This window comes from Varanus komodoensis, unplaced genomic scaffold (assembly GCF_004798865.1).
Source record: "Varanus komodoensis strain SLA01 unplaced genomic scaffold, ASM479886v1 scaffold11, whole genome shotgun sequence".
Taxonomy (NCBI): Eukaryota; Metazoa; Chordata; class Lepidosauria; order Squamata; family Varanidae; genus Varanus; species Varanus komodoensis.
Window position 1 is genome coordinate 15,942,867 of NW_025335317.1, and position 72,089 is coordinate 16,014,955.

General features: G+C 41.1%; 3 protein-coding genes and 1 non-coding gene across 5 annotated transcripts in view; 3 read left to right on the forward strand and 1 right to left on the reverse strand.

The window, feature by feature from the left end:
• The window catches only part of LOC123018388 (plasma membrane calcium-transporting ATPase 1-like), a 19,487-nt gene extending 10,781 nt beyond the window's left edge, over positions 1-8,706 (forward strand). The window contains exons 6-7 of the mRNA XM_044420416.1: positions 996-1,053; positions 4,906-8,706. Of these exons, the coding sequence (XP_044276351.1) occupies positions 4,913-8,236 (3,324 nt within the window). The 5' untranslated portion in view covers positions 996-1,053; positions 4,906-4,912 and the 3' untranslated portion in view covers positions 8,237-8,706. The remainder of the gene's footprint in view (positions 1-995; positions 1,054-4,905) is intronic.
• Positions 8,707-27,483: 18,777 nt separating this feature from the next.
• TRNAS-UGA lies at positions 27,484-27,565 on the forward strand. The gene has a single exon. It is a non-coding gene; the product is annotated as a tRNA-Ser (tRNA).
• Positions 27,566-36,224: 8,659 nt separating this feature from the next.
• DNAJC12 (DnaJ heat shock protein family (Hsp40) member C12) lies at positions 36,225-51,904 on the reverse strand. Of its 2 annotated transcripts, XM_044420425.1 has the most exons (6): positions 51,839-51,904; positions 48,848-48,957; positions 46,627-46,705; positions 41,574-41,713; positions 40,741-40,927; positions 36,225-39,234 (listed from the first exon to the last, which is right to left on the reverse strand). In XM_044420425.1, the coding sequence occupies exons 2-6, from the start codon at positions 48,923-48,925 to the stop codon at positions 39,140-39,142; spliced, it is 579 nt and encodes a 192-aa protein (XP_044276360.1). In that variant the 5' UTR covers positions 48,926-48,957; positions 51,839-51,904; the 3' UTR covers positions 36,225-39,139. The 2 variants fall into 2 exon arrangements, with proteins under 2 accessions (XP_044276360.1, XP_044276359.1); XM_044420424.1 differs by lacking the exon at positions 51,839-51,904 and having other exon boundaries at positions 48,848-49,105.
• Positions 51,905-57,309: 5,405 nt separating this feature from the next.
• SIRT1 (sirtuin 1) overlaps positions 57,310-72,089 on the forward strand; it is a 23,128-nt gene continuing 8,348 nt past the window's right edge. The window contains exons 1-6 of the mRNA XM_044420426.1: positions 57,310-57,885; positions 60,736-60,852; positions 66,932-67,173; positions 68,763-68,915; positions 69,825-69,972; positions 70,660-70,739. Coding sequence (XP_044276361.1) covers positions 57,375-57,885; positions 60,736-60,852; positions 66,932-67,173; positions 68,763-68,915; positions 69,825-69,972; positions 70,660-70,739 — 1,251 coding nt within the window. The 5' untranslated portion in view covers positions 57,310-57,374. The remainder of the gene's footprint in view (positions 57,886-60,735; positions 60,853-66,931; positions 67,174-68,762; positions 68,916-69,824; positions 69,973-70,659; positions 70,740-72,089) is intronic.

A 72,089-nucleotide genomic window follows, 5' to 3' on the forward strand; every position in this document is an offset into this window, starting at 1 on the left:
TATAAGCTGCCCCTGTACTGTTAATCACACAAATTACCCTGTAGGAAATGTGCTATGCATACTCCTTTGCGTCTTCAAAGTCAGAGCAGGTAGAATATATAAATGTAGAGCAACCTGGTGGGAATACAAAAGCATGCTATTAGGGTTAACCCCTTGGGCATGTCTTGCTCTGTAGTCCAACTCCATTTAGAACGTGGACAAGAAATTTAGTTTCCCTGAAGAATCTAATAGCACAATCTCCCAGTTAATACAGTGCATACACAATATGCAAAACTCTATGTCTTTGTTAGCAGATACCTTTGCTTCAGAAAATTCCATTGTCCAACTCCAAACAAGGAGCACCTGTTAACATATCATTAGTAGACTCATATCTATAAATGCAAAAGTGTAGTGTCACATCAATTTAGTGTACCTCCCTCACCTGCAGATGTGTTAGACTATAACTCCCAGTATCCCACAGTCAGCTGATTTGATCCTTTATTACAAGGCTTTCCTTCAAATGTAACCTATCCAAAAACCTTAACAAACTCTTAAGGCCAGGGGACAAAAGGCAAAAACTGTGTCATCACTAGGCTTGCCATAAAGAAACTGGGCAGGTGAAGCTTTCCTAGGCAGGAAACAGAAACCAATAAATGCAGCAGCTGCTTAGTATCTTCTGGATAGACTGGTGTTGAAAATAGAAATACAAAGGAGGGGGGAGGGACCTACCCTAATCATCAGCATCAAAGAACATTTAAATACACCTGCATAATAATCTAGGAGGATGAACTACCACTTAGTAAAGAAGTTACAGGAGCATTTCTTTTAAAATTACAGGAGAAAAAGAAAGCCCCAAAGGCACTTTTTTCTAACTCCAAGAAGAAACAGGCAGTTCTTTCAGATTCTTCACATCATAATTACTGGTTCAGTCCGCACCACTACACAGATGTTGCTAATTTATAATAATTTCCTATTTTCACCTTGTTTCTATTCTGAATTTCCTGTTTTTCCTTGAGTTTGATGCTGGATCTTTGAGTTTAAAGTGCCCTCTGCTGTCTAAAGTCCCCTGTTCAGGTAAGCAAATGATCAAATTACCTGTTTTAACAACTCAGTTTCTTGAGTTTATATAGCCCATAGAGAGGCCTGTGTTACCTTAAGCATCTGTGAACTCAGAAACATACTTTAAAAAAAACCCTCTGAAATCTCTGGCAACTGAAATGAAATTCTAAGTGTATGCATCCTGCCTTTTGTGGGATGAAGCAAGTAGGATCACTGCCTCTGCTCCCTTCCAACAAAACACAATTCCTGAAAGCAAGTGCAGCCTCTCTCCCATGCTGACTTTCCCAAGAGTAAATTGAAGGCCAGGTCAAGGGATTTACTTCTGAGGAAATGGCATTTTAAGACAATCTGATTTAATTTGGATCAAGCTCCATTGAAGATAATGTGATTACTTCTACATAGACATGGGTATGTTCCCAGCTAGTTGTTCATTTCAGGGACTGGAAGGTGGGCAGCAACATTACATTTATGGTCCAGATCAGTGCGCAAGCCAGAGAGGAAGGGGAAAGGCGTGGGGTGGGGTGGGGTGGGGTGGGGTTGGGAGGGCGACAGGAACGCAGGAAGGCAACTGAAGGTTGACTGGGCGTACCTCTTTCTCAGAGGGACTGCTGTTTCCCAGCCCATGAAAATCTCTCTTCATCCCCCTAGAACAGTGATGCAAGTGTAGAGGACACACTGCAATATATACCACAGCAAAAATGTAACCAATTCGGAATACTGTATAACGGCAGAATAGTACCAAGAGGATGATTTGGGTTGAGCATCATGTGACACACTATCCTAACAGGGATCCCTCCCCACAACAATAGAGAATTTTACTAAGATACTCAATTTACAGTTGTATAAAAGCATGTTTCTTAGAAGAACTCCAGTTTTCATCCCAAAGAATAAGAAACCCATACTCGTATAAAATATTTTTTCTTATCTAAAGGGTCTGTAATATGATGTGCAGTTCAGTTGCATCAGATGCCTGTTTAAGAAAAGCAATTGAGTTACTACTGCTATCACTAAATGGATTTGTCTTTTCTTTACCTAGTGTAAAAACCAAATAGAAGGCCCCTTTCCTTGATGCCTAGCAAGTGCCATTTGGAAGATAAACAGCAGCTAGTTTGGGTATTTCTATGAATAAGGATAAACTGGATTCTTCCATTTCTTCATTCAGAGATGTATATGTTCATTTGCAATTTTGAACCATTCTCCTGGAAGAAACTAATGTTTCTGGAGAAATGCTGCTGGGAAAAATTTGCATGTGCCAGCCCTACATTTTGCATAGCTCCTCCATATTTTTGAGGAAGTAAAACAACTAAATCACTTCTCCACAGGAAAGTGGTAGAGGTGGTGGAGAAATGGTACTGTAGTAGAGGAGAAAAGGTACTATGACTGTACCTGTTCCTCAAGGAAGTCTGTGTATACATGTACCAAAAGTAAGCAGAGGCACAAGCGTAAGAACAAGGACATACATAAACCAGTCTTCAAATATCACCTGTTGTAGTAACCCAAGTATATTTTAACATGCCAGTATTATTGGTGAGCCGAGCACTGATAGACTGACATTAAAAACTGGAATTAGGTGTGAGAAGATCATAGTTGTTCTAGTGTTGGATTGGGACTCTGAAGATCCCGGTTCTAGTCCCTACTCAGGTCATGACTCTTACTTTAGGCCAGTCACAGACCTTCAGCCTAACCTACTTCATAAGGCTGTTCTGCGGAGGAGGTGACCTATGTACCTTACAGGAGAAAGAAAGTGGGTTGTGAAGGTTATAATGTAAAATACAGTAATAAAAATTTTAAAAGGTACAGGTCAGGTTTGTGTATAAATAGAATCTGGTGCCATACTCCAGACTGGGGAAGAATTTTGGAATGAGGACTGTAGCAGGGTCCAGATTGTTTGTGTATTTTCCTCCAATTATTTCAGGGCCATGCTAGGGATAATGAGTAAGATCATTCTCGAGTTCTCCATTTTTTCCTGTTATTCCTGTATGCAGCAATGCCGCCACTGCTCTGCCCCAGATTGGATCAGTGATGGGTGGATGAGTTTACTTTGACCCCCCACTCTATTGCCTCAGCCAGAAGGCCCCCCCACAACACACACACACGCACACACACACACGTTTGTTCTGCTTGTTTGTTGATTTGTTCTACTATGGAAATTGCGCAGATGTGTACATCTTTCCAGCTGGTTGGACAGCAACTTTGGAAGGGGAGGGTGTTACACCTGAGAAAACATCACAGTGGGGAAAAGTTATAATTTCCCGACCCCAGAATTGCAGTTCCAATCCAGTCCACCCCACTTCCCCCAGCACTCTGATCAGGTCTCCCAGAAATTCCTGATTTCTTAAAAGCAGTCATGTGCTATAGTTCTTCTCTCCTAATCCCTGAGACACAGCACAAACAGGAGTTGTAATACTATTAAGATGAGATCACAAACAAGCAAGGGCTGTTAGTAAATGTTATTGACAGATAAATGGCATGGGCACTGGCCTTTTATGTTAAGCATAAATATGCTATTATTCATTTTTGTGAGTATTTGTACTCTGTTTTGATGGTCTACTGTTTTCTTAAATATTTCATAAAATAACTATTGTTTTGACAATTTTTAATACAGTTTTAATAACGGTTTGACTAATAATTCACTTTTTAAAATAATTTTAATTGTTCTGTGTATCAATTATGGAAAATTCTGTGGACCAAATAAACAAGCTGATTGATTCATTCATTCATTCATTCATTGAAATAGGAGTACAAGATCATTCATATGGAATTCATGAATAAAATAGGTTGGCATCTCCTGGATCCTAATGCTGCTCTGAAAACTGCAAAAGGCAAGAGGCGGATTGCCTTGAAAGGGCACCTATAAATGCAGAAATAAATTCATGGCATTGTGCATTTTTCATGTTTTGTCTCCAAAATAAAAAATTCCCCATGTTTAAAAATTAGAAACGAGTCTTAAACTAATTCAGGTAATTTCAATGATCATGGTTCCATTGCAAGAGATTTGGCTTTTCGCACCTTCATTTCTAAAAATATTTGGATTTAATTTTAAACTAGGTTGCTTTAAAAATCAATACTGAAATTTCAAACTAAGTTATCCATCATGTTGCATATGCATTGCTTTAACATGATTAGAGCAGTCCTGTAATACAGGTATCTTTGTCTCAGCTCTAAAGCTGAGTCTTAGAGAGAGCAACTTGCCTAAAAGCCATACTAAAAGAGGTGACAGGAGATCCACAATTGGAACACCCATTGTTTGTTTGTATGTTTACCAAAAGCAGTTTTGCTGGGGCCCAAATCAGACTGAGACTGGACTCAGATGGCTTAACCCATTCCTCCATAGTATTTTTCTCTGAAGTATAAAAGCAGGATGGAGAAAAGTATTAAAAGATCTTTCCTTTAGTGTCATAACACAATCCACTACCACTACTCCTTTTAATTTCCCTTTTTTGAGTCACAGAAGATCCTGAATAGAATTATCGTGCACAGTATTACTCTGGCCCTCATAGCAGAACTTATTGCTGTGGGGTCCATTTCAATCAGAGGAGAAAGGGCTTGGTCGTTCATCAAGAAAAGGATGGTTTACAGCCAGTAAAACTCTTAAGGTGAAATTCTTTGCATGTTTAAACAGAAAAGAATTCTACATCCCGGAATGGCCCAGCTACTGATGCTGGCTTGTTCATGGTGGGAGTTGTAGGACATTTTTCCATTTCAGCATGCATAGGATTGTGCCTTTCACTTCTTTTCCTCTGTTCCTTGATTATCTAAAAGATATTTCATTTATACATGTTGCTAGCGCCTTTATAGGCAAATGCAAGGTCTCTCTCTAAGCTTTAGTTTTTAGTGCTGCTAAAGGATTCTCCATTTTCATTTCAGGAAGGCCATGGTGATGGTGACTCCAGTTCATCTTGCAGAAGAAGACTTCAAAATCACTCTCTTAGAGCTCCGAAATTTGATGGAACTACGAAAGAGCAACGCAGTCAAAAAAATAAAGGAAATGTATGGTGACATTTTTGAAATCTGTAAGAGGCTGCAGACGTCACCTACAAATGGGATATCTGCTTCCCAGTCAGAATTGGAGATAAGAAAATCTGTATTTGGAAAGAACTTTATTCCCCCTAAAAAGCCCCTTACTTTCTTGGAATTAATATGGGAAGCACTGCAGGATATGACATTATGTATCTTAGAAGTTGCAGCCGTCGTATCATTGGGACTCTCATTTTATCATCCACCAGGAGGAATTGTGACAGCTTGTGAAATAGAAGATATTGGAGGAGAAGAAGAAGATGGGAAAACTGAGTGGATAGAAGGTGCTGCGATACTTTTGTCAGTAGTTTGTGTGGTGTTGGTAACTGCTTTCAATGACTGGAGTAAGGAAAAGCAATTTAGGGGGTTACAGCATCGCATTGAAAAGGAACAAATGTTTACAGTCATCCGGAAAGGGGAGTTAGCACAGGTGGCAGTGGCTGACTTAGTGGTGGGAGATATTGCACAGATCAAATATGGTGACCTTTTACCAGCTGATGGTTTGCTTCTCCAAGGGTACGATCTGAAAATTGATGAGAGTTCCCTTACAGGGGAATCAGATCATGTCAAGAAGTCTTTGACTGAGGACCCTATGCTGCTTTCAGGTACCCATGTGATGGAAGGCTCTGGAAAGATGGTTATTACAGCTGTAGGTATACATTCACAAACAGGAATTATCCTCACTCTACTTGGAATGGGGGAGGAGGATGAGAAAGCAAAACAGACAGACCCAAAACCAAAAAAGAGGGGCGGCAAGATGCCTGAAACTTCCAGAAATGAAACAAATGCCGTTCAACAACAGTCAAAGAAACATGTGTCCCACAAAAAAGAAAAATCAGTTCTGCAAGCAAAACTCACGAGATTAGCTGTTCAGATTGGCAAAGCAGGGTTGGCAATGTCTATAATCACTGTTACTGTCCTTATTGTCTATTTTTTAGTTCAAAATTTTTTGATAAATAAGCGGGTTTGGACTATTGAATGCACACCAGTTTACATGCAATATATGGTGAAGTTCTTTATTATTGGTGTTACGATCTTGGTAGTAGCGGTGCCAGAGGGCCTTCCACTTGCCGTCACCATCTCACTTGCCTACTCTGTGAAGAAAATGATGAAAGATAATAATCTAGTGAGACATTTGGATGCCTGTGAAACTATGGGTAATGCAACTGCAATTTGTTCAGATAAAACAGGAACCTTAACCATGAACAGAATGACAGTAGTTCAGATCTTCATTGGTGGCACACATTATCAAGAGGTTCCTGCTTCTGATTTAATTCACGCAACCATGTTGAAATATCTGCTTAAAAGTATTTCTATAAACTGTGCTTATACTTCTAAAATCCTACCTCCTGAACAAGAGGGAGGCCTGCCCCGTCATATTGGCAATAAAACCGAATGTGCTTTACTTGGCTTGCTTTTGGAATTAGATCAGGATTATGAGGCTGAAAGGACTAGAATGCCTGAAGAAAAACTGCATAAAGTGTACACTTTCAATTCCAACAGGAAATCTATGACCACAGTTTTGAAAAATGCTGATGGTAGCTATCAACTCTTCAGCAAAGGTGCTTCTGAAATAATCCTTCAAAAATGCAGCCGACTGTTGAATTCAGCTGGGGTACCTGCCCCCTTTTCCAAAAAAGACCGGGAAAATGTGATGAAAAATGTGATTGCACCAATGGCCTCCGAGGGACTTCGAACCATATGTCTAGCTTTTAAAGATATCCCAGCTAGCCATTCAGAACCAAAATGGGATAACGAGGATGCCATTATCAAGGACCTGACATGTATTGGAATTGTAGGTATTGAAGACCCTGTAAGACCCGAGGTTCCCAGTGCAATAAGAAGATGTCAGAATGCTGGTATTGTCGTGCGGATGGTCACTGGGGATAACATTAACACTGCCCGCGCAATTGCTGCAAAATGTGGCATCCTGCGGCCTGGGGAGAACTTTGTGTGCTTGGAGGGGTCGGATTTTAATAGACTGATACGTGGTCCAGACGGAGAGATTAAGCAAGAGCTTCTTGACAGGATCTGGCCGACGCTTTGCGTGCTAGCAAGGTCCTCACCTTCTGACAAGTACAACTTAGTGGAAGGGATCATTAATAGTAATATCACAGAAGAAAGGCAAGTGGTGGCTGTCACGGGCGATGGCACCAATGATGGGCCTGCATTGAAAAAGGCCGATGTCGGCTTTGCCATGGGCATTGCTGGAACAGATGTAGCCAAAGAAGCTTCGGATATCATTCTTACAGATGACAACTTCTCGAGCATTGTTAAAGCAGTAATGTGGGGCAGGAATGTATATGACAGCATTTCCAAATTCCTCCAGTTTCAGCTTACTGTCAATGTTGTAGCAGTAATAGTTGCTTTTACTGGTGCCTGCATTACCCAGAATTCCCCTCTCAAAGCTGTTCAGATGCTGTGGGTCAACCTCATAATGGATACATTTGCTTCTCTTGCTCTAGCCACCGAAAAGCCAACAGAAGCCCTATTAAAACGAAAGCCGTATGGCAGAAACAAACCACTGATCTCCCGTACGATGCTGAAAAATATTTTGTTCCATGCTTTTTATCAGCTTGCAGTTGTCTTTGTGCTTCTGTTTGCAGGTGAAAAATTATTTGATGTTGACAACGGACGAATTGCACCACTGAGGTCTCCACCCACCCAGCATTACACTATTGTGTTTAACACATTTGTAATGATGCAGATTTTTAATGAAGTCAATGCACGAAAGATTCATGGGGAAAGGAATGTTTTTTCTGGAATTTTCACAAATACCATTTTCTGTTGTGTCACTTTGGGAACACTGATTGTACAGGTCATCATTGTCCAAGTGGGAGGCAAGCCTTTTAGCTGTGTAAAGCTTACACTAGAGCAATGGTTGTGGTCCATCTTCTTTGGCCTTGGGACATTACTATGGGGACAATTAGTAATTAGTATTCCAAACCGATATCTGATCTGCCTGAGGGATGTGGGCGGGGAGCCACCAAAAGAGGAAATTGTTGAAGAACTAGCTGGAGAGTCAGCGGAGATTGACCTCGGAGAGCAGGAACTGCGTCGTAGTCAGATTTTATGGTTTAGGGGTTTGAGCAGAATACAAGCACAATGCAGAGTTGTCAGAGCCTTCCAGGCTCCTTTGTATAAGGAAGTACAAGGAGGAACTAGTACTAAAACGATCTAGCAGATCATGAGTTTAGAATTTGGACATCTTCATGGTTTGTTATTGAATTTAGATCTTTAAAAAGAGCAATGTGCATATAAGCATTATTACTAAATGAATGGCTTTTTCCTTATAGCTGTCTGTCACTTGGACACATTTTTGAAACTGTTTAACAAAATAGAGACACTTTTTTAGAAGATATGTGGGAAAATGTAAGAAATCAAAATAAGAGTCCAATTGAAACTTTCTTCGTATATGGGTCTGGGCATTATGTTAGCAGACCTTAATTGAATCTTGGGCCTTTAGATTTATTTTTGCAAGGGGTATCTTTAGAAGAAGAGAGTGAGTGATGAAACCAAAAGCCACCTCTTGAATACCAGATTTTTTATATATTTATTGATTAAAAGGTGATATAAATAATAGCAGATAAACTGTACATAGTCTTTTACTTTTGACCCTGTTTATGCTTATAACCAGTATCAACTGGCTGAACTGCCTTAGGCCATTGATCATCTGTTTGACAATGTGCTATTTTTTGTAAGTATTTTGAATCTTTCTTTAGCTGCTGGGCTATGAATCTGAAGGGAGTGAATATAGATCTGGCTACAAGTAGGCTAAGCTTATTTACATTTTGTTCTTGATGGTTGCTTATAAGCAAAGATTACTGAATAATAAAAATGCTAAAACATTCTTTATCCTTGTTGTGTAATTGAAGGGAAGCAACACAAAAAATCCAAAGGATTGTGCCAAAAGAACAGTTTGTTACACTATAATATTTTCTACGCAAGGGTGTTAATCAGCTGTTAATCTACTGTCTCTGCTTTCGGTTTCATCACAGAATTGAGATCTAAGCACTACACAAAAAGTGTTTGCTTTCCTGCTTTTCCACTACATAACCTCTAGGTGGCACTGTGGTATAGTTACATAGTGCAAATACACAAAAGGAAATCACAATCAAATGCCACATTTAATTGTGATGTAGAAAAGAAAAATCACTGAACACGCTGATGAGAGACAGAAGTGAAATTGGCAGATCACAGTATCTGGAAGCATCCAAAGAACCTGGAAACAATGGAAAGTGGGGGATTATGGGCATGTGATCAATGCCTCTCATAGAAAAGCTAATAGAGAGACATTGGAAACCAACCATTCCTTCATCCAACATGCTCTCATTTTTTAAAATTGCCTTAAAGATGACTATCAGGAATAGATATGCTGTAAAAGTTCCAGTGGACAACTCTTCTTTTAGCCTACCCCTTGAAGATCTTTGGGATTCTACATTTCATCTTTGACCAAGACCCCATTAACTTAATATTTCTTAGATTGGAAGAAGTTGCACAAATATAACTTTTTCCATTGTACTGTACAGTGACAATAACAGGTAATGCCAAGCTTCTAAAATTCTAGTATCTAGCCAATTTTAAAGGGTCTGTCTAAGATGGAATCCAGCAATTCTCCAGTCATCTTCAGTGATATCCCCAGACTAAGTAGTCATTACCTAGTTTTCACACATTACATAGCAACAGATCTCAACTGAAGCTGCAGCCAATCCTTGCCTCTGTAATGAGCTTCCCTATAAGAGTATGTTGATATTTTTTGCATTCATTGCTTTGTATGGTCAGCAATAAGCTTCTCAAAGTATACAATAATGTATGACATCACTCTAAATTGTTATAGATATCACTTTTACCAGCAGGCTGGATTACCTGTCTCCCAAAACCTGAAGCAGGGAGATCCTCTGGAATGTTGGAGTAATAGATCCTCCGATTACATGATTCCAGATCCTGACTCTCTCCCAAGATCACAGCAATGTTCTCAGAAGACAAACCACAGCTGAGCTTTCTGCGGTGGTTGTGAGGGCTGGAGAAACTGCTCTAGCAGGGTCTATGACCCGGGGAGAGAAAATCCACTGTATCCTACTATCCATGAATAGCATTCCAGAAACTTTATGTGCTTTATTACAAAAATGGAAGATGAAATTATTAATAACAGGTAAGATAAACAATCAAAGAGGACAAACATTCCACACTCACCAAAGGGCCTTGTAGAAATATTGGCACTCATGCCTTTGAGGTACTGAACATTGTGAATGTTCAACTTTTTTATTATTGTTGCGCAAAACTTAAGTAAACAAAAAAGAACGGGTGCTTGATGACTGCATATGTAATCACCCCCTTTGATATGCCATGCTTAGCTCTGGTGAACCCACTGCCTCCAGAAATCACATATTGTAAGGAGTTGAATGCGTCCACCTGCGTCCAATTCTGCTGCCACATCTCAGATTAAATGGACCTCTTTCTGGGAGGCCCCAGAGTTTGTTAGAGAGCTAATATCTAAACAAATAGCCTCATGAAGACTAAGTAGCTAATGAAAAGACTTTCGGATTTAGTTGCACAGAAGCACCAATTGGGATTGGTTTATTTAAGAAAACATCCCAAACTGTGTACATCTTCCTGAGCACTGTTCGATCCATTTTCACAGAATGTAAAAAAATGTGATTCAACCACAACTCTCCCTTGGGAAGGTTGTCCACAAAAACTCAGTGACAGGAGGAGGGCATTGCTCAGAGAAGCAACCCAGAAGCCAGTCATAACTCTGAAGGAGCTGGACAGATCCACAGATGAGATGGGAGAACCATCCATGGGAGAACCATCACCTGGATGCTCCACAAAGCTGGGCTTTATGGAAAAGTGGAAAGAAGAAAGCCATTGTTGAAAGAAACCCATCACAAAGCCTGTCTGACATTTATAAAAAGAAATGTAGGAGGCAGAACAAATATGTGGAAAAAGATTCTTGGATCTGATGATGACCAGAACTGAACTTTTTGGTCTTGCTGCAAAATACACTGGGTGGCACAAAGTCCACAGTGCCCATTGTCCTGAGAATGTGTCTGAGTGTACATACACGTGGGACAGAAGGAGAGAAATGGACGGATTGGAGCCACCAATGTCAAGGGTGGTAGTACCCTCTCCTGGCCAAAAAGTGAAGTATTCAGCTGGAGTAACATCTTTATTGTCACCATGACTCAAAATTGCACAGTACCTTAAAAAAATAGTTGTACTATTTCAGTATAATAGAATTGTGATAATAAACCAGAGTGCCTCAGGGCAAAATAATTCCTGTGTCTATCCGTGCACACACACGATTACTAGACGCAGAGCCATTTCAGCCTTGCACTGCAAATTCTTTCTCTTGATCAAAAATAGCTCTGGTAGCAGTCCTCAACTAATTAATTGCTTCCTGAAATTAGATGTCCTTAGCCCCACACTTTAATTAGCTCTTGAACTGAGGAATTTAGCTATGCCCCTGGTCTTTTTTTAATGAGTTTATGTCTTGTTTTGGTACTGCTTCGTATGCTCATTCAAAACATCCAAGTAAATGCACCATCCTTACAGACACAATTGGATTGTAGTACAATTCTAATCAGTTAGAAGTACAGGACCAACAGAAATAGTTGGTCCTGGTGGCCTTAGTAACTAAACTATGTGCTGACTTAAAGATACAATAGAATCAAAAGTACAAAAGAGTGCTCTTTCTCATCTGGGAAGTGTTGGAAGGTATGAGATAGGATACAGCAGAAACTGGAAGAGACAGAAATCACATCATCCTACTTAGAGAAAGGAACTTAGCATGAAGTTTACCTGGCATATAAATCTATTACAAGGAATGGTTTAATCAGTTTAATCAGAAAGTTTAATCAGACTTAAATTTGTTAAAAATTTTCCTTCATTACTGAACCAAATGGAGAAAAGCATACCTTTGTAGAAGCCTGAGTAATAATAAAGGCACTTAAGCATAGAAATGTTATTTTTTTAAAATCCATTATTAATATTTAAATCTTGAGAAAAAAGCTTTTTATGAGTTCCTTTGTCTTATAAAATCTCAGTAAAAGGAGTGTATTAATAATGCATTTTAACCTGTCTGGCAGTCGTTCAAATAATGATAAAGTTCAGTTCTGATCTTAAATGTTTTAGTTGATTAAATTAAATGGCGGCAGCAGCTTTTCCTTATAATTTAATCATAACAGAAACACAGTTATAGACATGTTTCTGATAGTTTTGGCTCTATGAATATAGAAACAAATGAATAAAGCAGAACAAGTAAAAATTGTTCAGAAACAATTTGGCCAAAACTTCATTTTTACATGCTGGGGAGAAATGCTCCTCAGCAAAGCCACAAAAATCCAGAGTAGCATGATTCCTCTCTTTTATTCATTTAGTGTGAGCGGATCACCAGTACTATTCTCCAAAGCTATGCTATGCTCCACTATGAAAATATGGGCAGAAGAAACAGGTATACAAATCTGTGGATTCACAAAAATGGAGAATGGAAGAAGAAAAAGGGGAAATGAGATAATGTTTCTTCATCATCCACTCATCTACACATTCTTGCCTTCATCCAACTAGAGTAGCCATATGTCCAGTACTGGAAGGCTACCAGACAACTATTCTCTAGTTTGAAGGTGTTCTCTTTCTCAAGGGTTGTCCCTTGATGAAGTACCATCAGAAGAAAGCTGGGCATAAGACTAAGCAAGACTCGTGTCACCCAGTCACAGCCTTCCATCCTGTGATAAGATGTCCAGTTTGTATATTTAGATTCTAATATTAATAATGAGTAAATTTGCATCTTTACATGTAAAGAAACATTTACAAATTTAAACAAGTATGTCCCCTTTTGTTGTCCTTTTGGTGAAGCATTTCCTCACATGCAGAAACTATCTAGGAGCCATACATGTAGACTGGATCAGCATTAATATGGATTTTCCATTGTTTATGCCACCAGTTGCATTGAAGCATTTTTATTTTTATTTATTTATTTATTAAAACATTTTTATGCCGCCCCATTCGCCGAAGCCTCGGGGCGGCTTACAACACTAGATAAAACAATAAGTTAAAATATCCATATAAAATAAAATTTTATAAGAGCATACTTTCTGACAGGGAATGTTTTACAACAAAAGCAATGCATTGTGTGTAGATTCTGCATCTGTGCAGAAGCTACATACTTTTTTTAACTTCATTTAGAGCAGTTGTTATTTTAACGGTAAGTAATTGATAACTAGCTGTAATTGTTTTCAAATGTACTAGTTCAAGCTTTCCAGTAAAAAAGTAACATAATTATAAAGATGATAAATGAACCACAGGTTAAACTTAATTTGAATGAAAATTGGGCTAGGCAGAGGTATATAGGTTAGCTTTGTCTGGCACTTTTGAAGAGAAGAAAAAATCTTCTTCAAAAATTTTATTAATTTTCAGGGAGGAGTACTGTCAAGCAGGGTAGACTTACTTTTAAAGTGGAGGCACAGATATTTGTTACAATTTTACTACTGTTAATAAGCTGCCATTCCAAGCAGTGTTTTGGCTGTACTCAGGAGTGCAAATGCTTCCTGGAAGGCCAAGTTAGCCTTTTATTTTTAAAATGCCTTAAAATAAGCATGTAAATAAATAATCCTTAGCCAACTTAACTAAAAATAAGTCTGCCCCTCATCTAAAAACATACCTCTCCAAAAGTCACTTACATTCTCCACCTCTACTGCTTATTTGGATTTCGGCAGCTTTTAACTAAGTGGAAATAGTACCGACTTCATTTCTACATGCTCTTCTATGTACCCCTAGATGTATTTCAAATTCTAATCTACTGTTAGAATCAGGTTGTCGTCAAATTATGGCTTGGGCTGCTGCAATAAAAATTAAATTTTTTATTAGATTGTGAGTCCTTACCTGAGCTTTTAAAGTGGACCCAATTAGATTCCCATAAATCATCCAGGGAAAAGTTAATGGAGGATAAGCTGCTAAGTCTAAGGTTTAATATTCCTCAGTCCTTCCCTGCTGATATATCTAATGTTAGAGAGAAGACTTTGGAATTGTTGAGAAGATTAGACCAGGAGGCTATTAATCTAGATGCTAGGTAATACTGCTGCCCTCTTCTTCTCGTTCTGCCAAATTATTTTACCTTCTAACAGTCCCCTGTTTTTGCCAAACTCTTTTTCCTGCCTAAAGTAAATGCTCTACTGCTGGCAGAACAGTTAGCCAACTGCGAGGGCATTAGCCACTCCTTCAGACTCTGTCTGAGGGAGAGGAGTGTTTGTCTTGGTTTTCAAGGAACTATAATACTTTGGCCACCCAATGAGAAGGAAGGACTCCCTGGAGAAGAGTCTAATGCTGGGAACAATAGATGGCAAAAGAAGAAGGGGATGGCAGAGAATGAGGCGGCTAGATGGAGTCACTGAAGCAGTTGGTGTGAACTTAAGTGGACTCCGGGGGATGGTGGAGGACAGGAAGGCCTGGAGGAGTGTTGTCCATGGGGTTGTGATGGCTCGGACGTGATTTTGCAACTAGCAACAACAATAATTTACTTTAAAACAACCTTTACTACTTAGCACCAGAAAACTTGCATATAATGAATCCCCCCAAAAATTAAAGTGCCATTTCTCTGCACACATACCTTTGCCAACTCTTCTTATTTCGCCTACAATTGCATTTGTGTGACACACACTCGTGTTTTCAGCACAGTGGAAACTCTGCTTTGTTAGCATGTGCCATAACAGTACGAAATGTATTTTGCATAAATACAGGGACAGCACTCTCTGATAAGCAGAAATGGATCTAGTGTAACGCACAGATACAAGGGTTGTGTTATCTTGCTTTAATGTTAAAGATATGTATACTGTATATGAATATGGACTGGAACTCAGGCTGAAGCATTACCCTGCATGCAAATAAGATGCGGAAAGCTTTGCCTCTTGTGATTGTCATGCAGCTGTTACCGACACGGAAATGCTGCCACAATAAAATTGTGAACCCTAATTAAAACAGTGGGTGAGGTGGGAAACAGAAGGACTGCATCCCAGTCAAGGCAAGCACAACAACTGGACTGTCAAATTATCACATTGGAACTCCTATGTCCCCACCTGCCTACAGGTCTTTGCACTTTTATAGGAAAACATTATCCAGGCATAGTTGGCAGGTTTAATGATTCAGACTCCCAGACTTCTAATGCAAAATGATTTAGTGGGAAGACTGTGAGCATATTCACACCAATGCAGTGTTTACTCCAATATTTGTACACTTTAATCATGAATTTTTCCTTTAATATAATGCAGCCCAAAACATGAAAAACACAAGACTGAGACCCTGCTGAAGGATTCATTTCTCAGGTGACTTTTTATTACTCCGATATGAGGTAGCTTAGCATTTGGCATACCTGACACCCTCTTTAAAAGAGTCTATCTTCAGAGATGGTGAAAAATAACTTGTTGTTTTAAAAAAATTAATTCACACTGTAGTGTTGACAACCTCATTACCAGAAGTCAGTGTTTATCCTTTTAAAAGTTCTGAGCACTAAAAAGAAAGTACATCAGCTGAGCCGCAGCTTCAACTTCAACTTCAACCCCAACCCCTCTGTCCTTCGGCTTTCCCCCACCTCTGCCTCAAGGATTCAGCTTTTGCTCTGAAAATAATTATAAAGATAAATGAAAATTCCAGTGGAATGGCAAGGCAAAAGATAATTTGGGCAGGATTTACAGTTGTAGTGCTGTCCCCTTACCTTACAAAATGGGATAGTGAAGAAAAAGGGATACATTCTAAAGAGAAGGAGGAAGACATATTGGATACCTACCTGCTGTCTCCTAGTTAGAATGAGCACATGAGCTAATCCAATGTTTGCCCATTCATCCTAGAAATTTCAAAGCCTTTCTTAATAATCTAAGCTATTCATCGAAAAGGTATTTCTACCTTTTGTCTTTCAAAGTTCTGTTCTTTCTTTGTTCAGACATCACCACAAGCTTCAGCCACAGCTGGAATATACAAAATACTTGCCCACACAAATATGGTGCAGCCCAGTTATGGCTTAAGTAAGTCTCAGTGTGTGTTCAATTATGCAGAGAGTCCCAGATGCATAATGGTGCACTTTCCGCCTTGACCATTCTGTTCCCTCACGGAGATGTTCTTTACAGTAATTTATCTGCAATTCGCACAAAGAACACCTGAGGGCACTCTAGCACTGTATTAGTTCATCTCTGTGTTACTACAGGGTAATTTTATTTTCTTTTAAATAATAGAACCTCTTTCTGTGTTCAGTGGAGCAAAAGTATTTTGTTGTTCTAACTGATTTGGCACTCAGTCCTTTGCATTGTGCTCTCAACAGATAAGAGCTGCCAGGCTGCTGACGGGGACTGGACGTTATGTTCACATGACTCCAGTTCTCCGTCAGCTTCACTGGCTCCCCATTGAAGTCCGGGCCCAATTCAAGGTGTTGGTGATGACCTATAAAGCCCAAAACGGCTTGGGTCCTGGTTACCTGAAGGAGCGCTTACATCCATATATGCCCAGCCGCCCCCTGAGATCAGCAGGAGAGGCCCTCCTCCGGGAGCCCTCAGTGAAGGAAATTAGGAGGGTGGTTACTCGGAGGAGGGCTTTCTCAGCAGTGGCGCCTAAGTTATGGAATGCGCTCCCCAGAGAGGTCTGCCTGGCGCCGTCGTTATTTGTTTTTCGGCGCCAGGCGAAGACCTTTTTATTTAAGCAGCATTTTAAATGTTAATACTATTGAATTTTATTTGGCCAGGGTGGCTTATTTTATTCTAATGTATATATTTTAATTGTTATGGTCTTAATTTATTGTTGTGAGCCGCCCCGAGGCTTCGGCGAATGGGGCGGCATAAAAATGTTTTAAAAAATAAAAAAAAGAGTATTTTGAGCACAGACCCCTCTACAGTGGTACCTTGGCTCACGAACTTAATCTGTTCCACGACTCTGGTTGTGACCCAAATTGGTTGTGACTCAAGTTAAATTTCCCCATAAGATGCAATGTAAATAAGGTTAACCCGTTCTGCCCCTCCAAATGTGGTTGTGAGCCAAGTCAAGTTTCCCCATAAGGTTCAATGTAAATAAGGTTAATCTGTTCTGTAACTTTTTTTTTATCAGAAAAATTTGAAACAAGGTGACAAAGAACAACAAAGTAACAAAGAACAACAAAGTGACAAAGAACAACAAAGTACTGTACAGTACAGTGGAGAACACTAACCCAGGTGAGGGGGAGGTTATTGTTTTGATGGAGAGTCCCCCTCCATAAGGACATGAGGAGATCTCTTTCAGGGGTTCCCTCTCTTCTGTGTCTCTTAGCTGCAGGGTCAAATTTGGTGAAATATCTGTCTATAGCCACTTGTTTTTTCCTGCGCTGCATAACCCTCCGGAAATGAGAGACCACGTTATCGTTCATCAGATTCAACACTCTGTTTGTTACAGTTATGTTGGGGTGGTGCTTCTCAGAGAAACCCTGGCACTCATTCAATTTTTTCAATTTGATGGATTGTATCACATCACTGCTAACCTCTTCCTCTGCCTCAGTGGAATCCTCCTCAGCAAGTGCCTTCTGCTGCTCACTGGAGTTCAGCAAGTTCTTCTGTCGCCAGCTCCTCTATGTCTTCCCTGCACGAATGCAACTGCGATCGTGGCCATCTCCCCACTCGGGGGGGGGGGTGAGATGGTCTCAATTGTGCTGGTTGTGGGGGGTGAGATGACTGCGATTGCGCCCGTCTTTCCTGCAGGAGCGCGCCCATGATCATGTATGTCTTCCCTGCCCGAACACAACTCAGGGGGGGGTGGGGATTTTTATAATTTTATAAATTATAAAATTTATAATTTATAATATAATTATATAATATAAGTATATATAATATAATATAATATATATTATATTGTATATATTATATTATATAATTATTATATATTATTATATAATTATTATATTATATAATTATTGTAATTTATAATTTAAAAATTTATAATATTTATCCAATTTTTTATAATGGATTGTATCATATCACTGCTAACCTCCTCCCTGTCTTCCTCTTTCTCAGTCAAATCCTCCTCAGCAAGTGCCTTCTGCTGCTCACTGGAGTTCAGCAAGTTCTTCTATCGCCAGCTCCTCTATGTCTTCCCTGCACAAATGCAACTGCGATCGTGGCCATCTCCCCACTTGGGGGGGGGGGGAGATGGCCAAGATTGCACCCGTCTTTCCTGCATGGACACAACTGTAATCGTGGACATCTCCCCACTCGGGGGGGGGGGGGGAGATGGCCGTGATCTTGGTTGCCACCCAATGCAGAGTTCACAACTCAAGTCAAAATTTTCATGAAATTTTTGTTTGTGACCCAATTTGATTGTGAACCAAGGCCTTCATGAGCCGAGGTACCACTGTACTTCTCCAATGCCTGATGACAGAGTGTAAGAAGGATGGAGGGAATTTTGCCTCTGCTTTTCTGTTCAAATCCCTGGAAGCAGCTCGACAGGCCTATAAGCCCATTGAACTGATTTACCTCTCAGTGGGTGTGAAGGGGATTGGAGAGTCCATGGGGTTCTACATAGGCCAGCTTCTCCTCTCATCTCCCTATGCAACGGCACACCCCTTTTCTCCAATTATCTTCCAAGATTTCAGTATCAAACATCTTCAAAAAGAGCACAGTGTTTAAGTGTTGATGGGATTATTTTCTCCTGAAGTTGTGTTCATAATTTTCTATTCATAACAGGAAATGATAATTTGTAGGTGTTTATAGGATTAACGGGGAGTTTCAGTTTTCTTAAGGTACAGTTCAGTGGGGATGCCTGTAGCTCCCCAGATTTGGAGAATGACGGACATCCTATAAGGAGTGGGAAGAGTAGAGTTAAAGGTCACCTCTGTACTCCTTCCCTCTGCAAAAAAATTGGAGTTGGCTTTGACCCTCTAAATGGGACACTTTGGAGAGGGAGTGAAAGAGACTGAGGCACTGCCAGGATACCTGATACCTTGGCAACAGTGGTCTCCTCCAAATTCCCCAGAACCCCCATCCGTGAAGAAGCAGCCGGAGTAGTTCTGTTTCTTGACAGAATAATAGGAAGTGACTTTTACATAGACAAATGATTGCAAACATATGATCCCAAGCACTGACAGGGCTGCTCTTTTCTGAATTTCCTGCACACTGGGATAAATTTCCATTTTGCCTTAGTAGGTTCATGAGTTTCATTCTAGTTGATTTCATACAGAATAACAAAATAGTGTTTTGTGCCAATGGCACTGTCAGATTAATATAAAGCCATGAAAGGAAAAAACAGGTTTTTTAAAAGGATGCTTGCTAGATATAGGAATTAGATACATTGTATTAACTCACACAGTAGTTATTCTGATCAATCACAAAATACTTTATTGCATTTTTAAAAAAATCCAAGCCATATTCCTATATTGAAACTTTGTATAGATTCAGCCCAGTTCTAGCTGTCAGTAAAATTACTCTAAAAAGGTTCCCACCTCCCCTGGATATCGACATCAACAACATTTCAAAAAATATATTTTTAGGCTACTTTTAAGGGTGAACTCTTTCCAGGCAAAGCTCACAAAGTCAGTAAGAACATATTCAATAAATATCTATAGAAACAAATCAAAACCAATACAAACAAAACTTAGCAATAAAACCAGCTACCCAGACTCCATGGGAAGGCCAGCAAAAACAGGTGGGTCTTCAAAGCTCTTATTGTTATTATTGTTATAGCTCTCCTAATGTTTCATAGAAGGAGCAGCTACTGTCCAGCACAACCAATGCATCTATTGCCTAGCTAGGAGCAAAAGTTGGCTTGAAATAATTGGGACTGAAGTACCCAAAATATTTCTGGTACATGCGTAGAAAAAATCATGAGATACAATCCAAGGAAACATAGGGACACTTCAACAAATTACGTGTGTGTGAACATTATTAAGATCCACCTGTTTCAGTAGGACTTGACTAACATTTGCACTTGTGAGTGCAAATTTCAGAAGAAACTAATATGAAATGGATGCACTGAAATTGAGATGTTCTCTGAGCAATATGATGGATGTGTCCCAATTCTTATCATGAACATTTCCCCCAATCCGCAGGAGCAGATACCAAAGTCTGTGCTAGAAACATTCATGGCTGATGCAATGGTGTAATGAGTTTTCTCCATAGCAAAGTTCATCGGTAGCAAAGTTCATTGGAAATTCTGATGTCATAAAACCACATGAGATGAATTTACCGCCTTACTTTTGCATGGTAACATTTTCTTCTTGATCACAGCTTGTATTTACCAAATCCTAGAGACCCATCAAAAGCTAAATTTATCCATTACATGATAAATATCAGTTCTCACCATGTGGGTATGCATTCAGAAGGAAAGATCCCCAGATGAAGTAATCATAAAATTACATTGTGACTTTATTGCATCAAATATTAGCATTAATAATGGATATTAGATTTAGATCATTCATTTATCATTTCTTACATCTATATCGTACATGTCCACCAAATGGTGCTAAACGTGGCTAGCAACAATAAAGCATTAACCCTAACCCTAAACCATTAATCAAATACACTAAAGGCATGACCCTATGGCCTCCTCACATCCTATGTGGTAGGGCATTGGATTCTTCAGAGACACACCGCACCTAGGTGCTCTGACTATAGTATTTTAGCACCTGCCCGCACAGTCAGCAAACAAAAGCATACTGTACCAGCTGCTTCTGCAAGAGCAGAAATGTACGTCAGAGGCTGAAATGGTATGTGTCAGGGTGAGGAGTGGAGGAGGCTGCGGCCATCAACCTATGCTGGTTCCAATTGTCGCCCTGGTCTCCTTCCCTCTCTCTCCCTGATGTTTTATCCAGGTGGCCAAAAATGGACACCTAGATAAAATACATGCAGCAAGTCACAGTAATGGCAGAAATCACACAAGCCTCCAAGCTCAGATACTTCCATCTAGGGTGAGGATGATAGAACTGCAAAATAACAATAAAATGTCCTCACCATGTTGGGGAAAGCAGAAGCAAGGAAAGCATGTGGTTGAGCTTCCCAGGTTTTTGCAAGGGAACATATGCCTTCATGACGGTTACAATGTATAAAAATTAATCAGCTATTTAAAGGGCTAATTCAAACAATCTGAGTGCTACTAACTCCATGCTTCACTCAAAGTTATCTCTGTCTAAATATGGGATCAATATCTCCACCACTTTACCTATGCTTTATCATTCACACCTACCACTTTCTCAGAGATTAGCGCGCATTTGATGGTATAAGCAAACCCTTCCCAACCTATGGAATGCGCTCCCCAGAGAGGTCCACCTGGTGCCATCGTTATTTGTTTTTCGACACCAGGCCAAGCCCTTTTTATTTAAATGATATTTTAACTGTTAATTGTTATCTTTATTTATTGGTTTTTATAATCTGCCGAGATGTATCCACATTTTAAGAACATCATGTTCTATTAGCATTGCTGTTACTCTGGATTGTGTTTATAATCAATGCAGCTCTCGTGCATTTCATCTGAGCCATCAGAGACAGAAATCTGGATTTAATGGACTATTGGTCTGACACCAAAATGCTAATTGCTGTTTAGTCAACTGAAAGCTGGCATGGAATAAAAGAATGGTTAATAAGCAAGTGCATGTGTAACTAAAAAGGAAAAACAATTTCTTCTCTTGTTCAAGGAGAATCCTTTTAAGTTCAGACATCAATGGTGAGGAATCTATACAAATACATTGTTTTTCCAATGAAGAGTCGTCCCATGCAGAAAATTTGGCTTTCCTTTAAGGCAATTGTGTAATTGTAAGAATGAGACATGGAAGTATTTCCCAAACAGAGTTCTTTGACTTTGAATGTCTCTAAAGCATGGGATTTCTTAATGTGAATAATTCCTTTGCCTTTCAACTATTAAACAACATGATCCCCATTCTTCAAAGAAACAACATGTAATATGAGTTCCTCTTTCAGTCAGTGGAAAGTTCTGCATTAACCTCAGAAACAGTTGGTGCTTCCGTTTTTTATTTCTAAGTAAATACAACTTTCTCAGTTGTGTTTGTCCCCATAAACCTCAATACATGTATAGTAGGCTGAGCTGACTTGTTGAATTCCAGTTTGCACCCTGTGTGAGGGTCACGACATAATAAATGCATCGGAGAACTGTCTAGCTCCAGTTTACTCAACCTAGCACCCTCCGGATGTGGTAAACTAGCAATGGCTACATTGTCTGGGAGATGCTGAATTGTATCTATATGGAAAGAATGTGATCATGCGGAGACAGCTTGATATTACCTCTGAATGGAGGTGTGTGTAAAGCAGATAAATGGAAAAGCTTTGCACAGGAGGCTGAAGAGAATTTAATGAAGAACAGGAAATGCATTTACCATATAGAGGAGCGTATCACAAAAGAAAGCAGAGTAGGTTTGGCTTCCTTTGCAATAACAAAGTATGTTCATATCCATGTGGAGTAGTCCATAGGTCAATAGTAGCACACATACTTATAGCATGCATAAGACCCCAAGTTCAATTATGTCATTTTGAGCTAATAAATAAATACAATCCGATAGAAAGAAATCTACCCCAAGAACTTAAAGAGAGAAATGATTGTTGGGTTAGGCAACACTTGGCTAGCTAGATGGACCACTGATCTGACCTGATATTAATTAATTGCCAGAACTGATTTCCAGCACCTTTTTCTGGTTTTAAGTAAAATTATGTTTAATATTATACTGCCTGATCTACAACCTGGTTAAGGTCTGGATTTAGTAAGTCCTCACAGTCCAAGGCCCTGATCTTCTAACTAGGGCAGGGGTTGGCAACCCACGGCTCCAGAGCCGCACGTGGCTCTCGAACCCCTCTGCTGCAGCTCCGTCACACAGCCCCTGATCTGCTAGAAGTTCCACTCAGGAACCCAGCACTAGCTAATGAAGTAAATCGCTACATTCCTCTGCTAAACAAGCTTCCTGCAGGCTCTCATGTTACATGAAAGCTGCTGAAAGGATTCTCTTTGTCCCAGTGTAATCTCCTTCATCTAAATGTTAAAAGCTGTGCTTGGGACCTGTCACAATTCATAGCACTTGACTGTTTATCTGCTAATCAGTCACTAAACCCACCTATATCTCTGACAGCCGCCTTTACTGAGCTCCCCCCCCCCCCCCCAGGCCAACCAGGGATAAATCAAAGGAAAGAAAAGTTTCTGAAGAAAACCGATCATTTAATGGTGCGTGGGTAGATTCATTTGCTTTTACTGCTGATGAACTTATGGGGTTTGCTGTTTAATGCATGCAGCCCTTTAGCACTGACTTTGACTCTTCAGGAAGCTGTTCTCCTATTCAAAATATATGAAAGGAGTCCTGCTAGTTTATGATGTAAGATTAAAAATAACAGTTTATAGTGACTGAACAAGAGCTGCAGCTAAATTGTAATGAAGATATACATAGCATTAAGGTAAAAAACGATATATGCAGTGTTATCTTCATTTTAGATGTCAAAAGGGTTTTGCAGCTCCCAGTGTTTTCTTTTGTGTGGGAAACGGGTCCAAATGGCTCTTTGAGTGTTAAAGGTTGCCAACCCCTGAACTAGGGCCTGCAGCAGCAGCAAACCTCCAGGCAACTAAAACCAAGACTTTCCTTCACGATCTGGCTGCTTTGTTTTATGTGATTTGAGGCATTCTTTTGTGCTGGCAGGCACTATGAAAAAAGTGCAAACTTTTTTAATCTCCTGGGCTGAAAACAGATATTATGTGAAGAGAACAAAATGAGGTGATTATGCATGGCGGTAGAAATGCTTAGTTGTGAAGATTAGAAGCTGTTGTGTAGATTTGTGTAAGCATTAGTATGATGGGCATTCAATGTATTCTTGGTATCGGGTTGATTTGCTATTGATGTGGGTAATTTAATTATTTCATTAGCTAATGACACTATCTGAGGGTATACATGCAAAATTTCAAATGTGATCATTAGTTCCCTAGTAAACCTCAGTGAAAGACGACCATAATGACTGATGTGACAATGTTGAAGAAAATCGAGCACTGTGCTGTGATTAAGTTCCCTACAAAACAAGGAAAAAGTCAAAAAATCATTCACGAAGAGATGGTGGCCGTTTACCAGGACTCTGCACCTTCATTATCTACTGTTCAAAATTGGTCAAGTGAATTTAAAAGGGGCAGAGAAAGCATTGAAGACAACCCTCGCTCGGGCAGGCCAGTTACTGCCACTACGAAAGAAAATGTGAAAAAAAATGAGAAACTTGTATTGGAAGATGCCCAAATAAAAATCAAAATGTTAGCAGAGATGACAAACCTATCCGTTGGTACCATATTTACTATTTTTCATGACCATCTTAACCGTTCAAAGGTCTGTGCAAGATGGGTGCCACGAATGCTCATGGCGTCTCAGAAACAAGTAATGAAGAGCTCAAGGCGGCAATTAACACACATTTTTTAGACAAGAAGGGTATTTTTTACAGGGAATTGAAAAGTTAATTTCTAGATGTAATAAGTGTATTGAAGTTATGGGGGATTACATTGAAAAATAAAAATTATTTCAATATATTATTCCTTTTTCTTCATGCTGATACCGAGAATACATTGAACATGTATTCAATGTAGAAATACACCCAGCAGCCTCAGGAAGCTTACAGGGTCTCAATACCACAACAGGGCCAACAGACACCTGCACTGGGACTCTCACAATGGGCATCTGGATCAGGAGCACCATTTTTAAGCTTACCAGCATGAACCAATGTCCAGGGTTGGGAAAGGCATTTTCCCAACTTTTGGCACTGGAAAGATCAGTGTCGAAAACTTAAATTGGTTCAGAACAGGGCAGCAGCTGGTAATGAGGACTGGCCCATGAGATCACATCACCCAGTCCTCTATTAGCTATGAAGTCTGGACCCAATTCAAAGTGCCGATGCCAACATATAAAGTCCTAATAGCCTGGGGCCAATATATCTAAAGGAATGCCTTTCTCCTTATGTTCCTACCTGGTCCTTAAGATCTCCTACAGAGGTCCTTCTCTGACAACTACATCCTAAAGAAGTAAGGGATGGTGACACTCAGGAGAAGGGTCTTCTCTGTGGTTGCACCCCATTTGTGGAATATGTTCCCATGTTTGGTGCCATCTTTGTTTTCTTTGCAGAAAAAAAGACCTTTTTTTTCACCAGATGCTATAATGGATAGATTGATTTTAATATTGTTTTCATGTGAACTGCTTATATGCCATGCATTAATTTTCTTAATCTCCAGGAGTCACCAAGTTGTTTCATTTGGTTTCATTGGTTTTATTATTTTGTAATGTTTTATTGTTGCTATATATTTTTATCTGCAAACCACCCAGAAAGCCCTACAGCATATGGAGTGGTATACAAATGTAATAAATAAATAAGTTGTTGTGGTACAGCTGCTGGGAAGAAGGTTATTTGGTGTGGAGAGGGGCTGAATGGAGAGGAAGGACCCTTTAACGGAGGGACCCTTTAATAAGCTTAGAAGAACTGGCAAAAGAGGGCATTCGAGAGGGTAGCCAGGCAGGGACCTTGGAAAGCTGTCTTAGTCTGTGGCAGCAAACAAGAGTCTTGTGACACCTTAAGGCCAACGACTTTATTTTGGTATGAATTTCATGAAATCCAGTTCATTTCATCAGATATCTAATGAAGCATTGTCTTGAGCTGCAGGTATCTATGCAAAGGGTGTGTTTGAGGGCAGTGAGCAATGAAAGTCACGAAATAAACTGCAGAAAGCATAGTTCATTGTTCATTTTCCCCCCTCCTGTCTCTGTGTGTACAGACACCAGCAGCTCAGGGTAGTGCTTCATGCATCTATGGAAGGGAACTCCAGTCCACCAAAGTTTATATCCTAATAAATAGGTCGTGCTTTAAGGTGCCACAAGACTCCTCCTGAGTTTTGTTCTGGGACAGACTTGGTGCTATGGGTGCTCAGCAGAAATGTCTATTCTGGCCATATGAGGGTGTTGGGAAAATTTGGATAAATCCTGGCAGAAAAACATTGCTTCTGTGTCCTTTTGCATTGTGGAATCAATCTTGTACTCCTTCTCAAAAACACCAGCTTTCCAAGCTAAGTCACTGTTTAAAATGGCATCCCCCCCCCCCCGCTCCTTTCTCTCACCTTTAGCTGTAAGCTACAGTAGACAGGCCATTTAGTCCAAATATACATTATATACCTTCACAATGATTAAATAATCCTTGTTGGAATTCACAGTTTACCAGGAAGTATCTTTTGCTAGCCCAGAGGGCTCCATGTGCCCTGGCCATTCAGAATGATGCAGATGCATTACTTAGGGTCTGAGTCTAGATGAGCTTATGAGTTCATGAATAGTTTCTCAGTAGCTTGAATTTACATGTTTAAGCAGACCTGGAAATCGGTTCAAGTTACTCAACTAAAGTGTCAATACACTGCAATTAGAAATATTGTAAACTCATTGTCACTGTATGATTGGCTGATCTTCCTTTATCTGTTCTGTATGTGATGACCTCAGAATCTTATTGTAATGCCTGCATTCTGTCATCAATTGCTCTGTACCTGTGTACGTGACCAGGAGGGTATAAAATACCCTGTAGTTGTATTGAAACCTTGCAGCGAGTTTACCTCTCTGCACGGTAATGCATTATCGTGAGTCTACCGCAGGAACCTGGGCCAAACAATAAAGCCACAGATGGTCTGAACGCTTGATCTTTCCCACGAACCCGAGTTTTATTTCCTCCTCACGAAGTGAAATTCCGGGATTTTCTGACAAGGACAACACTGTTGGGTGTTCCTGTGGATGCAACTTTATTTTTATTTATTTAATTTGCTGATAAGGTCTGTGTGTTTTTACGTTTTGATTGCCTTTTAATTGTCATAAACCATCCAGAGAGCCATGTGGCTATTAGGACGGTCTATAGAAGCTTTAAATCAAGCAACTGATTAAAGCAACCGCGTTGAGAAGTTGCTGGGTGGGGACACTGGCGCCTCCGCGGAGGTGGGTCAGCCCAGGGCAGGCGTCCCTGCCGACCCGCGTACCTCAGCGGCTTTCCCTTGCTTTGGCATCTACCGTGGAAATAGTCTGCCCCGCCAATTTTTGAACTGAGCGTAAAGCTGCGTGTTCGCTCGGAGAGCAATAATGTGCGTGAAGCCAGGAGGGGAATATGGGCAAGGGAAAAGACGAAGTGAGCGCGGAAGGGCGGTAAATGTCTGCACGAGGGGCCCCTGTGGGCCCCCGAAAGCCTCGCTGAGGCGATCCGAAGCGGGCCGACAGCGTCGCGCGCGCTTTCGTGGCCACAGCTCGCCTCGCGCTCCCCATTGCGGGGGACGCCGCTGCCGGAGCCGCGGAGCAGCTCGCCTGAAAGCCCGCCTTCTCCCGATTTCGGTAGGAGAAACGGAGGTTCAGTGCCTTCTGATTGGCTGTTCTGACTGCCACGGACACGCTAAAGTAGCGGCAAACGCCATTTCCTGTTCTCCTAAATAGTTCTGTTTGAAGCTTGAGTTTGCGTAGCAGCGATGGCCGAGTGGTTAAGGCGTTGGACTTGAAATCCAATGGGGTCTCCCCGCGCAGGTTCGAACCCTGCTCGCTGCGGCACACGGAGAACTGACTTTTTTTCTTCACAGAACCGTAGTCTATAAATACTAATTAAAAGTTTGAAAACGACGAAATATCCATCAGGTCAAGTTTCACCTTCATTCCTGTCTACATGTGCGGTGTGACTCGATGCCATCGTCCAATCTTGTATTTATTAAAACATAAATACAGCAACATAATACATTATTTCAACAAACAGAAAGCTATACTGCAAATCATTTTGCCCAGAATATCGTACATCTTTTTTTTAAATCTTGACACACAGCACGTCAACCGAATCTTATCGCCACTTCTTTGCATGAAAGACGTGCACATTTCAATTTTTATTCTATTCATTAGTCTGACTATAAATGTAATACACATCCAGTTTTCTCCGTAGACACAGATAAAGAAACCTGTGCACTTAGAAACAGAAAGATACCTCGGATAAACAGAGAAAACGGACAGCAAACTGATGGTTGCACACTTCAAGCAAGTACTGACGTTTTCGCTAATCGTTTTCTCAGCACACGGGGCGCTGAGCGGGATCGAACCTGCGATCCGCCGCGCTGACTCCTTGGCTATTGCGTGGGGCGGCGTTACAGAACGTAGCAAGCACGCGTGGAAAGCGCGGGGCGTCCCCACGCAGTCGGGAATCCTGCGAGTTGCGTCCAGTTTGCGAACCGCGGAGCTTCCACGCGGATCCAGTCACGGCACGGAAGTGCAAGTAACCCCGCTCGCCCAGCAGCTGACAGGAGGGTCGTCAGAATGACTTTGGCAAAAATGCAGAATATGCGAGTATTTTCTATTTTAGCTTACTGGCTGTAATTTTTAGAATTGGTATTATCGTATTATTAGATTTATATCCTGCTGTTTACAAGAACGCAAGGCAGCTTACATGATTCTGCTCCTCCAGCTCTCAGTCCTCACAACAGTCCTTACACCTTATTGTTGTAAGCCGCCCCGAGGCTTCGGCGAATGGGGCGGCATAAAAATGTTTTAATAATAAATAAACAGCCCTGTGAGTAGGCTGGGCTGAGTCTGTGACTGGTCCAAAGTCGTATATTTTGTTTCATTTCATTAGTAAGTTTCCTCTAGCTGTTGGGAAGGCAAGACATAAGAGTACATCTGTGAAACAAATCCATAAGTTAGTGTATTTTATCCCTCATTTTAAAATTAATTCTCATCATTTTAAAAAAAACCTAAAAACATTTGTATGTTTTTTAATCAATCCCAGCTTTTATGTGCATTTTTTGCTGCATGTAACTGTTTGGTGTAGTTAAAGTGTGTTTTTTATGTGTAGTCTGCATTTAAAATATGCTAAATCCTACAGCCACTTAACCTAGGGAAAAAACCTCACTGAAGTAATCAGGATATCTGGGTAGACATGCATAGGACTGTAATGTATTTGTAAAAATATGTGCATGCTTTTATACCTTCTTTGAACATCTTTCTATGTTTTTATGTATTTATTTTCTGATTTTTTAAAAAAGTCCTGGCTGTTCCTTTTGTTCAAGGTCAGGCTGCCTTTCAACCATTTTCTTCTCCCAGTAATTCTTTTAAATATTTGGATCTCTCTTATGTTCCTAAAGTTTATTTTCTTTCTGACTGTAATTACTACTGTGATTTTTAATCTATGACTTTCTAAATACCAATGTTTGATCTCTCTGCTATTTCGAAATGTACAATATTTCCATGTTTATTCGTTTTACAGTATTATTTTACATAACAAAATTATATTAGCAAGGGAGTGATCTGAGTCAGGATGGTCAGGAGGATCTACCAATGCATTGTTGGATGATTTGCAGCGGATCAAAGGTTTCTTCTGCCTTCCCCCCATATTAAGTTATACTGAATCAGGTACAGATGGGGGTCATCTATATGGGGTCATCCCAAGAAGTTTCCAGCTTCCCGGTGCTACCAGTCAGAAGGTATTGCACAACTATTTCCCATTTTCTTCCTTAACTGGTTTCTTCTGGTAATGGGAAAAAAATGAAAGATGGTTAGAAAAACATGGAAATATTTCCAATTGCAAATTATGTCATCCAGGCTGACCCTAGTCCAGCAACCCTTAAAATCCTGTCAATTCAAGTAGTACAATTACCCGTGTCTGAAAGGACTCCCAGTTAATTCATTTATTGTTACAGCAAAATCCCACCTTGTTTCTTTGCAAGGAACCAAAAGAACTAAACTTCTGTTTAGCTGAGCTTACCTCACAGGGTGTAACTGGCCCAAAGTCACCTAGTGAATATCATGGGCAAATACAGAATGCTCTCCAACCCTTAGACTACTCTCATGGCAATGTGAAGTGCTGAAAAAACTGGAATAAATTAGGGGGACCAGAAAATTATGGCAGCAACTAGTGCTTTGCACTTTTAACCCCCAGGGATTTGGGAGGAGTTTTTTCCCCTTTTCCCCTGCCCTGAGCCTTTAACTATGTCTTTAAGGCATACAGAAGGTTTCACGGATTCACAGAACAGGCAAGTCAGAAGGGGCCAAGAAGGCCATCAAGTGCAACCCCCTAAATTATATACATTATACCTGGAAATTTTTTAGCCGGAATATCTATGGAAAGTAAACTTTTTTGCAATGTAACATCATAGAAACGTCTATTCTATCCTGTTTCGCTCACCTTGACCCGCTAATTTCCATAGTCTTCTTGATAACAGTCTATATTGTTGCCTCCTCATAAGCTAATTTGCCTCATATGAAAAGGATACACATTTCTTATTTTATCCCTCGGTTGTTCTTGAACAATCCTAAGCACGTTTGTTCAACAGAAAAGGAACAAGAAGAGGCATGCTGGATCTGACCATAGTATGTCTAGCCCAACTTGCTGCCCATGGGAAGCCCACAAGTAGGACTTGAGTACAATGGGACCTTCTGCTCAAGTTCCCCAGATCTGCACTGCGATGGGTCTTACACCCAAGTAAATGGAGTTAGAATTACAGTCTTGGGATATTATGCTATGTAGTGCAGTTTGACAAGAAAGATGCTTCTTTTGTTTAAACTGTTCTTGAATTTAGACTAGTTCTGCCCTATTGACGTCAATGTAACTAACATATAATTTGAACTAAGAAGTTTAGCTACTTTTTGGCTTGTTAAAATGTGAAGTGGGGACACTGAAAGATTTCCCTGCCACATAAAAAGTTTTGGTTAATTGAGTTTACTGGAAAGGGCAGATGAACATTCAGGCACTTTGGCAGCAGGGTTGTGTAAAGACTCCATTGTAAACATCTGCATTTTCAAAGGCATGTGTTCTTCATTTCAATTGCCCAACACAAAATTTAATCATAAGAGAAAATGACTAAACGGTTGCCACATTTGATAATAATAATACTTGAACATTTCCAAAACCTACATTTTCTGCACTCAATTCTCTGCCTTCAAATGTGTGCTATTGTTCTAATTTGTGCAAGAGGGCTGCATGTTGGATTCAGTATTGCATTGTTGTTACATGAAATCACGTTTTCTCCAACCCTCCAGCTCTCCAAAATGTCCTGCCCTTGACATCCCTTCTAGCTCTTGTAAATTCAAGGTGGTAGCATGGGCTAAAAACAAGGAAGAGTGAGCCCAAGAAGTATGGATGAACTATGTGTATTTACTCTAACTGTTGATTCAAGATAGAGATGCACACACAGGTAGATTTGGGTTAAACTGAATATTATAAGCACAAAAAGTTAGAAGTCCACTGTTTGCTTTTACTAGGGTAAGCTTGGTCCAGGAGGTGGCATTTTTCAAAACAGCATCAGCAAGGAGGAGAGGTAAAACCTTCTTTCTCTGAATGCATTTCAGCTGCAATCCATCACACTTTTTCTGTGGGGTTCTAACTGTATTTTCAGCTTACACATCTGGAAATTTTCAGAGCAAGAAAGCAACTGGGGGAAGGGAAGTATTGCAGCAACATAAGCAGTAGATTGATGGAAGCAGAAGAAGACAGAAGACATTCCCAACCACTGAGATTTAAATATTCTGGGAAAAAGGCTGGTGACATCTTAAAGACTAGTAAGTCTTTAAAGTGTCGGGGATCCATGAAAGCTTGCATCAGTATGAATTAAAGTGTTAGGCAGAATCCTATGCAAGCTGGGCAGAAAAAAGACCTACCACTCCTAGTCTGCCCCATCCTAGCCACCCACCCTCACAAGGTTCAGCCACCATGTCAGCCTGCAACTGGCCAGGATACTTATGCTAGTTTGGTGGTGCCTGACCTGCATGCATGGGGAGGAACAGAGTCATCGAGGCATAGAATAGTTGAGTTGGAAGGGGCCATGAAGGCCATCGGGTCCAACCCCCTGTTATTGCAGGACACCAGATTACACCATCCCACTCACATGGCTGTCCAGTTTCTTTTGAATGTCTCCAGTGTGGAAGAGCTCACAACCTCTCTAGGCAGTTAGTTCCATTGCTGTATTGCTCTGACAGTGAGGAAGCTCTTCCTGATGTCCAGCCTGAATCTGGGTTGTTGCAACTTGAATTGATTATCCCATGTCCTGCACTCTGGCATCAGCAAAAAGAGATCTTGACCTTCCTCTTTGTGACAGCCTTTGAGGTACTTCTAGAAGGATACCATGTCCTCCCTCAGCCTTCTTTTTTCAAGACTGAACATGTACGGTTCTCTCAGTCTCTCCTCAAAGAGCAGTGTTTCCAAATTCTGAATCATTTTTGTTGCCCTCCTATGGACCCTTTCTAATTTTTCTCCATTTTTCTTAAATCCTGGTGCCCAGAACTAGACATATTATTCTAGATGAGGTCTGACTAGTGAGGAGTATAGAGGAACTATTATTCTCATGATTTAGAAGTAATACTTCTATTAATGCATCCCTAAATTACATTTGTCCTTTTTGCAGCTGCATCATACTGTTAGCTCAGATTTAGCCTGTTGTCCACAAGAACTCCAAGGTCTTTTTTCTTTTCAGTTCTGTTGAGCCACATATTCCCCATCTTGTATCAATGCTTTTGGTTTCTTTTTCCTAGGTGGAGGACTTAGCATTTGTCCCTACTAAAATCATTCAGTTGATTTCAGCCCAGCATTCAAGTTTATCACTATTACCCTGGATCTTCATTCTGTCATTCTTCATTTATCAAGAGTGCTCTGCATCTTCATAGTAAGCCACTGTTGCCTATTTTCCCTCCTTGATCGTGCAAGCCCATCCTTTCTCTGTTTTAGAAGAAGGAATTAGAAATGCAGAGCCTTTGTAGTACTGGAAGGAAAGACAGACAGACAGAAAAAATAGGAAATGGGAGGGCAGTGTGCAGGTGAGTACAATAGCCTTAGAGCATCCATTGTTTTGCAAGAGGTTGCTCTTCTCTTTTCTCTTTATTCTTCCTGGTTAAGACTGAAACCATAGTTTGGAACATACATGCTGGCTCCCAGTCCTTCACAATGAAGCTGCTTCCCTCTTCCATTCCTTGTGTCATATTTTCCAGCTTTCTTCTAAACTGGCTTTCAGTCAACCTGATGTAGGTCTGTGGCACAGCATCTGCTTTGCAGGCCAAAGGTCCCTGGTTCAACCCTTGATCTACCCAACTAAGACTGGAAAAAGTCTTCTCTGAATCTCTGGAGAGCCACTGCCTGTCAGTGTCAACAATGCTGAGCTGGATGGACTAATGGCCTAACTCAGGATGAGGCAGCTTGCAATGCAATTTGGAAAATGCAGCTACAACCGTGCAGAAAGTGGTTGGGAGTTGGCCAAAGCAGGTCTGGAGAAGTACGGCCTTCTAAATGTTGTTGGACTCTGATACCCTCCAGACACAGGCATGCTGGCCAGTGGTGAAGGAAGATGGGAGTTGCAGAGCAACAACATCTGGCGGACTGCAGGTAGGTTCTCCATTCCTGGCGTAGTTGGATGAGGCTGTTACTCAAATGTGGAAAATTGTGTCTTGAAACTGGTGCTTAAAGAGCACTGCTGACACTGACGGGACACAACAGATGCCGAGAAGCAATAACACCCAGCATAAACAGCTGATGCTTATCGCCTCGTCCAAACCTGAAAATATATGAAGTCTTTTATTGTGCAGGACAGCTTTATCACTTACTCTGCAATTACATCAGCTTTATAACATTTTGTTTGATCCCTGCCACCCCGAACGGCCTGGCCCGTTCATTTGTTATGAATTTAGAAAGGGATGGTGAAGGCCTTCAGGAAATTAAAACCCCTCCATAACTGTATTACTCATCAACTGCACTTGCTATTCCTGATTAATATGACGGTATTGTCCTATTTCTCAGACGAAAAGGAAGCAATCTCTCTTGCTGCTTAGTCATTGAGAGATAAGGAGCTAGAATGACAGCCTATTTGCTTTCATGCTAGTCGGCATGAGGTTGTATTTCAAGTTTGGAGGCGTGGGTTGCGATGTAAATGGGACTTCAAAAACAGGGGGCTTTTTTAGCCCAGGATCAGTGCCAGCTCCAGGTTTTGGAGCACACCCTCGGTGGGGCCCCCTTCTTCCCTGTGTCTCCCTTCTGCCTGTCACTCCCACCAGTTCCTTCTCCTCCTCCTCCAGACGCTTGCTTGACTGGCAGAACAGGTAAGCAGTGGCAGCTACTGCCCTTCCTCCTCATTTTCAGCTCCAATGTCCTAGAGCAAGATACAGGTGAACAAGCAGGTGGCCACAGTGAAGAAGGGGAGCCGTTCCCGGTGGTTCTTAGCAGACAGGCCCTGCTGGTTGTTGAGCCTTCAGCAGGTGCCCTGCCCAATTTCATATAGTGTGCAATTGGACCTTGTAATTAGGGTTCGTGAGTAAAACACCAGTAACCAGTAGTCACCGGTAGCATCAGGAGAGAGCTATTATTGAAAAGATGAAGTGTTTCCCAACATAATTCTGGAGGCTGGTGAATGGAATGGAGCAATGCACCCCAGAAACACAGAAATGGGAAGCTTCCTTGTATCAGGACATAGCATTAATCTGTTAATCTGCAAGGTCCCATGAGTCTGTGGGACTCTGATGAGCAATATGGCAGGGCCAATGATATGCATTGAAGCTGAGGCTCCGTGCCTTTGGCCCAGAGTAAATTGCCCCTCACCCTTCTCAGTACCTTTGCAGCTATCATGTAAGTGGGTTAGTATTCTTATGCTCATAATATACTTTCCAGTGCATTTCCAGAGTCAGTTCAGGATGCTGCTTATTCAGACCAAGACATTTGATTGACCACATAAATTCCCACATAAATCTTTTTACCCACTGTGTCTACTGCACCAAACATTGTACTACATCCTGTTGCCTTCAAAAAAATATTTACCTAGACATATGATAGGACCTGTCCAGTGGCCACATGCTGCTTGTGGAGTTTCTTAAGAAAGGACTGACAGAATGTTTTTACTGAAGCTCTCGGCTAAACAGTGAAGACTTTTTCATTCCCCAAGCATTTACTTAGTTTTTCTTCCCCTTCTGCGCTACATGTTCTTGATTTTCTTCCTATGAGTCTAAAAATAAATTGTCATGAATGTAAGTTGTCTTTCTGAGGTCAGAAAGGGGGGAACTTTAAATAATTTTAAGGATCATAGATGGAGGGCTGGGACTGATGGATAGGAGCTTTCCCACAGTTGAGAATGAAATTGGATCTCAGTTTCATATTCAGTTCTCTGTATACCCTGGGAGTTCATGGCTGAGTTGAAAGCAGAATGGGATCATAGGCTCAAACTTTCTAGCATTTTGGTACAGAAGAAGCTACTGTATTGGCAAGGAAACCTACTGACCCTTCTAGATTTGACAGGAATAAGTAGGCTTCAAAAGTCAGTGGGGATATTTGTGGTTTTGATAGTGTTATGAGTAATTTTCAAAATTACTGTGTTGGAGAAGATGGTGTCTCCTTTGTTCTTACAAGCACAGGGTTAAAGAGAAAAAATGTGTGTGTATAGCTGTAGACAAGAGATAACAAGAAGGAACCAGGCCAAGGATGAATGTTTGAGCTCCATCTTGAAAGGGTCATCCTTAGATAAGGTATGAATGGAGGGAGGACAATTTCTAGCCTTGCGAAGGGAGGGGACTATAAGAAAGTTATCAGAGGATGAAGTAAACTATAATAACATTGTTCTTATTAATTACTGTGCTGTTCCAAGGCATTCTGCCTTACACGTGCAATATAGCGACAGCATCGCCTGCCATATTCTTAATAAAAATTGCTGGTTTGCTTGATTTGGCCCATTTTATGCACGATGTAACAGCTGCCAAGGGCAGCTTGCATGTTCACAAAATGGCAGCCATGGTGGACATGGACAGTCACCAAAAAAAACTCATCTTCCAGAAAGTAAACTGGTGAGACAAAAAGAAACCAGGTTTCCAAGTATGCTAAGTAAATGGCAGAGATGCAACATGCAAAACCATTTTGAACCTCTACAGAACGATGGTGCTGGACATTGGCACCTTACCTTGTAGCATGAAAACCCCCAGTTAAAGTGTGTGAGTGTATCTGTAGGTGGGTGTTATCTATGGGCACACTAGTGACCTGGCACCACGAGCTTTTCAACAAACCTACGTTGTGGAAAGTAGCCTTGTTTTGTTTTGTTGTTTTGTTTTAATCCAATACAAAATGTATACCACCCAAGAAGAGAGCAGAAAAGAAAGTGATGCATTCTGCTAGACTTGCCTCTTAAAATCCTGGTCTGTGCTATAATTCATTCTAATTGTTAAACAAAGAGAATGAAAACTAATACCAAAAGAGAGCAGACAAGAATTATGCACAATTTCAAAATATTTAGACTTTATTCATACAAAGGGAACCGATCAAATAGAAGAAGCAAAACCAGCATGCGCATCTCCTTTGTGTGTTAGATAGAGCCATATAAGTTACCATTACAGTTTTACTCATATATAATAGAATAATATTAAAGATGAAAGTTTTAAAAACCATTTCCAACTAAATTAAATTTTAAATGACTGACAATAGACTGCTACTATGTTTTGTCACCCACAGGTTTGCTTTCTGTACACCAAAAAGACTGGTACTGAGCCCCAATCTTTATTTTGAATTAGAGAACTTATTTAAGCTAAAGGCTTAACATGTGAAAGTGATCTCTGATGGAAATTAACAAAACACAATTCAGATCCCATCTCTTTCCCAACTTTCATCTCCACAGCAGTTCTATTTGATTATCTAGATCTGTGTAGAGGAATTAAGCAAAATAACTAAGCAAATCATCCACAGCTTCATTTCATGGGCATCATTCTGCATGCGGAACTGGAATTCCACCCTTGCGTTAGGGGTGAGGCTCAGTGAACCAACTTCCAAGCCATGACTTTCCCTCTCCATCTCAACTTAATCTTTATATAGTCACATGGCATTCACATCCTTTCAAACCTTGCTCGTTTCTCAGCCTTCTACAGCAGCCACTACAAACAGTATCAATACAGTACTGCTAGGATGTGATAAAGACTAAGTGGTGCCTGGATCACACTAATCAAGGCTCTTCAGGGGGCATTTGACTTGTCACAAGCCAGGTCCCCCCCCCCACCCCCGCCTGGCCTGTCACACTTCTAAAACACAGGAAATTCTCTGGCAAAAGTTCTTTCTTCTGCAGTGCATTCCCAAGCCTCTTCTCTGTCCATCGCCCCTCTAGTTGATCGGCCCATCTCTCCTGATGTCACGTCATGAGGTCAAGAGTTGTACCAGGCTCAGCTGGCTGCTGTTCTCCCACACTCCTTCCCTGCAGTTTTTACTATTCTCAACATCCACCTAAACATCTTTGGAGGGTGCCCTTAAGAGAAGCCCCTCCACGTCTTCCATTTCAATATCTGAGAATTCTGGTTCCCAGGACCCTTTGTCTCTTGACGAGACCACGTCTGCCTAACCTTGGAACGCGCGTCAATTTCCTTCCCGACATTACCTTTCTTCCTTTCAATCAGAATCCTCCGTTGCCATTCTAGACTCCTCATCTCTTCTGCCATCAAGCACTGCAGGAAATTAGATTATCCTCTAGTAATGAACAGGAAAATGCAGCTCTTATCCTCTGATAACAAATACAAAGTGATGATCTGGCTACACACTGCTTAAATAATTCCACTAACACATTCTGCTTTTGGTAATGCATGATAGGCAACCATTTCCAGAGGGACTGCTATGTTAAGGGTACTCCAGCAATAACAACATCTCACGGCACCTTCAAATTTAAGGTCTAAAAACTATGGCCAGTATCCCATGCTGCCCATCCAAGTTCAGGGCCCATCGCTGTTTCTGTTCCTTCTGTGAACTTCGCCAGCCTGCCCCATCCTAGAAATGAGCCATTCATGTTGCCCCAGAACTATTAAAGCTCCGTTCTGTGAATGGTGCATATTGTTTGAGGAACAGAATCAACAGGGCTGGCTGCATGCAGACAGTAACAGTTGAATTCTGTCCTATTTTGTTCTGGCATCAGTTTTTATGAACTGAGGTCCACTTCATCTGTTTCATATAGTGTTATCAAGAGTTTCAGCTATGTAAAGACCATACATATACACAAATTCACACTGAAGAAGGTAGGGGGCCAGATCAAAAGCAAATTAGATAAAGAAGCACTGGTCATGACAATCACATTATTAGCAGAGGTCAACCCTAAAGCACCTGCTGCTGGTAACACAAGCATCCTATTCAGTCAATGACCAAATAGACAGCCTCACAACATGGAAATCTATGGAGGAACCAGAACAAAACATCTCATTGAGAAATACACATAGCTGCATATAAAGCCCATAGTTGACCTGGAAGCTTAGTAATTTGGTGCATTCTGTAATTCTTAACAGTAGGTTATACTTCTGTGGTAGCATTATTATTTAATTATTCCAATACTACCATCAATGTGCATGATGCTTCAGGAATTTCACAAACAGAAAAAAAAGAGTGACAGCCACAGGTTGCTTCTAATCTGAATTGTGGCCAAAGTGAAGGCCAAAAGATGCATTACACAGGAGCTTTGGGTTTACAGTTCCATAAATTATTGTATTTTTGTAAAAAGCAATCAAGGGGGCAAATTAATTACATTGTTATTTTGTATCTTGTTTTGTTATTTTATATCTCCCAATTTATTTCTAAATCAACATCTATATTAGCATATGCAAATTCTCTGCAATTTGTCACTTTCTTTTGTCCACTTCATTGCTGATAAATTTCCTCTTTTGGGGGATTCATAGGTGGCTACCTTAACAACAAAACTAAGCAGGTGAGAGATCCAGGAGCTTGGGGGCTGGCAAGGGAAAATTGGATGAGTTATTTCAGAGCACAAAAGGACTTTTGAACAGCTGAGGTTGGTAGGAGATCATGAGAAGGAACATAGCAGGAAATGACGGTAGAAAAACAGGATGGGTCAAAGTGAACTTGACCAGGAGCACAAGAGCGTGCGCAACAAACTGTTCAACAAAGAACAAAGGTCACATACACTTAAACAAAAAAGTTTGGGAAAAGGAACTAACTACACTTACATATCATTTATGCTAATAATGAATAAAGTACCTGTCTATCGTTTAAAAAACATAGTATTTTATAACAGAAACTGGCATGCATGCTACAAGATCTACATAATTATAAATACGAATATCTATAGACACAAGATGCAATTCTTTACAAACGTACAAAAATACTGAAACGGTGAACACAAGGTTCAGCACATATTTGGTCTTGCTTTATATTTCATAGTTTCTAAATTTCCGCAGGAGTTCAGATGGGGTGTCACCAGACCAGCGGAAACGCAAGTGCCAACAGTTTAGATCTGAAAACCCTGTTGGGGAAAAACATAGAGGAAATTGCACTTGGATTCAAATTAGAAAACTTTAATTTTATTAAGTAAAACTCCTATAGGACAGCCAACAACTCACTGCCCATTTATTTCTTTAAAAAAATGTAGATGGAGGAAGAAGAAATGTGTCTATTCATGTTGTGCACATGACTCAGCCTAGCACTGGTTTGGACCAACACACACACCCTTTCAAAATCCCTTGAAGATTCCCAGATGGATGTGGATTCTCCTTAATTTGAAAAGCGTTGTGTCTGAGATGATACAAGAGTTGTACCATCTGCCATGTTTGATCTGCGATTACTCATTCATACACAGAGAAACAGCTAAGAGTCTTGTGGCACCTTAAGGTCTAGCAAGTGTATTTCTTTAGGCAGATGCTTCCATGGCCACTGCCCACGTCATGAGATGGAAGCAGACAGTGTCCACAAAAGCTTATACAAAAATAAATTTATGTCTTTAAGATGCTACAAAACTGTTGTTTTCGTTGCTTCATCTGCCATAGCTACCCTTCAGGAGATTCATACAAGCAAGTTCCACCTAGATACTGCAGTGCTCAAGGGATAATCACAAACATACAGACCACTTTCTGCTGAAGCTTATAAAAGACGAGAAGCAATACTAGAAAAGACTTTTTGATACGGCAAGTTAACCAAGGGCTTTTGCTATGGCAAACTTATGAACTTCCAGTACTTCATGCCCCTACGGACTAGAATTCTAGCAGGGAATCTGGTGCCCACTCCTGATGTTTTGGAGAACAGCTTCCATTATATCCTGACCACGGCCCATGCTGGATTTCTGCAAGTTGTATTCTGGAAGGCACCAGCTGCCTACTCCTGTAACAGGACTCGATCATTTGTACACACTCAACTTTTACTCGAATTTCTGGTTAGGAGGGAATCAGATGGGCTGCGCATACATGTTTTATTTATTTATTTAGGAAACTTCTATGCCGCCCCATTCGCCGAAGCCTCGGGGCGGCTTACATCCATAAATAAACATCCTTAAAATAATATAAATTAACACTATAAATTAAGTCGCCCTGGCCAAAGAATAAAATGAATAAATACTATTAACAATTAAAATGATGTTTGAATAAAAAGGTCTTCGCCTGGCGCCGAAAAACAAATAACGACGGCGCCAGGCGGACCTCTCTGGGGAGCGCATTCCATAGATTGGGCGCCACCGCAGAGAAAGCCCTCCTCCGAGTACTTACCCTCCTAATTTCCTTCACGGAGGGCTCCCGAAGGAGGGCCTCTCCCACAGATCTCAAGGGGCAGGCGGGCATATATGGACGTAAGCGCTGTTTTAGGGCTTACGTGGGTCACAGATGCTGGAAAAGCATAACTGATGTGCATACAAACACAGTGAAGCAGCGTCCTAAAATTAGTCTTAAGAGTGGCTACGCATTTTGCTGATTTCAATCCCGTCTCAGTCATCTGAAAGTGACTGCATCTAGCACTGAAATCTTTCGACAAGCAGACTACTTACCAGGGGAATCAGGGCTCTTAGGTGAGAGCAGCTTCCCATCCATGGGACCAGAGGCTCCTAGACCCTTTCTCTCATCCAGCACTTCAGCATTCTTGTTTTCAGCCTTCTGAGAATGACTGTCATTCAGATTTAAGTCCGGTGCTTCCAGCATTGGCTCTTTTTTACCTCTGACAGCCCAGTGCATTGACTAGACAAGAAAGGAAGGGAAGAAGATTGCTTTTATGAACTGTATTGTAGTGCATTTGCTCATCAAAAGTTGCCCTCAAGAACAAAGCAGAGGCAAACAGATGTTTGAAGAGACGTTGAAAACTAGTCTTGTGGAATTCTAGTGTTACTTGGAAGGGATCCTATACATATGACTGCAGATGGGGAAGAAAGGAGCTGAATTTGGGAGTAGTTCATGATTTGTTGCAGGTTGTGCTACTGTTGCGTAGAGGAGAGGAGTTCATTTTAAAAGCTGGTCAGGAGATTTGGTGGTGGTAAAATGGGGAATGGGGAAAGTAGAAGCCGCTTTTACTTTCCCAGGCATTTTAAATCTGTTTCTGTTTGAAATCTGGTCCTGTATTTTCAATCTTTGCACTGCTGCTAAGTTCTTCGGGTTTTTTATACTGCATTTAATGCTTATATTATTATTTCATTGTGTTGTATGTCATGGTTTTAATGGTTATGAACTGCCGAAAGAGTTTTGGCTATTAGGCAGTAGAAGAATGTCATAATAAATAAATCTCCCACCACCACCCTCACCCAAACTATATTACGCAGCAGACAACGTTCCTTCCCACAGACTGGCATCATTATTCTATTTCCCAGGAAGTGCTGATGCATGGACTCACTGTTTTGACAGAGTCATTCAGAGCTTCCCACTGCTGAAACGGGATCGCAATTTTGCTTCTCCGCCAGTAATCGTAACGATCTCGGCTTTCTTCATTGGTAAGAATCTCTTTAGCGTGCTGCAGCTTTTGAAAATTCTCCACTGTAAACCAGAGGGAAGAAAGCTTTAACAGAAATATTCCAAGATGTGTCAAATCATAATGAAATTAATCTCTTGTAAGATCTGAATCCCCAACGTCACTTTTGCCTTTATTACAACAGAAGCAGGGTTGGCTTGCTGCTTTGAAGGCTCAGTAGTCATTCAACATTCACTCCTAAATGAACTGCAAATAGTTCTTTAAAAAAAGAAGCCCAGACAGAGAAGTTCTCCCAGAGTCCAGTCCTGGGAGTTGTGCTCTGGGGAAACAGAGCTCTCCAGTGCGCTTCTGCAGGCTGACCTGACAGGCCAGAAGGAAAATGGGGGTGATTTTCGCCTCTCTGTCCTCTGTCTTTATTTTCTTCGTATCCTGGCTTCTCCCCTCCCCTCAGCACACCCCTTCTGGACCTCTCCAAGCAGGGCCATCTTAACACATGGGCCTGATGGGCACTTGCCCATGGGCCCCATACTAATCTGTGTATGTTAACCCTTGGAAAATGGGAAAACTTCCAAAATTAACAGTAGTTGTAGTTGTTGTAGGGGCCCCAGTACACTGCTTTGCCCGGGGCCCATAATGCTGTTAAGACGGCCCTGACTCCAAGGCAGCAGCAACCTGCAACCTGAAAGCAGCCAATCCAGCTGTGGGTGGAGATGGGTAGGAGGGAACAGATAATGGTCTGAAGGTCATAGGAAGGTCTACAGCCTTGGAGGGGAGACTCAGAAGAAACTTATGGTCCCTGAGATACTTTCCTGGGATTGCTCTTCAAATACATCTGTTGGTCAAAGCAACAAAATATAATATACTGTCTTTTACACATTACCTAAGAAAGCTGATGGCATTGAAAGAAAGATTAGTTGCTTGTGTTACATACAGAATAGATGAAGTGCTATCCTGAATCAAATGAAAGGCCTATCTAGAACAGCATTCTATTCTCTCAGTGGCCAGCTAGATAATTGTAGGAAGTCCATCGCAGGGGGCAAGCACATTAACACCATCCCTCAAATGTCACCCAATAACTGGTATGCAAAGAAGGACACACGTCCTACTTTTACCTTTGGCTAACGAGGCTTTGCATTGTTCCCAAATCCTGAAAAACTTATCTGACCAAAGATAATAGTGGAGTAAATTATTGCACATACAGTATATCAATTGCTTTCTTTCATATATCACTTTGAGCTCAATCTCCTGCTCAATCCTGAATGCATGAATTCAGTGAGTCACTTCCAAGCAAGCAAGCATTTGGTCAAAGCCACAGTGGGATGAGTCACCATAACCCATGGGTGATTTTACCCATGGGTTGTCAAGGACGAGAGAGAGAAGGAACAAGTTCATCTGCTGCCTCTGGGGTGCTTATCATTCCCACTTTCATTAACAACCACAATCACCCTGTTTGTGAGTTATTGTGATGTTTGAATACATGCTTGTTTAGGGTTAAAAACCAGAGTTGACCCAACAATAATTAACTTTGGGTTGCTTAACCCCTGGACAATCCAGGGTGTCCAGATTGGACACCACAATAGCAACCTATTAATGAAGCAATTGTAGCTTGTTAATTAAAAGCAGAAACAACGAGATAACCTGGGGCAGTGTGTTCACTCACAATAACTTATGGGTTCAGTTTACAAATTTTGAGTTGCTGTACATAAGACAACTTTTTGGTATGTACTTCCTGAACGATCCTTTTGCAAGTGAAAGCAACTCTTCATCCCTAGACAATTAAATAAACTGTTTTGCAGGTAACACCACAGAGTATGGGTTGAGTAAGACTTCTTGAACTTGGGTTGTTATGTGCAAACCCAGAACTATGGGTTAACTATGGCTTGTTAACCACAAACAGAACAGTAAGAGAACCCACGGTTTGTTGATGAGTTAGGTACTCTGAGTTGTTTTATCTATGAGTTGTTATTACATATGAGTCCAGAACCAGTGATTGTTTCACCAAGCTAGAGAAGCAGTCAAAAACCACATTAGTAAAAAAAAGTGGGAGGGGGTGATATATTTGGCAGTATTACAAAGCTATAGAAGCATTTGGGGTACAGCAAGGAAGCAGTTGAAGGAGGAGAAAATCAAACAACCCATGTATTGGAAAAAACAACTTGCACTGTGTGTGATCATCTGGCAGACAAAACATGGGTAAACTTATTTCTTGTGAAGTTAGAATCCAGCATTCTGGATTGTAGAATTCCAGAGTTTTGACTCAAAAACAGCCCATGGATTCAAATTCTGGGTTGTTTAACCCCCAACAGTGCACAGTGCTGGGTTTGGATGTCACAACTAACGACCTAAGAATGGGACATTCCTGGGTTGTTTCGAAGGGGGAAATGGGAGGAGGCAGTATACTTGCTGAAGCTCAACTACACAAGGACCAGGATATTGGGTAAATCTCAAAGACTTGCCTTCATTATCATATATAATATACATCTAACAATGGTTGCTTGCTCATCATATGATGGATCTCATTTTTTCCACTGTCCTTGCACTAATAGAAACGCTGGCCACATCCTTAGTAACCACATGCATAAAGGGCATATTGTATCTATGAGTCACCTTTCTATTATATGATCATGATGGTGATTAATATTATTTGTTTATACCAGCTTACTAAAAACAGATATTTCTTTTGAAATCCATTGAACTCAAATGCTAACAGGGATTGGAAACATAAATTAAACGTCACACAGATTGACTTCATTTCTTCCCCCTTGGTTGTCTGACAGCTAATTCTTACATAGAAAGCAATTTGGATGATAGGGACATACAGCTTATACAATGATGTAAATCAGATGAAGTAGACACATGCATACATTGGAACCCTGATCCCAAAATGGATGTGTTGTGTAGATAGCTCACATATCTCAACACTCAGTTTTGTCCTGAAGGGGCCAGAGCTCATGGTCCAGCACTTGCTTTGCTTGCAGAAGTCCCAAGTTCAGCCCAGGAAGAAAAAGGAAAAATTCCAGCCCAAAAAGCTGGAGAACCCACTGCTAGTTGGTGACTGGATATGGATGACATGCGTTGCAGCAGTTTAAACTTTGCACTACCCGTGTTTCTCAGGTTCCCATGACATGACAATCCGTGACTGGGGGTTGCATATTCAAAACAGGCATCTTCCATGCATGCTCCCCAGCATCACCACGGGCAAAGTAACCCACAGTGGGCTCTTACGCTGCACAAACAACCTCGGTGTTAATAGTACTAGGCTTGATGGGTCAGTGGTCTAATGCAGTATGAGTTTCCTATGTTACCATACTTCAGCTGCAAATGGCAAGCAAATATCTATTTATCGAGACCCAAAAACATTTTTAAAAGGAAAAAATGACTTTGAACCATTTTGAGTGGTTCAAAGTGGCAGGGTTGGTTCTCCACAGTATTTTCTTCACTCTAGTTGTCCTCATTACAGCTTTTCCTCCAAGGTTCAAAATTGGTGCTTACCTAGGGGATCAGAAAGCCATTTGGGAGCAAATTGGGGTAGATAAACAGCAAGCATGGAAGGGGATAAAGCATTTTTACCTGCAATCTTTCTGCTCAAAATTGCCCCCTTCCAAAGTGTTAAAAATATGATGACAAAGAAAAGCTATACACTATATTGTATGTAGTGTATAGCTACGTTTTCAGAACAACAGTGGCACATGCTGATGTCCCATGGAAACCAATTGGCCTCCCCCAATATGCAATTGAATCCTACACACGCCTATTTGAAAGCCACTCCCTCTGTGCGCAATGAGTCTTACTTTGGGTAATATCTCTTGGATTGAATCAAAATATTGGCTTCTAAGCACCTTAGAGAAGAACAAAATTATTCTGCTTCCACTTCCTCAACAACCCATAAAATACTAACTGAATTTTCAATTTGCCTATTTATCACCTACTCCAGTCTTAAGGGAATCGTTACTTTTGAAGCAAGTCCAACTGAATTTGGACCAGACTCTACACATGCAACAGTTGGCTATGGCTTCCCAGCACATGAACAAATGTCGGATCCGTTAGATAGCATTCCCTCATTTTTCTCTGACTGATAGTCTAGCTCGGTGCGGACAGCAAATCTGGAAATAACATACATGCAGAGGAGTAATAATATAACATTCATTAGCCCTGAACACCAGCAAGCATGTTCCCACTCCTCACTCTGTTCACTAGTCATGAATGGAGTAGCTATCTGCATAAGGCTACAGACAAAATAAGAGCTAGATAGATATGCACATTCAGACCATACACACACATACACATTAATCTATCTATGGAAAACAAAATTGTAAAAATCCTGCAAATACAACAAAATCAGTAACCATTTGGAGCGTAGGCGACATCTGTAATACAGACCAAGAAAGCCGATGTTTGCATATTTTCTGAAAGCTATTTCTGGTTTAAGAAATAAGGATACACTTTAACAGCTACAGCTTGGCAAGTTTCCTCCCTCAAAGCTGATGCCGAACTATGGTTAGCATGGAGAGAGATACCTGTACCATTATTTATTTAGAGAGAAATTATGCATCTGAGTTGTAAGGCAGCCTATTAAACATATGTTGCCAACCAACCACACTAACAAAATCAAGCAGCTATTATTCCTCACTAGAGGCAATGTTTGTGTAAATATTAGCACAAAAGATTGCAACTTGCTTATGAACAGAACATGTGCTGCTTAACTATGAATGAGCAAAAATGACAGGAAGGAAGCCAGTTCCAGTAAGTGCTAAAGCCAAGCATTTGCTTCCACTTGCTACCTGTCCCAGACAAGGTGATTGGCCTTACTTTGCCCAGGGCACCTGAAAGGTAGTATGAGAAAATTCTGGATTTGAGGTCCTCTACATTTCCAGATTGAAGGCAAGTGCCCTGCCTAAGGGACTCCCAGACTCCTGAAGCTAGAACTGGCTTTTCTGCTCTGTTTAGTTTTTAGAAGAAAAAGCGGAGAACCACATACCAGCTTGTGGATTCCCAGGATGCTTGTCAGGATGACACTCGAGTGCTCTCACCTTAAATTCAGAAACAATTTGTTCAACCTAGACAGAGAAACAGAGGAGGCACCCATCATTATTGACACAGATAAACTGGAGTTCGTTCGTAAGCATTCAACTTTCCTTCCTTAGGAAAACTTCTGGCCTTCAAATGCAAAGCTCACATGCAAGTTGTTACTTACAAAAGTATAGGGGAGAGTTATGCATGAGTCCATCAGCATGTGAAGCAGGAGCATCAGAGGCAAAGGAACATTCACACCTCCTTGTCTCTGCTAGGGTTGTAAGAACTGCATCAGAATGCAAAAGGGTTTGAAGCAATCCGTGGCTCCAGGTTGTGAGAAACCTGGTCTCTGTTTCTGGCCTACGACCATTTGGGGGAGTGGTTATTGCTTCTGTATTTATTGAAAACTTCAGTGCATTGGAAAGTGTTGATAAATATGTCTTTAGATTACGCATTCCTCAGTAATATAAACTGATACTGTGTCTTAATGATTGAGATTGCATATTTTGTCATTATTTTAAAATGCTATGTTAGTAAACTGAATTGATTGAGATATTATGGTAAGGCTCTATTACTATAATTGATGTGCTGATTTGCATCTTCATTGCTCTTCTTGCATTGTGAACTCCTTGCACATTTTGTGTAGAAAAGTGGCATTTGTTAAAAGTGATGATGTCTGATTGATTTACTGATTTTACAGCATATATGTGCTGGAAAGCTTTGATTGGCAACAAATTCCACTTCCCAACATGAATTCTTGCAGAAAAAGAGCTACCAGCACCATCTTCACAGTGTTTAAGGTAATTATATAGATATTCAGTAAGCCTTTCTGTGCTATGGCTTGCAGCTAGAGGGAGAGACAGCCATCAAAATAAAGACAGAAAACTGGAATCTGCACACCATTAATTCCAAAGCAGATTCATGGAAGTCAAGGTCAGACTTCATAGGAAGGTGTTTGAGACCCAAAATGGGATAATGAGCATCAGATTATTAATCACAGTAAAGGGAACGTGGATTCCAAATATTCATGTCCACAACACTCTGGGTTGAATCCAGATTGAGTTGCACCTAAAGTTGACCTTTAATACATTGGGTTTTTAATTAATTGCAACTAAATTAAATGACATGGATTTGAATTGGTCAAGTCTAAAAACAAGTCTATCAGGATTCTGCCAACTGTATTTCTTCCTATGTATCTAGATTGCTCTAAAAATTAAGTTGGTATACTGAGCATAGTATATCACACGATTCTCAGCAAGCTCATGCACAACATCTTAATGTATATCATTCTTCAACAGAGGAACAGATTTCAAAACCTGTAAAGATCTTCCGGTCAAAACAGTCTTTGAGTTGACTTCAACAATCTCAAGAAACAGCTTGGGGCCAGATTACATGAGGGGTTGTCTCCTCTCACATGTACCTGCCAAGATTGTTTGGAATGGACTGTCTACAGCCAAAGAAATGGAGCTGTGTGAGTCTTTCCCCAAGAGGTTGCCTTGGTGCCCAGGATGCACTCTTTTTAGCATCAGATGAGGCCTTATTTTCCCAGGCAGTTGAGCCTTTCAGGTTCTGCTGTGTTGAATCTATTACTGTGTTTTAAAACTTTCTACTGGTGCTAGGTCTTATTGTTATTTTACACTGTACTGTTAAACTTATATACTGGCTATTATTATGTTGCACTTCATGGTTTTTAATTGTTGTGAACCAACCAGAAAGCTCTGGCTACTGGGAAGTATAGAAATATCCCTAGTTATTGCATCTACCACAACTACATATTAATTTTTTAAAAAAATTCAGAACATATAGACTCTGGCTGCAGTCCTATGCATTCTGCCTGAGATTAAGTCCCATGGAGTGCAGTAAAATTTATTTCTGAATACATGTGCCTTAGACTGTAGCAAGAGTAGCTTTCTAACAGCAACCAAATTTACTTTCAGAGCTGCCCAATAAACAGATTTATACTGTCGAAACAAAGCTGTGCAGAAATTGTTTTCAAAAGCTTTTATTTTGGATTGGTTCAAAAAGCTGAACTGAGTGAAATAACTGACCAACCAGTAGAATCATTTCAGGAAAAAAATTGAAGAAAAAAGTACAAAGTACACAATCCAGTTGTGCACACAAACACACACACAAACCAAACTGCAAGCAGAACAATTATCTATATATCTATCAAGAACTATTCTTACTGTAGACAATTCGTCACATCCTAGTAAACTGTAGTAATCTTCCATGTCCTCTGGTCTGGAGTTCAAAATAGCATCCATTTGTTTCAATCCGGCACGCACTTTTCTGTTTTCTGAAAAACAAGATACAGGAACAATAAAGATGCTTTTTAAACAGCTACAGTGTAACTGAGGGAGTCACACAGACCAGATAGATTTAGTGATGCTGAAGGTTCTCTACAGCTGGTTTTATGTACTGAGATGTCACCCGAGACTCCGAAGTCACACCCTCCACTTAGCCTGCTTTCATTGGTGGAAGCAAACAATGAACAGCATGTACAAATGCAAAGCTCCATGGGATTTGTAGTTTCCAGAATCATTTGAAAAATAACCCATCGCTGTGATTCATGTTTCTACCTGCAAAGAACTTTCAGGATATTACAAAATAAAAAGGTCTTGGTATTAGTATTGCAAATGAACTGTTTTAACAGAAATTGTCTGATTCTACATGGATTAAGCTTCTAGATTTAAAAAGTGTATTCTTAGGCAACAACAAATCAGAAACCCTTAGAATCAGAAACAAATTATTTCTATTCTTCCCTTATCACTATTACAACAAATAAAATATCATCAGTGCACATGACAGTTTATACCTGGATGAGAAAACAGGAATCTGAAAAGACGGGGGGGGGGGGGTTGTTTTGCCTGTTAATGCTCATTTCACACATACCCTTGAAATGGAGGGGCTGCATGGCAGAGAAGGTGCTTTGCATGTGGAGGGTCCCAGGATCTCCTTATAGGAAAGAATCCTGCTGAAACCCTGGACAGCCTCTGCCAGTCAGTGTTGACAGTGCTAATTTAGATAGATGATGGTGGTGATGATGATGATGATGATGATAACATTTCTATGCCATGTGGTTCAGTATAAAGTGCCTTCTTATGTCTGTGTAGTCTAATATCATGCCCAAGAATTCAGTATCCCATTTAGGGTTGCACTGCTAAATCAGATGTGTAGAAAAGGTACCCAAACGGTGCATATCTTTCATGACAGTTGTTGCTTCGGGCTGTGGCAATGATGCTGGTCCTATTAATCCTGGGCTTTCGTTTCATATATAAGGGCAAAGTCATGGACCTGCTTCAGGGTGCCAGGCACTCAAAACACTCCATTGGGAAAGAAGCCCATAACAACAGTGGATATTTCGAAGACTGCTCTTCTTCCCTAGAACCACGGCTAGTGGCTGTAAGCTACCACATATTCATTTTCATTCTTCCAACATATACATGCTTTATACTTCATTTCACTTTTTGTTCCTAATTGCCCACACAATTTTCAGGCATTTCTCCATACACACTTCCTTCTCTGGGAATCACAACCCACACTGAATTTGTACTTATGCAACTGCACTTGTACATACACAATTTGCGGCTTGTAAAGATGGTTTAACAACTACTAGACAAATATGACTGGTGAAATTAACTGTCTAGTGACAATGGATGCAATGCTGCAAATAACATTGATCTTGAGAGAGTGAGAGGGTAGGATACTGGGCAGGAAGAGAGAACAGAGTGATACTTTCATGAAGAGTAAGGTTTGAACAGAAATATTCCAACATGAGAAAAGCAAAATTTGGAGCACTGGACAGGGCAATATGCTATCTCTGGAGCAGCCTAGTATATATCATTGTGTGATTTTGTACAGCCAACCACATGCACAAAACATCATTCTTTATGACCTGGCTTTAGTCATCAGTCAGCTTACATCTGACTGCTTACATAATATTATATAGAACACAGGTGAGCTGCAACATTTTGCCCTGTCCCAACTGCCTTTGGAGGTAAGCCTCTTGTACACACTTTTATCTGATCAGTCGGATGCCACCACGGCCCCCTTTTCCCTCTCACCTTGAGTAGGGAATTGTGAAAGCAATGAGTTACTTATCTGCCCAGGATGAGGTAATGGCCAGCTGAGTGCCCCCATCCCCTGGGGGCAGAGAAGGTGTTTCACTTCACCCATAGGTGCAGCTACATAAAGCACAGGTAGACTGAGCTGAATGTGGCATATGGGAAGAGAAGCCTCTATTGGAATTGCCAGAAATTCATTCTTCCAAACTGAAGGCTATTATTTATTAAAGAACTAATGAGACTATAAAGGAAAAGCAGACTAGGTACCGGAAAACAAAATAAAGGTTTTGCTACCCTATGCTAAACCATTGAGGTAAATGCAAATTATGCAGCAGTCACCCGGAACATGCAAGCCATTTTGGGGTAGTCAAAGGAGGGGTGGACCAGAGACTAGAGCACCCAGGTTGATGAAGTGATAGCCAGATTCCATGTTTATTAAGTTGGGGGGGGGGGGCGGGGGTTGAACACCCAAGGTTTTACCAGTCGGGAACAACACATAAGCAGGAAAAAAATCTTCCCTCATCTTCTCAATCTGGGCTATTTATTTATTACATTTATATCCCAACTTTCTCCAATTGTGGAACTCAAGGTGGCTACATGTGGTTCCCAAGGGGTCTCCCCTCCAAGCTTAGGCCATCCACAGACCTGCTTAGCTTCAACATGGTGGATGCCTTATGTGCCTGCAGACCATACTCTAGCCATCTTGACTAGGAGGTATTAATAAGGAGATGGCAAACTTGATCCCACAAAGGGCTTCCTGTTTGTGAAAGTGTATTTTTCCAAGTGAGCCATAAATGTTAACATCTCGGTTAAAGATACTTATTGCTTCAAATTAATAGATATTAATGGACATGTCTACATTGCATGGGAAACCTATGGCCCATATGTAGCTATATGTGGCCCTTGGCCGAATTTTAAAAGCCATCTGCAAAACTCTGACGAGAACGATGCTCCTCCAGCAGCTTGTGGGCAGGAGAAAGAGGGGACGGGGTACCCCTGATCCCACCAACTGCCAGAATGTGGTCACTGACATGTTATACTGTACATACAAAATGGGCTGCAACAGAGAACTAGTTCCCCATCCCTGAGTTGAATCTTAATTTTTCCAGTGACCTTAACTGAAGAATTCCACTTTGCCTTCAGATTGTAGCAGATCTATAAATAATCTTCTTGCTACCTATGAGAAAGTCAAAATAAAATACCAAGAGTTTAGTAGAGTATGCAGTAGAAATACTGTTAAAGGATATCTAACATAATATGAAAGTTTGTGTAACAAAGAACACAGAGGATGTAATGGCAATCTGTAAATGAATTCTTGCTGTTCGCTTGTCTACAAGGTTACAAAACATAGCCTACAATACTGTTTACCCAAGGTTTTTAACAGAACAGACATGACGTAGAAAATGATGAAATCTAGTATCTGCAGTTCTGACAGATGTGGACAAAATGTCCTACATTATTGTTCCCCTGCCGCTCAAAAAACCCTCCTCTGCTTAAAGCGCTTGTTTATACCATAAGAGCCATAAAAGCAGTAATAAGGAACAGACAAATATAACTTTATTAGAAATGGCAACAGGCATTAACATTTCTGAACAGTCTGGCGCGTGACTTACTGATTCGTAAATAAGTCTTTGAAGTTAGAGTTCAGTCTTGCTGAAAGTCACTGACTGCAATAAATTTCTGTCACCAAGTATAATGGGGTACTTTTGGGGTTGTTTGCACACCCAATCCAATCTCACACATGAGAATTCTCTACTTCTAACATCAGTGGCAGTTCCATATTGCTGTGGGAGATTTACATGTTTTCATTCTCCTCCCCATTTCAACTAGAAATGTCTCCTTATGAGGAGAATATTTTCTTTCCAGCATGCTTAGTTTGAATGTGCGGGGTCAGATTCCACCTGAATTACTGTATAAAGTATACAGTTCAGCAGAAAAAAATGGCAAAATTCAGGGAATCCCAAAGTGACCATCAAATCCAATACAAAAGAAGGACAAGTTCTCATTACCAGTCTTTGGACAGAATTTGGTAAAGCTTAATAGGTCATATTAGGTCCAGGGTGAAAGTCATAGCAGATTCAAGGTGGTGATAGGTTCGTTTACTCTGAACTAGCCAGGCATTTCTGGACCAATTCAGACTAGAAATACACAAGTGCATGAATAAATGATGGTGTCTTCTTTTGGATCTGAGTACAGAACATTCTGGTTCAGTCAGGTGTTGGGCCCAGCCCTGCCAAGTTGCTTTTGGCTGGAGATGCTGGAGGACTAAATCTGCGATGTTCAGTTTATGAAAGCATCTGCTGTGCAGCTGAGCTACCTGGTGCCGCAAGGTCCAGAATCAGCTTGTAACAGATAACATTACCAAGAAGTGACACCCCCAGTATAACCTATTAGAATTGTTTTCATTGGAAGGTTACAGCCTAAGCAACAGACCTATGAGAATACTCACAGTTAGATGGAAAATCACAACAGGGAAGCTAATGGAAGAACAAAAACAAAATTACTCTCTGTGTAAAGATGCACTCAATCTCCAAAAAGCAAACACGAGTTGCTTCATACTGCTTATCGGCACATATCAAAGCACCTGAGCAATCTAAGCCTCAGAAACTGTCCATTGGCATTTAGTTGTTTACACCCATGTTCAGTGTTTTTCTTTTACTAGTCAAATTTTAAAGTATTCAAAGTCAACTGAAATGAGGACTTTTATATTAAGCATCAAGGGATATAATATTTTCAAGCCAGTTAATTAATGTATGCAATTCACCACTCAATGCTATTTGTGATTTAGAAACTCATTAATATGTGTAGTAGCTAAGTGCCTGACTAGTGAAAGTCCCCAGTACTTTTCTCTGTAAAAATCTTTCTCTGTAAAAAGTCCCCAGTACTTTTCTCTGTAAAACTCTTTCTCTGTAAAAAGTCCCCAGTACTTTTCTCTGTAAAAATCTGCTCAGGTGAGCTTAGTTTTCTATTTGCCTCCATGGAAGATTTGACCAAAACACATAAAGCATTTGATAGTCATATTGGCTGGCAAATGTGGGAGTAGAAGCTGATTACAAGACCAGCAGAGGGGATAACTTTTCCCCCAGAATACCCATTCATTATATGATTTCTGCAGGAAAAGAATACCTAAGAGGTTGCCCCCATAAGAATTCAGCTTTCTCTCCCAAAGCCCCAAAACAAAGGACTTAACAAAACCCTTCTTTTAACATCCTAAATATACACAGTAGCTTTGTGGAGAAGACTTCAGTAAGAAAGCCCTTTTAATACAGCATGCCTGAATATAAAAAGGAATTTATTTATGTCTTACTCATCTATTCGCATTATCTACTTGAGGAGAGTCTAGGGCACAGGCCAAATGTAGTACAGAGAGAATGATCTAAGAGACAGCATCTGGCATCCAGTTAGATAGTACATAGAAAGCTCTAAAAAGTCTCTGCTCAGTAAAAGTCAAGCCCCCTGCAAAGACTGAGGACTGGTCTGTTCAGTGACTCAGTAGCCTCCATTTCTGAGGTCAGCAAATTACCTAGTAGACATTTAAGAATACCTTTGTAATTACAGTAAACTTTAAAAGCTCAAGGTAGTTGGAATCTGTCAGCCTATTCAAAAAGAGGGATTAAGGTTTTTATTTGGTTCCATTTTGGAGGACGGAAAAGTGAGATCAGCTGGACAATAAGTTTGCCTGGAAGGGTGACAGCTAACTAGATACTGTAGTTTGCAGTATGAATCTATCCTAGAAGAGGTTTCTCAGCATGCCACTATGTCAGATAGCTCTGGGCAGGGATGGTGTTGTGAGTCAGAACAATTGCTATCTTAACTTCTACCACAAGCTCAGGGCACATAAGAACACTTAAAAATAAAACAAAATACAATTTAAGAAAGAAAGAAAGAGACCAACCCAATTGCACCTGCTTAATCTTGACCCTTGAACAAGAATCCAAAGCAAAAGGATTTATAGCTTCTCCAGAGTTTTATAAAGGATCATGCGACCACCTTTGCAGAGGATTAGAACTATTCAGCAAGACTTTATTGGTACTATTGCTTATTGTGGGGGTGAGGGTGACGGTGTTCAAGGACAGGCTGGACATGCACATGGTAGGCATGTCATGAGTAGAGCTGGCTGGCGCTAAGGGTCAGACTAGATGGCCCGGGTGCCCCCTTCTGACTTACTCTGTGTCTATGTTTCTTTTGCCAGCCCCCTGGAAACTGTATTCAACAGACATTATTTCCTAGTTAGCTTATTTGGGACTGCAACTGTAGTCACTCAGCCACCATGCTTGCCCGTTTCATGCATAAGAAATACACTTCTGTTGGGGAAAAATGCATAAGCTGAAACAACTAGCATGCTTGTGAAAAGTAAACAAAAGAAGCCTTTATGAAAGTTGGAATGATTTTGTTCATTTGAATTCCATACTTCTAAAGCAGTTACTTAAAATTCATCCTTTGCCTGTATGCACCTCAAGAGTAACCAGGAAAAATAGCATGGGAGTGAAATGAGGCATCTAATGAGCAAATATACAAAACTGTGTGTTTAGAAGTATTTTAAATGCAGAGTATTTAAGGAAGAGCAATAAAGTAATAAGCTGCACTGCAGGACATTATGGGAAATGTAAACAAGCACAGAGAAGATAATATATTGAGGGGAAGGGTATTCATTTATTGATGGAAGTGATGTATGTGGGACAAGATATTTGATGAGATATACAAGTTATTCACATAACACATTCAGGAACTAATCATGTGAAAGCAGCTGGCATCAATATGCCATAAGGCAATTTTAGAGGATCAAATGGATTACAATTATGGATTAGTGGATCTGTGTCTTTTAGATGACATCCAGTATGTCTCCAGCTATGCTATGATCTCTACAAGACTATTTAAAAAACTGAAAAATGGATAAAGTACATCTTGAAATGCAATGCTATATCAACAGCACTACCAGTGAATATATCTTCCCCTTCACCTGAACTGACTTGTGAAGGCACGGAGCTTGTTTTTCCTTGACAGTCAGAATCAAGGGTCTTAAGAGAGTGTATGTAATCCCCATTTTGGCAACTGTTATTCTATCTCCTTTACAAGTAGATATTAATCTGAAAAGTATACTTAGGGCATGTCCTATGTAGCTTTATGCCAGCTGAGGAATGGTGGGAGGTGTGTGTCTTTTCCTGTCTAAACATACATAGTATTGCACCCATAATATAGTCCATACTGCTTAGCCTACAAAAAATTGCTTAATTTCTCCTCCAGTCCGTCTTGATATCATATGTCAACACACCTGCTATGCCAAAACAAGGACTTAAAAGGGATCTTATTCCGGAGACGAATTTGGCAAAGGGAACCCCAAACCAGTCAGCATGAAACTGGGTTTTTCCTAGCCCAGTCCTAGCTGTGTGTCCCCTCGAGTCAGTCTAAGTGATTTGGGACAGGGCTCATCCGCCCGGAGGTTTCACGCAGGCTGCGGCATTACCGCAATCATGGCGAGGTTTTGTTCCGTTCGCTGTTGCAACTTCGTATGGAATTTTAAGGCACCTGCCTACCATCTGCCAAAAAGACACTAAAAACATCTTGGACCATACATAGAGCATTTCAGCGGCGCTTATTTCCGGGCATGTTTGCAAATATTTTGCTTTATTTCCTAGGTGCACTACTTCCCCGCATCTTTTGTTCAACCAGGAATAGCTCCCGCCTTGCTCAGCACGGAGGCCTTCCCCTATTAATATTCCTTCCCTCTCGTGACCGCTCTTGGCGCGCCCCCGCAGCTCCGGCTCCTCCTCCGTCGTCGCTGCCAGGACTTGTCTTTTCCGACAGCAAGTCCTGCAGGCAGGCCCCCTTGGAAACCTTCCTCGCTGGTTCTCTTCCTAGCTGCACCTTCGGGACCCTGCTGGCTCCCTGCCCTTCGTCCCCCCCTCCCCAGTCTGTATTGTGCTACCTGGGCTGCGTTCGTGAAAAGCTCGGTTTGTTGCAGAAGAATTGGGGCCCCGCTTCTATCTGTGCTTACTCAGAAACAATCCCACTGGATTCGATGGTTAAGTGCCTATGTCAGCCTCTCTCCCCCCACCACTCTCACCCCTGGTGCCCTTCCCATGGGTTGAAACTCAAGGCATGCTGGACTACACCTGCCAGCATTCCGCAGGCAAAGACATGCTAGGAGTTGTAGTCCATCACACAAGGAGGACACCCGGTGCGTGTGCGCGCGAGTGAAGCCTGGACGGCACCCCCGTTCTTCACAATGACAGCATGAAAGTTCAAAGACTTCACTTAGCTGCTCAAAGTTCACGTGAAGCACTGCCGCACGTTGCAATTATATAACCTGCGAAACGCTGATTCTTGAGGCGGGGCCATTTAGGGAGAATAAGGTAAGGGACGTCATGTGACTGCAGCCTCTGGAGCAGCATTCTTTCCCCTCCCCCGCTGCCTCTTTATTGCACTCCCTCCCCGTCCGTCACGTGACCCGGTTTGTTGTTGTTGAGGTCCTACGCTGGGCGCCTGCCCGCGTGGGCGGTGGCGCGGTCACGTGGCGCATTTAAATCTCTCCCGGCGTGGGGGAGGGGGACTGTCTCTTCCGTCTACGGCGCCGCCGTGAGCGGCTCTTGGCTGGGCCGAGAGTGGGGAGCGGGGGAAGGAGGGAGGGAGCAGTTGCTCCTGTTCCAAGATGGCGGACGGCGAGTCGCCACTCCTCCAGTCCCGGAACGGCGGCCGCAACAGCAGCAGGAGCGACGGCGCTGTCGCGGCCACGGCTGCGGAGAGCCCCGAGCCCGCTCTCAAGCGTCAGCGCCGCGGCTCGACTGACAGCGCCGGGTCAGGCTGTGCGGCCGCGAGGGGAGACACCGGAGAGGCGGACTCGGCACCGCTCAGAAGAAGCGCCGCCGACGAGGCCCTGAGGAGGGAGAAGGAGGTCGCGGCCACCGCCACGGCCGAGCCGGGAGAGGCCGCCGCGGCGGCGGGCGGAGAAGGATGGAGCTGCGCGGAAGGCGGGTTCAGGCGGTGGGGCCTAGCCCGAGAGGAGCCGCCGCCGCCGCACCAACTGCAGCCGTCGCGGTGGCTGAGCCGAGGGGAGGGAGCGGAGGCGGCGCCCGGCGGAGGCGCAGCGGAGACGGCCATTGGCTGCGGGCCGGCGCAGTGTTCGAACGGGGCTGTGGAGGCGGCGGTGGCGCCGCAACCCGGTGAGCAGCCGCCCGGGGGGGGGCGGGGCGCCGAGCGCGGCCGCGGCGGGAGCAGCCGCGCTCGCTCGGCTCTTCGGTGACAGGCGCAGGAAATGCTTGACAGCGCCGGTGGCCCGCTCCCCTCGCTGCTAGCCTCGGAGCGGTGCGCGTGTTGGGGGCTGGGGCATGCGTGAACTGTTAATCTTCAACTCTGTGGGTTGCAGCAATTTAGCGAATTGCTGAAGCTTCCTTTGCACCACCGAGCTGCTAATATCGGGATTCCTTTCCCCCACCGAAAGCGGGAGGGAAAGGGGACCATAGAGGGAGGAAACGGGTGATGATTAATTGTGCAGCCCCATCCTGTGCAATGTGTGACACACATGCTACCTTGAAAACAAGTCTCTTCTTCATGGGCTTGTTTATCTGCAAGTAAGAATGCATAGGATTACAACCTTGATCAGCTGTCTATGGCTGAAAAGAAAAATGTTGTAGAGCTCCTTTTGGTTTATGAGGCTATAGATTTTTGCTCATTAACTAGACACACTTTTATAAAGAACTGATGCTATAAAGAACATCAATCTTTAACTAGAGTGTTGTTTTCATGACTGTTCATAGATGGTTTTCTTTCACTCTTGCCACTTCTGTAATCCATGCGTGCTTATTTGTAATAAGGCTGCACTGAATTCACTGGAACTTCGTTTTGAGTAACCATGCATAGAATTAGTCTGTAGCATTTGTGTGAAGTAGCGATTTTCTGCCACACTCACAATCTGTGAGCATGGAGCTAGATTCTAACTGGTAGATGATAGTAGTTCTAAAGGAATTCATGCAGAGTCTGAAAATTTGAGCTTGTGGAGTTAGTGTTAGTGATCTGTATTGAAGTTTGTGTATTTATTTCGTTAAGTAAGTGTATTTCCCAGAGTAACCTTCTCTCTTCATTAATTATATGGCCTAGGGTACAGTTAGACTGCAATCCTAAATCTAAATAACTGGGAAGGGGATGTAGCCCAGTAGCTGAGCATGTGCCTTGTATGTAGAAGACAACAGACTTAATCCTTAACATTTCCTGGTGGGGCTGGAAAAACTGCTGCTTGGATACCTGGACACCTGGTGCTAGTCAGTGCTGACAGTACTGGGCCAGATCGACCAGTGGAGTGGTTTATTATAAGGCAAATTCCTGTACCTGCTAACTTGGGAGTAAGGACCATTAAATTCAATTATGCTTACTTCTGGCTATATGTATGGGGCAGTACAGTTATTCTTTTAGCAGTCATATCCTACTTATTTGTACTTGGAAGGAAGTCCCACTAAGGTCAGCAAGATATCCTCTCAAGTAATAGTTTGCATTCTTATGGTATCTGTCTGTAAATATACCTGAGTTGTACATGAAATTGAAAATCACAGATCATGCTTCTGGTGGAGACAGAATGAAGTAGAGAAAAAATACCTGCACTTTACCTTCTCAGGAGTAGAAATCCCGCAAAGTTACATCTATTAAGCACATCTATTATGCTGTCACTTCAGCCTTACCATCAGCTTCAACTGTGCTTTTCTCAAAACTATAGAACTTTGGCACCAGTTGCATTCACAAGTCATGCTAAACTAACTTTCAAACAAGCTGCACAGTGTGAATTGTTTGCAATACGGCTTTTTCTCCCCCTCTTTCTCCCACAGTTCTCCAGCTAATATCCCTGTGTCCTTTGTAGCAGAACCCTTTTCGTCTTCCACCTCCGTGTACCTGATCATTTCCCCTTTTCGTGCACTGCTGTATGGTTTCTCCCCATCCACCCCGCCCCCCCAAGCCAAAGTAACTACAGCAGAAAGTGCTCTGAAAAGAAACTGCAGAATGGAGCCAAAACTTTCTGCACTAGTTACTGACTTGGAAAATTATCAAAAAGGTAAACAACACTACAAAGTGACACTAAAAAATGAAGAGCTTTACACTATGAAGTGGGAGATAATTGCCCTCCATTTTTTGGTGATTTTCTTTTCCCATCTGTCCTCCGTCTTTGGTGCTTTTTCATTTGGCAACTCTGCAGTTGTCCCCTGGCAACTTTGCCAATTAGCCTGTATGCAGGCTTGTCTTGTCAATTTTCTTATGTTATTCACTCTTCCTTGATGCTCCCTTTGACAGCTGAAGGGACTTGACCAGGCAAAGCCTTAAGAAAAGCCACTTGGGAAAGGCCAACAAAAATGTTCAAAACTTATGAACATATTTGTATCATTTTCTGCACACACACCCCATTTTTTGAGAATCAGTTACAGTTGCCTCAGAGTGTTTCTTGGGCATAGATTGTCACTGGCAGCATCAAGAGTGAGATCATAAAGAACAGGAAGGAGGTTTTGCCATACTTGAATGCTTGAAACCCATGATGAAACTGCTTTCCTGAGTTTGGACAACACAACAGTCCATCATGGATGAAACAGCCACTTGAACAAGGCTGGAACAGGGCTGGATGAACAAGTGTACCCCTGTTGATGGTAGCACATGCAGCAAGTTCTCAGGTGAAATTTATAGATTACAAGCAGGCTCATACAAGTCCAAAAGGTGGACTTTGGATGTGTAGCCTTATAAAAAGAGTGCAGTTTGGCAGATGTGCTTTTGTTTACCTATCCACTTTCTAAAGTTGCAATAGCAAAAATTCCTTCTTGCAGCTCTAAAGATTAAAAGGTTCCAAATTTACAGTAAATTGACACAAGGAATTTTATCTCTTCTGTCATTAACATTTACATGATGTCAATAATGTAGAACATGGTAAAAGCCAGTTAAGAAGAATTTTCTAGTGTTCCTTATAGGTGGACAGTGAAATTTGTTGTAAATGTGATGGAGCTGCTGGTAACTGTTTCTCTTTGTTTAATGTTGTCTTACAGATAATATATTTTTTAATGATGAGATCATTGCAAATGGTTTCCATTCCTGTGAGAGTGATGAAGATGATAGAGCCTCCCATGCAAGCTCCAGTGACTGGACTCCAAGGCCACGTATAGGTAAACATTTAGATGTCCATCTATGGATTGTATTTATCTCTTAAGATCGCCCTCACCTCAGATCTCTTTCCTTTTTCTTTTCTCAACAGATAATTTCTAGGCATCTGTGGCATTATCTTTCCTTTAAAAAAAAAAGATCTGGTATTGTGACAGTATGTTATTTTGTTGAAAACATTTCTGCCAAGGCAGTTTACAGTTTTTAAGGAATGAAAATATGTTGTATTTAATACATTTCTGTATAGGGATTTTGTAGTAAGGGAGATTAAATTTTAAATAAATGTACCAAGCCCCCAGATTAAAAGCCCAAACACCAGACTACAGTTTTCTTGGGCCAGTTCAGGAGTTAATGGCAAAGTTCCCCAGCCTGGGCTTCTCTTCTGACTTCCATTAGGATGCACATGTCTTGTAGCCCTAGTGAAGGTCAGGGAGGGCTGCCCCATAAGGCCTCTCAAGCTGATGACAGACTCCCTAGCTGGAAAGCTACTTCTCATGAAGCAGCAGTAGTTCACCACAGCTTACCTCAGGTAAGAAACAGAATAGCCACCTGCCCCTATACTTTCCTTTTTGCGTGACCACTTATGTACTGGCACAGAACTGTGGAGTACTCTGATGCCAGTTTTTTTGAGGAGCAACACATGAGGGAAGAACTAAGTCTTGCATATAATTCTATGATTCTATAATTTTGACAGGCTTTTTTGTTCTATAAAATGCAGCAGCTGAGGTTGTATTTTGAAGCAGAGCAGTATGAGGCAAGAGAGATGACTTCACTCTTTTCCTTTAGCTGTTTTCCTACTGAACATCATACACATGCGCACACTGCTTTTACCCCCACAAGGGTGAAGATATATGGGAAACAAAGGTCCCTCCCCCCCGCATTTACTTTCAGATGACAGCAAGATGCAATCTAAGAGAAGCTGTTGGATAAAAAAAGACATTCTTTGTTTCATGAAATATTGACATAGAATCATAGTCAAATAATTAGGCAGTAAATTGCCTAATCAGCTGATATTCTAACTCTGCTTCATAATGTAGGTTGATACTAAGAACTGTTAAACAAATAAGTTCATTGAATGGGACGTTCTCTTGGAGCATCATAAAAACTTTACATTGAATGATTGTTATATGAGCATGCATGGATCAGTGCTACGAGACTGGTCACCTTCAGTCCCACTATGATAAAATAATCTATTGTGTAAAACTGTTGTTGTTTCATCACAAAGTCATGCCCGACCCATCATGTCCCCATGGACAACATTCCTCTAGGCATTCCTATCCACCATCCCTCGGAGTCCACCCAAACCCACACCCACTGCCCCAGTGACTCCATCTAGCCACCTCATCCTCTGCCGTCCCCCTCTCCTTTTGCCATCAATCGTTCCCAGCATCAGGGTCTTCCCCAGTGAGTTGTTCCTTCTTATTAGGTGGCCAAAGCATTTGAGTTTCATCCTCAGTATCTGGCCTTCTAAAGAGCAGTGAGGGTTGATTTCCCTTAAAATTTACTGGTTTGATCTCTTTGCAGTCCAAGGGACTCACAGGAGTCTTCCCCAGCACCACAATTCAAAGGTCTCAATCCTTTGGCACTCAGCCTTCCTTATGGTCCAGCTTTCACAGCCATACATTGCAACTGGGAAAACCATAGCTTTGACTATACGAACTTTTGTTAGCAGGGTGATGTCTCTGCTTTTTAGTATGCTGTCTAGATTTGCCATAGCTTTCCTCCCAAGGAGCAAGCATCTTTTAATTTCTTGGCTGCAGTCCCCGTCTGCGGTGATCTTGGAGCCCAGGAAAATAAAATCTGTCACTACCTCCATTTCTTCCCGTTCTGTTTGCCAGGAAGTGATAGGACCAGATGCCATGATCTTAGTTTTCTTAATGTTGAGTTTCAAGCTAACTTTTGTGCTCTTCTCTTTCACCCACATCAAGAGGCTCTTTAGTTTCTCATTACTTTCTGCCATTAGAGTGGTATCATCTGCAAGTCTGAGGTTGTTGATATTTCTCCCTGCAATCTTAATTCCAACTGATTCATCTAGCCCTTACTTGTGATTCATCTAACCCCGTACTCCTTTCCCAATTTTGAACCAATCAGTAGTTCCATGTCCTATTCTCACTATTGCTTCTTGACCCCCCTCTTGAGGTTTCTCAGGAGACAAATAAGATGGTCTGGTACTGCTATCTCTTTAAGAACCTGCCACAATTTGTTGTGATCCACACAAGCAAAGGCTTTAGCATAGTCAATGAAGCAGAAGTAGATGTTTTTCTGAAACTCCCTAGCTTTCTCCATGATCCAGCGTATGTTGACAATTTGATCTCTAGTTCCTCTCCCTCTTCGAAATCCTGCCTGTACTTCTGGTAGCTCTTGGTCCACATACTGCTGGAGCCTAGCTTGTAGGGTTTTGAGCATAACTTTGCTAGCATGTGAAATGAGTGCAATGGTGCGGTAGTTTGAACATTCTTTGGCATTGCCCTTCTTTGGGATCGGAATGTAAACTGACCTTTTCCAATCTTGTGGCCACTGTTGAGCTTTCCAAATTTGCTGGCACATTGAGTGTAGCACTTTAACTGAATCATTATTTAGGATTTTGAATAGATCAACTGGAATACCATCTCCTCCACTACTTGCTAAGACTTCTTAAGGCCCATTTGACTTCACATTCCAGGATGTCTGGCTCGAGGTCAGTGACCGGCTATCAGGGACATTAAGATCTTTCTTGTGTAGTTCTTCTGTATAATCTTGCCACCTCTTCTTAATCTCTTCTGCCTCTGTTAGGTCCCTGCCATTTTGGTCCTTTATCATGCCCATCTTTGCATGAAACGTTCCCTTCATATCTCCAGTTTTTTTGAAGAGATCTCTAGTCTTTCCTATTCTGTTTTCCTCTGTTTCTTTGCCCTGTTCATTTAAGAAGGCCTTCTTATCTCTTCTAGTGATACTGTGGAATTCTGCATTCAACTGGGTGTATCTTTCTCTTTCTCCCTTGCCTTTGCTCCCTTTCTTTCCTCAGCTATGTGTAAAGCTTCCTCAGACAGCCATTTTCCTTTTTTGCATTTCTTTTTCTTTGGGATGGTTTTAGTTGCTACTTGCTGTACAGTGTTGTGAACCTCTGTTCATAGTTCTTCAGGCACTCTGTCTATCAGATCTAATTACTTAAATCTATCTTTTACCTCTACTTTATATTCATAAGGAATATGATTTAGGTCATACCTGAGTGGCCTAGTGCTTTTCCTTACTTTCTTCAATTTAAGCCTGAATTTTGCAACACAAAAATCATGATCTGAGCCACAGTCAGCTCCTGGTCTAGTTTTTACTGACTGTATAGAGCTTCTCCATCTTTGGCTGCAGAGCACATAGTCAGTCTGATTTCTGTGTTGACCATCTGGTGATGTCCATGTGTACAGTCATCTCTTGTGTTCTTGGAAAGGAGTCTTTGCTATGACCAGCATTTTCTCTTGACAAAATTCTGCCAACCTTTGCCCTGCTTCATTTTGTACTCCAAGGCCAAACTTGCCTGTTATTCCAGTTATCTTTTGACTTCCTACTTTAGCATTCCAATCCCCCATGATAAGGAGATCATTTTTGGTGTTATTTCTAGAAGGTGTTGTAGGTCTTCATAGGACAACTTAAAATAGTCCCATGTTAATGAAATTCAAGAAAAAAACATTATTGCCAAATATTAGAAATCTCTACAATTCAGTGGTCCCTGGAAAGCCTTCTCAGGTATAAAGGGAAAGGTCAGGCCTCAGAAAGGGAAATCCAACCTCTTCTAGGCCTGCAGAAATCTCTGAGGTCCTTTCTGCAACAGTGGTAGAAACAAAAAGGGGAGGAGGGTGCCATAGAAAGATCAGGGTTCATCCTGGAACCAATATACAGTATATCACCGAAGTGAGTACACCCCTCACATTTTGTAAATATTTCATTTTATCTTTTCATGTGACAATCCTGAAGAAATGACACTTTGCTACAATGTAAAATAGTGAGTATACAGCTTGTGTATAACAGTGTAAATTTGCTGTCCCCTCAAAATAACTCAACACACAGCCATTAATGTCTAAACTGCTGGCAACAAAAGTGAGTACACCCCTAAGTGAAACTGTCCAAATGGGGCATTATTAGCCATTTTCCCTCCCCAGTGTCATGTGACTCAGTGTTACAAGGTCTCAGGTGAGAATGGGGAGCAGGTGTGTTAAATTTGGTGTTAACACTCTCACTCTCTCGTACTGGTTACTGGAAGTTCAACATGGCACCTCATGGCAAAGAACTCTCTGAGGATCTGAAAAAAAGAATTGTTGCTCTACATAAAGATGGCTTAGGCTAGAAGATTGCCAAGACCCTGAAACTGAGCTGCAGCACGGTGGCCAAGACCATACAGCGGTTTAACAGGACAGGTTCCACTCAGAACAGGCCTCGCCATGGTCGACCAAAGAAGTTGGGTGCACATGCTCAGCGTCATATCCAGAGGTTGGCTTTGGGAAATAGACGTATGAGTGCTGCCAGCATTGCTGCAGAGGTTGAAGGGGCGGTGGGTCAGCCTGTCAGTGCTCAGCCCATACGCTGCACACTGCATCAAATTGGTCTGCAGGGCTGTCATCCCAGAAGGAAGCCTCTTCTAAAGATGATGCACAAGAAAGCCCGCAAACAGTTTGCTGAAGACAAGCAGACTAAGGACATGGATTAGTGGAACCATGTCCTGTGGTCTGATGAGACCAAGATGAACTTATTTGGTTCAGATGGTGTCAAGCGTGTGGCGACAACCAGGTGAGGAGTACAAAGACAAGTGTGTCTTGCCTACAGTCAAGCGTGGTGGGAGTGTCATGGTCTGGGGCTGCATGAGAGCTGCCGGCACTGGGGAGCTACAGTTCATTGAGGAAACCATGAATGCCAACATGTACTGTGAAATACTGAAGCAGAGCATGATCGCCTCCCTTCGGAGACTGGGCTGCAGGGCAGTATTCCAACATGATAACAACCCGAAACACACCTCCAAGACGACCACTGCCTTGCAAAAGAAGCTGAGGGTAAAGGTGATGGACTGGCCAAGCATGTCTCCAGACCTAAACCCTATCAAGCATCTGTGGGGCATCCTGAAACGGAAGGTGGAGGAGCGCAAGGTCTCTGACATCCACCAGCTCCGTGATGTCGTCATGGAGGAGTGGAAGAGGATGCCAGTGGCAGCCTGTGAAGCTCTGGTGAACTCCATGCCCAAGAGGGTTAAGGCAGTGCTGGAAAATAATGGTGGCCACACAAAATATTGACACTCTGGGCCCAATTTGGACAGTTTCACTTAGGGGTGTACTCACTTTTGTTGCCAGCGGTTTAGACATTAATGGCTGTGTGTTATTTTGAGGGGACAGCAAATTTACACTGTTATAAAAGCTGTATACTCACTACTTTACATTGTAGCAAAGTGTCATTTCTTCAGGGTTGTCACATGAAAAGATATAATAAAATATTTACAAAATGTGAGGGGTGTACTCACTTCTGTGATATACTGTACATATTTTCCCTCGCATTGATAAAATGTTATAAAAATGAGGTAAAATGTGATATGTCATAAAAAACATACTGCTTTTTCCTCCTTGTTGTGACTTCAAATAAGGCAGTCCTCCATCTTTGAATCTTCTTCCCACTTTTTGTGTCTGAATCAACAAGGGACTGTTAATTGAGGGTAACTCATATAGGAAAACTGACTGCTTTGCTTCATCTTTGAGATGAGAAGATTAATGAATAGGTTTCTGTTGGGTACCAGAATGTTTATTCTTTTGTAGAAAAAATACTAATTCCTAGTGGTAATTGAGACTTTGGTCTACATAGGTGAGTTTTCTGTACATAGAATAAACTATTATAATGCAGTATAATGTATAATAAACATGCCACATTTGTTGCATACAAGGTGCCTTTCTCATAATGTAAATGCATTACTTTCTGCATGCAGTGCACTTGAGTGTTTTTCAGATAGGTATGCAGCTTGCTCTGCTGAAAATGCAACTAAGGATACAGATCTGATAGTTATTACTGCAAAATTTTGTTATTCAGGTTGAGCATAGTATGTCAGCCAGCTTACAGTTATTTTCTTTTTTATAACAGGTCCTTATACTTTTGTTCAACAACACCTCATGATAGGCACAGATCCACGTGCAATTCTGAAAGACTTGTTGCCAGAAACAATTCCTCCTCCTGAATTGGATGATATGACATTATGGCAAATTGTTATTAATATCCTATCGGAACCACCTAAAAGAAAAAAGAGAAAAGACATTAATAGTATGGAGGATGCTGTGAAACTTCTACAAGAGTGCAAAAAAATAATTGTCTTGACTGGAGCTGGGGTAAGTATTCACTTTTGAATAGGATATAGTCACCAAGATTTGAGTGTTCAGTGATTATGATGCAAGTGTGTACATCATGTGGATGGACTGCTGTGTGTTGTGCTAATGTTAATCTTTCTTCTGGGTACTTCATTTGCTATAACCTACAGGACAAGGCCTTGAGAATATTTGTTTGTGCGACAAGTTCACAAGTAGTGATATCGCTATATCCGTTTCCCACAGTTAGGGAAAGTCTAGTAGACAAAACTCTTCATCCTGTAACAAGACACATTAATGTTGAAGTTCATGCATCTTTTCACCCTGTACATAAAGCTCCAATTTTAATGTCCTTCTAGCAGCAGCAATAGTTTTGTGCATCAAGCCCCCATCTCCAGCACAAAGGGGCACTTAATTCCCTTGCTCAACTGTAATCCCTGCAGTTTTTGAGGTAGCAGCAGCTATTATTGGTGCAGGTACTGTGCAAATGACTGAGGTCAGTAAGAATTAAAGAAGGCAGCATATTTGTAGCCCCATTTCCCTATTATTGTTCCCAAAGTACAAGAGAAGCATTTGATAGGGATTTAGGAAACAAGTGGACAGAACATGGCAAAAATACCCATTTGCCTTATTGATTGGATTTGTACCCTGCATCTCTATCAAAAAATGATACCGAGAGTCAAGGCACAAAATTTGATAAAAACAAAGTAATAACTTAAAATACAATAAACAATTACAGATGGGTGGGAACAGCACCTTTCAGGCTCAGAGCTCTGTTCAGGAGTATACTCAGACTGTTAGCCTGTATCTTCTGAGAAAACGTGACCCAATCCAGCACAGGTTGAACCTCTGCTTTTCAACTGAATGAAAGCCCCTTTGTCTTGTCTGGAGTGAGCTTCAATTTGTTTGCCCTTCTCCAGTCTATTTTAGACATCAGATACCAATTTAAGACCAGGACATCTTCCTTGGATTTAGATGGGAATGTTGAGGTGGGGGAGAGTTGGGTGTCACCAGTTACTGATGGTATCAACTCCAGACAACCTCTTCCAGCATTTTCATGTATATTATTATTAGTATGCAGGCTAAGAAGGAAACCTGAGGTATACCACTGACCAACAGTCATGGCATCATGAAGGAATTCCCCAGTACCACCTTTGGCGATCAATTCTCCAAGAAGGACTGGAGACATCATGTAGGATGTTGCTTGAGCTAGAGTACAGGCAGAAGCTTGTGCTCCAGAAACTACTATCCTTAATAGAATCGAGCTGCCCATTTTCATTCCTTTCTGGAAAGGATGTGGTGCCTATTAACTCAGTATAGCAAAGAATTACTTGTTTTGAAAGGCTGAATTGAAAGTTTTTTCCTCTGCAACTTTTGAGCCTGCCTTGTGAATTCTCATAAGTGATCTGGTTACAGTTGCAAACTTATGTAGCTTTCTTATTATGGAATAACATATACTTATGAAGACATTTCTTTTATTGGAAGAAAGCAAGAAGCACAATTGAGGTGTGTAAAATCATACATTGTTTTGATGTCCAAATATTTAATAGCAGCAAGTAACATAATATTAGAACACGTGGTTGATATTTATGGTTGCATGTAATCCATTTCAGGTGTCTGTTTCTTGTGGAATCCCTGACTTCCGCTCAAGAGATGGTATCTACGCACGCCTTGCAGTCGATTTTCCAGATCTTCCTGATCCTCAAGCAATGTTTGACATTGAATACTTCAGAAAAGATCCAAGGCCATTTTTTAAATTTGCAAAGGTGCCGTTTCTCTCTTGCTTCTAGTCCGGGAAAGAAACATGAGTAAACTACCTACATACTTGCTGTATCTAAAGCAAACATCATTCTTCCCATATCTGTTATACCTTGATAATGAGCCAGCACACTTTGACTAATGCACTACAGTAATATTACAAATAATAATGTGATGTTTGCTCTCTAGACAAGTGTGGCAGAGAAATGATCACACAAGTATTTTTTTACGGCTGTCAGGTTTTTTAATTAGTATGTAAATAAATTTTGATAGGGAATCAAGTATATAGACTATCAATATTTACTAGATGTAACTTTTTAGTTAAATATTGATACAATGACATCACACTTGTATATGTACTATTACATAGACCTCTAATTCAATATCATATATTTCTATACTAAGCCCTTAATTGACCGATGATTTAATTTTGTGGATGATGTATTTACTTGTCAATGAGTAGTTCAAATATTCCTAGTTTAGTATTAAAGCATCTTCCACGTAGTACCAACTATATGGGGTTGAACATTTTTCACTTTTTAGAAATGCATTATTTCATTAAAATTAAGTAGAATCTGGATTAATGTTTCTTCTCCCTCAGCTTTGTATCTCTAAGATGGATATATAGTTAAATATACAACAGTTCAGCCATGTAAAATTAGTTTGTCAACAGTTTTAAGGCTGCAATCCTATACACACTTATGAATCTCTTTGAACTTTATGGAGCTTATTTATGAGTAGATGTCCTTAGGATTGCTCTGTTTGTGTCTTTATGTAGTCTTGAAGGAAAAAACATGAGGGAAGTGGATGCTATTGAGGTGTCAATAAAAATGATCTTCTAGTAAATCTTTTGTTCGGCTATAACATTTAAATCTAAAGCTGCTAGTTGATCTACATAAATTTGTTTAATGTTGTAGGAAATCTATCCTGGACAGTTTCAGCCATCTCTCTGTCATAAGTTTATAGCTTTGATGGATAAAGAAAGAAAACTTCTACGCAATTATACTCAGAATATAGATACACTGGAACAAGTTGCAGGAATTCAAAGGATAATCCAATGTCATGGTCAGTCAAATGTAAATTCACTTCTACTGTGTCTCTAAGGGTTATACTGATGTGCATAATTCTGGGCATGCTGTATCTTGGAGGAATTTTGCAATGGCCATATTGCACTTAACATCTTAAAAATATAAGGTTCATTTAATGTATTGATCTTTCAGTGCATGAACAGATATGGAAAGGATTGTGCCTTCTACAAATTGATGGTGAATTCCGTTGCAGAATTCTCAGATTTTGTTTAATCAAGAGCTTAAGTATTTTAAGCTCTTGATTTAACAGTAGGGCAGTGAAAGATGGTCACCCACAAGTAAGGTAGAGGGTTGTAATACTTAGGACAATTCTCCTCATATGCACAAAAAGAACAGTTATCAAAAGTGTCATTACAGACCACCTCTACCCCAACATCAGTTGAGGAGAGGGGAGGGTGCTGACTGGTCTGCTTCAACCTTTAAGAGCTTATATTATCTTGAATGACAGAAGAGGAGGATGGTGGAGCAAAGAAAATGAAAGGAGAAATGTGCTGAAAAAATTCATGTGCGAACATCTTGGAAAGGCATCTGTAGTCTTGCATGTTCACATTCTCTGTCCAAAATAAATATTAATATAGTTAATATTTTAATTCAGATGACTGAATTATGTTCTGACTATATAACTGTATTTGTATTTTTTTTAATTTGCTTGTGTATGTTTCAGGTTCCTTTGCAACAGCTTCTTGCCTCATTTGTAAATACAAAGTTGATTGTGAAGTTGTTCGAGGAGATATTTTTAATCAGGTAAGAACATTTTTAGGATACACTGGGGGGAACCAAACTCTGCTTAACAAATATTGTCAAGTATGTTTAGTCTGCAATCAAAAGTACATTTACCTAGGAAATTTATTTATTTTATTTATTTATTAAAACATTTTTATGCCGCCCCATTCGCCGAAGCCTCGGGGCGGCTTACAACAACATTTTAACTTCACTGTTCAAATACCTAGAAATGTAGTGATCTCCAGACTTTGATGTGATGTGAATTGCAGCTGTTGAGGGATGTATAACATAACTTCCATTCATAACAAAACAGTTGTGGGTCCCAAAATAAGTATAGTTACTTGCTTATTAAACTCATGTCTCACCATTCTTCCAATAAGGCTTAAGATAAGTACTGATCAACAGTCATTTGTTTAACTGTAGTACTCTGTAGTACTTCATAAAGCAGCTCTGGGTACCACACTTTTTGAAGAATTGTTGACAAGGGTAGGACCCAGTGGCCCTCTAGATATTGTATTCCAACTTCCATCTTGCCTGAGCATTGGACAGTTCAATGTATAGAGGGTCACAAGTTTTGTTTGGTGTGAAGCAGACACATTGAAATTGGTTCAGAAGAGGTAGTCAGAGGCAAAGGAAACAAATCCTTGAAGAATGGTTAAATTAAGTGGTTATACTTAGCCTGGAGAAGACAATTTTAGTGAGACACTATGGCATTCTTCAAATCTCAGATGCTGAGAAATAATCTAAAGAAAAGATGTGGTCTCTGCTGTTCCATAGGGCAATAGTAGATCTAATTGGTTTAACTTAAAGGAGTAGTAACTTCATTTGAACATTAAGATTTTTTTTTAACAGTAAGAGCAGTTCAGCAATGGAATCAATTTTCTAGGAGCAGGGGCGAAATCAGCCTTGCTAAGGACTATCAGGCAGAAATCAAACAACCATCTGATAGGGGTGCTAAAGATTTCCTGTGTGAATCAGGAAGTTGGACTAGATGACCTACGAAGTCCCTCTAACTCTATAATTCATTGGTTCCTTTTTACAGAATCAGATGCGTTTCCAGTGCTGGAGTCTTTGGAATTTATTCACTATGCTAGAACCCTAACCATTGACAAACATTGCAACTGCATCAGGAGAATATTCGTAGTCTACCTTTTGTGTAGGAAGGGAAAGTTTTCAGGTTGGCTGTGATAAAGTCACAAGTTCTAGAAACAGCTTTGTGAGGATAGGCTGTTGACTCGGTCAAGGTTCCAGAACATAGGAAATCTAAGGACAGGGAAATGGGGGGCGGAGGAGTGGCTAGTAGGCAGACAACTGACAACGGAAAAGAAATAGTAGTAATACAAAAGGGGATAGGCAACATGTAGGCCTAAT

Coding starts and splice junctions, on each gene's coding strand:
- DNAJC12 (XM_044420425.1), bottom strand. CDS start 48,925: ATGGATGCTATTTTGAACTCCAGACCAGAGGACATGGAAGATTACTAC. Junction 46,706..48,847: donor GATGTGACGAATTGTCTACA/GTAAGAATAGTT, acceptor TTCTCTGTCTAG/GTTGAACAAATTGTTTCTGA. Junction 41,714..46,626: donor TCCTGGGAATCCACAAGCTG/GTATGTGGTTCT, acceptor TCTGGTTTACAG/TGGAGAATTTTCAAAAGCTG.